Source organism: Hypomesus transpacificus, chromosome 14 (genome assembly GCF_021917145.1).
Source record: "Hypomesus transpacificus isolate Combined female chromosome 14, fHypTra1, whole genome shotgun sequence".
Classification (NCBI taxonomy): Eukaryota; Metazoa; Chordata; class Actinopteri; order Osmeriformes; family Osmeridae; genus Hypomesus; species Hypomesus transpacificus.
The window spans coordinates 7,482,077-7,554,165 of record NC_061073.1 but is presented as its reverse complement, the minus strand read 5'-3'; the positions used below and the strand labels follow the sequence as shown (position 1 = coordinate 7,554,165).

Here is a 72,089-nt window from a genome sequence, read left to right as displayed (position 1 = left end):
TTGGTTCCCAATGGGAGTGATAGCGGCAACCTAGTACGTGTGGGGACTTTGTCTTTGATAGCTGCGACGTAGCGCTGAAGTTAGCTACCTTTGTAAACATTGCTTTAGCTCGTGTGACGTGTAACTCGTCAGCAAACCTAACAATCACTGCCACCACTACGTCTTCCTGGGTGATATGTTGGCTATAACTGGTCTCAAGTCGGCAACTGTAGGCTAAGTGGCTGGCTACCAATCAATGGGAAAAATAATAAAAGGACAACATCAGTGTGGCCATTTCAGCTAGCTAGTGTTGGGCTGTATTGGCACAGACCTGAACAGCTAAACCCGTTTTGTCACTGACTGGTCATTAAAACGAGTCCAGTGGTAGTGGTTTGATTTAATATTGAAGAATTACATAAATTATCATATCGGTCTGGGTTTGGGTATTGTGCACCGTGTTGAATGGGTCTTGGTCTGGACACGTCTTGGTTGCAACTTTTCATTGCCAATATTGACAACGCGTTAACAACGCGTTCCAAATGCATGGGTAATGTCTTGAATGACCTGGCTTCACTTCAGGTCTCGTTTCACTAAATGGTAATAGTGGCATGTAATGGTGAGGCTAGATAGTTATAGCTAATTGCCCGCTTATCGACCTAGCTATCCACATAATGGCAGAGCGACGTAGCGTTGGCAGTGATTGTCTTCTTTGTTAGGCGTAGCGACGGTTGCTAGCTTTTTTAGCTAACATTACCTGGCACTAATCCTAATCACCCCCCCATACTACCTGTACATCTTGCACATGAACACAGTGCTCGAAAAGTCTCAAACCTTTTACGACTTCAATGTCTATGTTCTGTAGAGCACTTATCCAAGTCCCTCTACAAAATCCACAATGTGTGCCAAAATGACATCCTGACTAAGGCCAGCATGCGATCTCTGGCACGAATAATGTCTTCCATCATCTTTTGAATCTAGGTAGGGTTTGTCTTTGGTATGGGACGGGGTTTGTCTTCAATGCAGCTATGATGTGTCGTTTGTGAACGATTTGTTCATTTTGAACGAATCCTTACAAGGACTCAGTAGTAGCGAGTCCTCTCAAAGAGAGATTTGGGCCGAATCCCAATTGGCCTTATTTAATCAGTGTCACAATAGCCTGCCGCGGCCATTTTGTTGTCATAGAAAGCAACAGCAGAGGGTGCTGGCTCTAACTGACAGACCGAGGCTGACGGCAAAAAAAAAAAAGGATATTTAGCTAACGTTAGCTAAAAATGATCGAGACGCTCAAATGGTGAACTGTGTCATACACGGCTGCACCAACAACAGCAGCAAAAGTAAAGGAGTTCACTATTTTGCTATCCCTACTGTCAGAAAAAACGAAGGGAAAGCTACCGAGGAGTTGAGTCACCGTAGGAGAGAACTATGGTTGCTCAGAATTAACAGACTGAACTTCCAGCCTACTCCTCACAGCAAAGTCTGTTCTGACCATTTCGCAACAGGTAAACAGGAATATAAATGACCGTATGGTTTCAAATGTTTGTAAGGTTGTTTGATTGGTCATGTTTTATATCTACAGCCAATATGATTTGATCTATTAAATTGACCGTAAACTGTGCATATATATATGAATTAGCATTACATGTCTGACCAGCTGATTTTGTTAGCTTGCCAACGTTAGCTGGCTCTTTCCGGTTCGACGGATTTCAAAATAAACGTCTGCGGTTTGCACTACATATCAACTGCTGTAGTTTGTTATAGTATGTTTGGAGTTTGTTTTTACTCACAATTAGTTGGTTGAATTGACTATTTGCTCACAATTAGTTGGTTGAATTTACATATAGAGATTTAAAGACTAAAGACTCCCTGGCACTTTCTCTAAGGCAAGCCATCATACCGACACCACAGCACACATCCTGACTGGGCCCCCTCATTGAAGTTGTCAGGAAAGAATGAAAGAGGAACACATGACAAGTCAGGGAAGGCAAGCGGAATTGACAGGTATAACAGAGTACAGCAGCGTAGACAACAGATAGCTTCCACAAGCACAGACAATGTGGAACAGGAGCAAGACATGCAAGGGATGGATACTGCTGAAGCTGTTGCAGATCCTACACTGGACATACCAACACCATGGACATCTGAGCTGAACTCTAAATCAAAAGCCGATTATGAGAGACTTATTGCTGAGAACATTGCACTTAAACATCAGATTGCCAGTGAAAAGATGACAATGGACACACTCAGAGATGATGAGAAGAAAGTGAGATATTACACTGGTTTACCCAGTTTTACCACTTTACTGGTGGTCTTTAGTTACATTGAAGGCTCCCTCACTGACAACATTAAGGTTCCACTGGACAAGTTTCAGAAACTTATGTTGGTATTGATAAAACTGCGTCACAACTTTACAGAACAGGATCTTGCATACAGATTTGGAATTTCTCAGCCGACAGTTTCCAAAGTCTTTTTTAGTGTATTACATGTTTTGTACATGAAGCTTAAGAAATGTTTTGGCCAAGGAGAGAGGAACTTTGGAAGTCTATGCCACGGACCTTCCGAGAACACTTTGGGTCCAAGGTTACAGTTATAATTGATTGTTTTGAGATTTTTATTGAGAAGCCTTCACATCAGACATCTAGAAGTCACACTTGGTCATCATACAAACACCACAACACTATCAAGTACCTTATAGGTATCGCACCACAGGGGTCACATTTCTTTCCTTTCGAAGGTATGGGGAGGGCGCACTACTGATAATCACATCACAGAAAACTCCACACGCAAAATTGCACATGTACGCATACACGTAGAAAGAGTGATAGGCCAGTTGCGCAATAAATATGTCATACTGTCAGAGAAGATATCGATCTCCTACTTGGTGAGTTCTGGATCTGAGACAACAACAATAGATAAAATAACTAGAGTGTGTTGCGGTCTAACCAACATGTGTACCTCTGTTGTACCTTTTGAGTAAATGTAGGGTTGTACAACAGGTTGATATTGTGTAGACACAGTGACCTTAACATTGACAGCCTTAAACAGAAGCCACACACGAGAAAATAAACCATATCAGTGTGAGGAGAGTAACTGAGTGTTTAGTGAAAAGGGTAGTTTACATAAACAGAGATGCTAGAGAAGAAACCTTTAGTTATAAGAACATGACAAAGCCTTCAGTAAATAGTGTAGTTTAGCCAATGACAATAGACACCAGTGTAGAATTAGATTACAAAAATGATTTTTTTATTGTATTTTGGAAGTCGCTTTGGATAAAAGTGTCTGCTAAGCGTCTGGTAAGCGTCTGCTGAATGCATAAATGTAAATGTGAATTTTCAACATGCAAGGCAGTTTTCAAATATTTCTGGAACAGTTTATTTCATTACAATTTGTTTAAAGTTCACAACAATAGCTGAATCACAACAATGTAAAGAGAAAATTGATTGTTTTCAATGTGCTCTACACAAAGGGACAGAAAAATATTTCTTATTTTATAACCACAAATAATTAAACCATGTTACTTTAAAATCATCTTTCATGTGTCATACTTGTATTTGGTTAGGTTCACATTAATACCATTTCTTCAAACTGAAACATTTCACTGAGTCATCATCAGTATTTTTTTGCACACTTAAAATCCATTAAAAACAAAGTGTTGAGTTTGAACATCATGACAGTGTTCGGTCAAAGGGTAGTTTAGTTAATGTCTAGAACAGTTTCTATTTTTCACAGCTTTGCTGAGTTTTTACAGGAGTGAGCTGGTTAGGGGTCCTGAGGCATCAACTAGATCCCGAGGCCAGGCTATGGGGTCCTGAGCCTCCACTGGATCCTGGAGGGATTTGCCTGGCTGTGCCCTGGGATGACAGCCGACCACGGGCTGCTCGGCTGGGGGCCGTCAGCACGGCCCCACCAGTGGTCGGGGTCCTCCAGTCACTGGTTCCAGGAGTGGTAGCCTTTTGCCTGGCTGTGCCCAGGGATGACAGCCGACCACGGGCTGCTCGGCTGGGTTTTCCCACAAGTTCTGGGAGGATGGCTCTGTAAAAGAAGGCTCTGGATTTGGACTTCAGTAGCTCCCACAGTTCCACATCTGGTTCTATCCGCTCTATGTGTACATCATGTTCTGACCATACGACAAAATCTGCAAACTCCCTGTTGCTTACTAGGAGCTGTGTCTGGACTTGATAATAGTAGGCATGTGAATGTTTGAGCTGTAATTTGCCATTTGAGTCCTCCAAACAGAATCTGCTGTCACACATTCCTTCAGGCTGGCACATTCTTGTGCACAAAATGGGCATTTCACCTACACCATCACCACAGCAATCACAATGAATCATCCCATCAGGTGTAGCCCCCATGTGAGGCAGCTCTGGATTGATTACCAAACCACTTATTTGACACAAAGTTAATGTGTGAAATCATCTGCTGACAATAGTAACTTAGTGCCAGCTGTTCAAGCGGTAGCTTTGGTTGTAAACCCAGTGCTCAGAGGGTAACAGATGCTTTTGATGAGACTTGGTGATGGACTCTCCAGAGGTGTGCAACAAACAGCTTTCATGCGTGAGGCTGTAACTCTGCCAGCCCTATATCTGTGCCAGACTTTGCTCTTAGACTGTCCTCTTGTCTGCTGTTCAATCGCATCAGCTTGCCTTTGAGTAATGTCAACTTCTATAGCACTGCAATGTAGAAGTAACTCATCACTTGCCATGGATACACACTGTTCGTCAAATAGCTCACTCAGGGGCTGGGATGTACTGGTATTTGTAACTGGAGCATAGAGCTTAGCATTGTCTAGCAAGACAGAGTGTAAGACTGCTTTGTCACCAGTGGCATTTAACTGACTAAAAAAGGAAGCCATCTCCTCATCGGTTGGCTCAGACACGTCAGGTAGCTTTTTTCCTTTATATTCTGTTGACGTTCCTTCTAACAATGCTTTGTCCAGCTTGCGGTTGACTGTGACTTTGGAGTGAAAATCTATTTTTTCTACCTCAAGGTACTTTGGTTCGGTTAGCTTTGGGGAGTGAGAACCTACCTTCTATTGCTCGTCTAGTGGCATAGCTATGTGAGGCTACATTTTTATTTAGTTGCCTATACTGATCAGCTGGTGTTTTAGACTGCGTGAGGCGCCATGTTGACAAAAGAAGTGCAGATATCATCCTGTCTTCAACTTTTAGCCAGTGGAGACTGGCATGCATACTTTGTATGCTGGTTCTGTAAGGACACTGTAGAGCAAAGCGTGCAGCCCTGTTTTGTAAAAGCTGTAGTCTATTCAGGTCTTTCTTGGTGGCATTTGCCCATACTATCTGGCAATAATCCAGCTGTGACAGAACAAGCAAGCTAACTACCAGTATTCTGAGATCAGGCGTAAAATGAGTTCTGCATCGTCTGTAGCTAGTGCTTTGCCCATTTTATTGACAATAGTGTCAATATGTTTTGACCAGGACAGTTTATCATCCAGGGTGACTCCCAATAGCTTAGTTACCTTTACTTGTTTGATGGAAGTTCCATCTATGCACAGTCTAAGCTCTGGCTCTGCTCTAAGAGAATGATTAGACCCAAAGATTATGCTTTTTGTTTTAGCTAAGTTGAGAACCATCTTGTTATCAAGGACCCACTTTCCAATGGAACTTAGCTCCCTATTTAGGACAACTGTCAGTTCTTCTACTGTTTTTGCTGATGCATACACAGTAGTGTCATCTGTGTACATACTTAGATGTGCACTCCTTAATACTTGAGGTAGATCATTAGTGAAGATCAAGTACATTAGTGGGCCTAGACAGCTTCCCTGTGGAATTCCACTATCCACCAGCACACTGTCCGAGTGACTTCCATTAAAGAAGACTCTTTGTGATCTATTTAATAGGTAACTTCCCATCCAGGTAGCTGCAGATGGTTTAAAGCCATAGCACACCAGTTTTTCCAGAAGAAGCTTATGTTCAAGGATATCAAATGCTGCTGTAAAGTCCAAGAGGACTGCTCCACATAACATATTGTTGTCTAGTTCTCTGTACCAGTCATCTACCATTTGCGTCAGTGCTGTGCATGTGGAATGTCCCTTTCTGTAAGCATGTTGGTACTTTGTTAACAGATTATTTACTGAGAAGTATTCCTGTATTTGCTCAAATACAGCCTTCTCAAGAATCTTACTCAGTGCTGGTAACAGGCTTATTAGATGACAATTCGGGCCACTAAATGATGATTTCTTATCTTTAGGCAGTGGAATAATTTTAGCTTCTTTCCAGGCTTGAGGGAAGATTGACAGTATCAGACTGGTGTTTAATATATGACAGATTGGCTGTGCAACATAATCTACAGCCATTCCAATCAGTTTACCATCTATCCCATCCATCCCTGGTTGTTTGTCACCACATGCCACTTTCACCAGCCGAGCCACTGTTTCCACTGTTAATTCACTAAACTCAAACTGGCAAAGTTTGTCCTTCATATAGTCTTGGATGTTGACAATGGATGAACTGTTGTCTGCCCTCTGTGATGATTCTTTCCTAAATGTATTTACCTTGTTTCTGAAAAAAATATTCAAGTGATCTGCAATTTCTTTGGGTTTTGTGATAAATGTACCCCCACTTTCAATGAAAGTTGGTTGTGGAGAGGTGTTTCTTCCCATTATAGCATTAAGCATACTCCAAAGCCTTTTGGGGTCATTCTTTGTCCTGATTAATTGCAAAGCATAATATTGTTTCTTTTTCCTTTGATTGAGTTTTGTAACTTGATTTCTCAGTTTACAGTAGTTTTCTCTGTCCTCAGTACAACCACTGTTCTGTGCCTTTTCCTTGACCTGATTCCGCTGTAGCCCTTTAGTTCCACATCAACCCATGGCGCCCTACAAATCCTCACTGTCACTTTTCTAACAGGTGCATGTTTGTCAATGACTGGTACAAACTTTGCAATAAAAAGATCCAGTGCTTCCTCTGGTTCTTTTGCATTGTAGACCTTAGACCAACATATATTATTGACGAAGCCATAGCACCTCAATTTCATCATACATAATATCCTCCCTAACTTTCTAACAGTAACTGTCTTCCTTGTGTGTGCAACGGATCAAGTCCCCAGGTCAGTTATGTTACTGTTGATCATCTGTCCATCATCGTATGAGGCCCGCCCTGACAATTTGATTGGTACAAACAACTCTGGTGCGGGCATAGTTCCGCCCCAAAAGAGAAATGCCAGACCGAACTTCCCAACCTCAAATGTTGTGGGCGGGGCTAAGTTTGGCTGGCACCCAGGCTAGATGCAAATGGCATCACTTTGAAAATGGTCAAATTGGGGTGTGGCCTGTGGCACCACCTTCTGTCTAAAGTGGCCCATGTTTGGTATGGTAGTTACTAATGCTGTGCAGTTTCAACATGCCAAATTTCTCAACTTTTTAAACTACTGGTCTAGGGGCTATGACTCCCATGGGATAGTAAAAATACTAACAATAACAATAGGTTTCCTCCTGAATCCTAAATATAGCTGCAGGAAGCTATGGCGGGTTCCTCCTCAACATTGCAAACCATTTAAAAATTGACTTGACACAGACATGCATTTCCATAGCTATTGTGGTCTCAAACTAGCATAACTACATATGTGGCCTACACATACCGAATTTTAATATTTCCGACGCTTCCACCAGAGTGAGTTATTTTTCCAAAACGGACGCAATATGGTTTTTGTCTATCGGAAAATAGTCGGTTGGAATGGCGCCAGCTATGGGCAATGATGGGCCATAAGGGGTATGGTAGTAGCCTGACGTTGTCATACTCATAATTCTAGTCAGAATATGAGTCTGAGAACTCTCCGTTGGGCTTTCACTACAGGGCGTGTTTCAAACGAGCCTGGAAAACAAATGCCTCTTCGCTCAATTGGATAGATCTACAACCAATCAGAGCAACAGAGTATGTGACGTATGTTAAGCACCGCATCGTTGTTGTCAACAGAACTACAGACTTGAAGTATGCTTGAAGAATGAATACAAACGATTTTTGCCGGTGTTGTAAAATTAATTTAAGGGTAGGGAGAGTACTTGTTCACACGGTCAACCTTTTTGAGCGAAACAATAAAGGGCAATGCATATACGAAGTTCTCCGTTTAGGATTACAACTCCATCGGGGCCAGCTGATAAATTAAACTTTTACCGAATCCCGTAGGAAGGACGGCAAAAACATATTTTCCATCGACAAATGCCTTGATTGCGTCTCTCTGTTCCTCTTTCAAAATTAATGCGCTGTCGATGTCTTCTAAAACAGACTCGATGGCAGAATCACAACATCCCAGATCTCCAGAGGTAGCCATGTTTGTTCTAAACGAATTCAATGTAAGCGCTCTTTTGTGACGTGGGTGATTACGTTACTGTTGATCATCTGTCCATCATCGTATAAAGCCCGCCCTGGCAATTTCATTGGTTCGCCCAGATTCTGGTTTTCTGTAGTTGGTCCCCAATACGAGACCCTCCAGACCCAATTTCCCGAACAAATTTCTTTTGGGCGGGGAGAAGTTGGGCTGGCAGCCAGGCTAGTATGGTAGTTCCTCATGGCCCAATACTTTCAATGTTTTAGAATTTTAAAAACGTTGTACTAATGTATACAAAATTAAAAATGCAATACCACCAATATCCACCAGGGCTTTTGCTTCAAGCCAAAGAGTGAAGGGTGGGGGCTAGGTCAGCCCACCCTTTTACAAAAACCTTGGCGGTGTGTGCGTTTCGCCAAGCTCGCGTGTGAGTCAAGGGGCAGGATGAATCTGTGAGAATTTAGAGCACGCACTGGGGAGCAGAAGGAGACAGCTCATTTGGAAGAAGCCCTAGCAATTAGCCAAGCATGCATCCACAACATGTATCCTACCCACGTAGGGCTCAGAATCGAGTTGATCGGACCTACGGTTCATGAAAAGAATACATTTGTTTTGGACAAATCTTTATTGTACAGAAAAATCCAATATAGCGTCCGTTTATAGGTTCTTAAGGCTTTTTTGTTGCTCATGGGAAATAAGGTATAAGTAATGAATTTCACAATTTTGGGACAAATGGGATGCAAATAAGCCTGATGTTGTCATACTCATAACTCATAACTGCAGAATATGAGTCTGATACTGCTCCATTGGGCTGTGATTATGGGGCGTTTCAACCAAACCCGGAAAAAAGGCCTCTGCACAATTGGATAGACCTATAACCAATCAGAGCAATGTAGTTACCAAATCCCGTAGGAAAGACGGATATATTTTTTTTGAACGACAAATGCCTTGATCGCGTTTCTCTGTTCCTCTTTCAAAATTGATGCCCTGTCAATGTCTTCTGAAACAGACTTGATGGCAGAATCTACACATCTCAGCTCTTCAGCGGCAGCCATGTTTATTGAAAACTAAGTCAACCCAAGCGCTCTTTGGTGACATGGTTGATTATGTTACTGTTGATCATCTGTCCATCATCGTATTAAGCCTGCCCTGACAATTTGATTGGCACGAACAGCTCTAGTGCGGGCATAGTTCCGAACCAGAGTGAAACGGTTCTGTGTAAATCAATATTGAATTAAAATGTAAATGTATCATTTTAGGGTAAAAGTGAACGCTGCCTCTTTAAAATCATTAGCTGTAGTGCAGTTACACGGGAGACGCAAGTTTTTGCGGTTTGACGTGGAAGATTTTGGACTCGGCTGAAGCAAGTAGATCAAGCTGTTTTACCAAATGGAAATATTCCAAGTACTTTATCTTTTTGTCACAGGTTGACAAGAACATTAATGTAAAGTGCAAGCTATGTCCTGGGGAAAAGATGCTACCGCTGCGTACTGTAGAATCCTGTGATGTCATGTTTAACTTAAAGGTCACATGATATGCTGTTTTTGGATGCTTTTATATAGGCCTTAGTGGTTCCCTATTACTGTATATGAAGTATCTTTCCCGAAAATTCAGCCTTGGTGCATAATTACAGCCACTACAAGCAGTCCCACAATGAGCTTTCCTCAAAACGCGCTGTTTCTGTGTCTGTAGCTTTAAATGCTAATGAGGAGGAGAGGGGCGGCAACATGCGCTAATGTTTACAAGGGATGTATCGCAATGGCTCGTAGCCCCCGTTGCTGTAAGATGCATCGAATTTAGCCATTCTCATCTGATCACTCTGGTTTGCAGAGGTGCACACTCAGTCATTTCATGTATCGCAATGGCTCGTAGCCCCCGTTGCTGTAAGATGCATCGAATTTAGCCATTCTCATCTGATCACTCTGGTTTGCAGAGGTGCACACTCATAGTCATTTCAATGAGGAGAAAGGCGGATATCGCGCGCCATAACACCAACAGCAGAACGGTTATCCAAATAACAAAGAAGTGTACAACACTCGCGTTACAGCGTTTGTATTCACACACACACTTGATGCCATCTACCTTTACATTAGCGACAGTAACTCAGCTGGCTCGTAGCCCCCGTTGCTGTAAGATGCCTCGAATTCGCCCATTCTCATCTGATCACCCTGGTTTGCAGAGGTGCACACAATCATTTTAATGAGGGGAAAGGCGGATATCGCGCGCGCCATAACACCAACAGCATAACGGTTATCCAAATAACAAAGAAGTGTACAACACTGGCGTTACAGCATTTGTATTCACACATACACTTGATGCCATCTACCTTTACATTAGCAACAGTAACTCAGCTGTTAGCTGCAGAGCTAATGTTACAGCCACATTCTAAGGGTAGCAAGCTAGGTAACCATATACAGTAAAGCAACAAAATGATATAGCGTTAGTTAACTTACTTGTCCAAGGTTTGTAGCTTGACCAAGGAGAGTTAGTAATGATCCTGAATTTAATTTCAACAAGGCCAGCTTTGTATTGGCTCAAGTTGAGGAAACAGTATTGGCTGAAATGTTTTGGCGCAGACATACAAAACTTTGGGAAGTTGTGTCGGCGCATTTCCAGCAAAAATACAATTGTAAGATACTGGTTGTGCAGAGGCTTGGATGAAGGAACTAAAAAAATACTTTTGTTTTGATTTGTACATCCAAACACTGAGCAACTGTTATGTTTGTTCGTTTGCTAGCCATGATGTCTCTCCAGGAAAAGACGATATCGCACTTGCCTTTGCATGATCGTAGCTCAGTTTTTCATGGGCGGGCCAGATTATCTGGGCGGTCAAAGCAGAGAGAAGGGCGGTACCCTGCCTCCTTGCGACGTCACAAGGAGGAGATTGTCAAACCGAGCGTTTGAGCCTTCATTTTCTCAAAGAAGGATAAGAACACCCAGGGCTTGGTTTACACCTATCGAAAATTCTAGCCACTGGGGGACCAAAGGCAGGCTAGGGGAACTCATATTAATGTTAAATAACCTCCAAAAGTGAAGTTTTCATGTCATATGACCTTCAAAGTTAAGCTTTTGTGTTATGCACATATTGTTTGCTAACTAAAGATGAAAGAAAGTTACATGTGTTACTAAAATGTTAAGTATTAGTAGGCTATGTTTTAAAAAGCTAAAAGGCTAAACTATTCCAAGTTTGACTGGGTTTGAATTCTTGAAAGACTTTCCATTCTGTTGTCTATCCAGACAAGGTTTATAGGGATTGTAAGAAGTAATACATTACATTACTTATTGAGTAATTAAATTACTTTTCAGACAGAATAATAACAAAAGTAGCTTTTAATTCCATATTGATGAAGTAATTGGTACTTAATTACTTTTTTTGAAGTAACTTACCTAACACTGCTTTGAGTGGTTGTGTCTTGTCCATATATTAAAGCAATAAATGTAACAAATAATACATTATTTATATGGCTACATTTAAATAAGAAAATAAAGACACATTTATGTTTCGGCATGGCTGCAGATGTTATGTGCTGTTGTAAACAATGCAACTAGTGGAGGCGGCAAGGTGCTCAGTGCTGCCAGATTGGAAATGCCGAAGTATCGTACCAAAGGCTCAAAATTATCGTATTTGGAGGATAATGATCGTCCATCTGGCAACACCGACAAGGCGGTCGCCAATGACAGTTTTCTTTACAGTCAAGAGCTCGCGCAACAAGGTGGATCGTAAGGGAGATACACTTTCCAAAACGTGTAAGGCGTAATAATTGGGGTGTGCTTGCCTTCGGCGGGCACAAACCATTGTTCTCTCTCATATATATATTTATTTATTATTATTTATTTTTGCCCCCCTAAGGTCAGTCAATATTTGGACTACATACACAATGTCAGAGTCAAAATTTTCGTCTTGGTAGCGATTGAGTTGCTTGTATTGGGATTTATGTTCCGTTGCACAGTTTAGGACAGGGGTGTCCAATCCTGGTCCTCGAGGGCCACTGTCCTGTTTTAGATGTGTCCCTGCTCCAGCACACCTGTTTCAAATGAATGGGTCGTTATCAAGTTCTGTGGAAGCCGAGAGATTTAGTCTTGTTAGTTTGTATAAGAGAAACACAAACATCCGACAAGACAAATCCCGGACGTTTTTGTAATCCCTGGACGCATTTTTTAGGTCTCGAAAAGAGGACATGTCGGGGTAAAAGAGGACGTCTGGTCACCCTACCTCATCGGGCTTAAAGTCAAATATCATTTCCACTATATGTTAATGTGTTATGAGGCCGATCCAATTAAATGAGCGAAAACAAGACACATTTGCCCATATGTTGTTTGTGAAGCCGGGAGAGGAATGCTTGCTTGGCAAGCTAACTATAGCTAGATACAGCGACGGGGAGTGTGTCAGCACTCTTATCTACCGGCCAACAGCATTTGTAGCAGTCTTTTGAGAAAGATAAAGCAAAGACATGATGTGCGAGTATGATACAGCAAGGGAGGAGGTTGATTGAGGTTTGGGCATTTTAGCTGTTAGACTGGAAACCACTAAATGAAAGAACAGCTTGGCTAGCAAGCCAGATAGCTTACAGCAGTACTACGATAGCTGTCAGAGTCGGAGTTCCATGAAGCATAGTTGCAGTTATAGAATTATAAGTTTGAGTTTGTAACTGCAGTGATGGTAGCTACAGTAAACATTTCTATGGTGCTAGTTGTCCATGGATATCTTCCTAAACAACTATGGAATTATACATTTGAGTTTGTAACTGCAACCTCTCCCTCAGCCTGTCTGTACTCCCCACCTGCTTCAAGAGGCCCACCATCATCCCTGTGCCCAAGAACAATAAGGTCACCTGCATGAACGACTATTGCCCGATAGCACTTCGGTTGCCACCCGTCCCTTAAAATACAGAATCGTCCCGTATTTGAGAATAAAATTGCGCGTCCCGTTTTGAATCAATACGGGACGGGGTTTGTCCCGTATTTTCTGAGTTGTCTTCAATGCAGCATCCCATGCAAATCATCCCACCCGCATTCTGTGAAGACTCGTCCTATTCTGCCCCTGATTGGGTAATACTTGCTGCCATTGTTGGTTTGATCAGGTTCACGGCCAATCAGAGGCAGAGGCAGGCGGGTCTCTGGGCTTAGAAATAATGGCAGGTCCAGATACACTATGCCAGGGGTCGGCAACAGGCGGCCCGCGGGCCAATTGTTGCCCGCCAGCGATTTTATATGGCCCGCCAAAATATTTCCGCTAATATTTTTTTTTGTATCGTTTTTTTCCCCCTGTCGACTTTAATTTTGAAACCGGAAACTGGGTAAGGTGTCATTAGATGTTGTCAACTTCATGCAGCGCCGGCGTCGCCTGCAGCCGCCTGCAGCCCGGCTGACTTGAAGTAACCAATGGCATTCTCAGCTTCAAGGCAGCCGGCTGTCGGCGCCGCCGTCGCTTCATGAAGTCGAATACACTTATTGACTTTTCTGAAGTATTTTTTCGCTATGTCATCGCTACCATATGATCGGCTGACAGATCGCCTGAGGAGAAAGCACAGTTATGGCTAGTAATCATGGGCAGCGCTCTCTATGGCGGCGCTAGGCAGGGGCTAGCAGGTGCTTCAGCACCCCCAAGAAAGACCTGATAGCACCCTGATAGCACCCCCCATGACATTGCTTATTAATTAATAGTTTTCATCGGGAGAATAGGGAGAATTCACGGTGGGCCGCTTTGCCCGCTTATAAATTGGGCCAGAAGATCGCCTGCTTTCTCTTTGTTTTTTTCACACACCGAATAAAAGGATATACCTTAAGTTTGTTAAGTTACTGTGTGACTGATAAGTAAGCTAATAGGCTACATTATGTTTTAATCTAATTAAGCGCATGATCAGACCGTGCATTGAAAAGTGCAGTTTTCAGTTGTCGCACATGTTCTCTTTCTCAAACACAAACCATCATTTATTGTTGTGGAGGGAGTTAGCTAGATTAAGCTGAAGCGAAAAAAATAAAATGGAAGGGCAAAAGATCCCATGAGGAACTAAAAAAAACAGGTAAAAAAAGAAATTAATGCCAAAATGTTTGCATTTTCTGCGCGCGCTCGCATTAATGTGAAGTTCCGATTTCACCTCACATCAAAACCTTGACTAGGTCCTAGTAATCCTATTCTCACTTGATGAGACAGTATTTATGTGCACCAACGATGACGACCCACCACGTTGGGATAACAGTGACGACTATGTTGATACAGTTCGTTAAAATAATGAAATTATTCAAACAGACCACCAATGGGCTCATTTACATGGTTTATTATCATTAGCTATTTGTAGTAGACCTACCCATTCTCCATGTAGGCCTAGTTGTTGCGAGTGCACATATCGCAAGGGCACCTATCGCAGCGTCTAAATAGGCAGTAACCCAGACTCTGGCCCGCCGTCTAGTGGCGAGGAAAAATACTGGCCCGCAGCCCAAGTTACTTGCCGACCCCTGCCCTATGCCAAGCTGTTTTAACATTTATTTCTATATACATACTAATCACTATTTTGAAGTTACTAGTACTTATTCTTTAGTTACTAGTAACTATTCCAACCGTTACTAGTAGTTATTCCAGTTTTACTAGTAACTTTTCATTAGATACTAGTACCTATTCTTTAGTTACTAGTAACTATTCCGACAAGAGATATCCCGAAACAAGGGCTGTCAAGTGTTTAAAATATTTCATCGCAATTAATCAAATTTTTCACATGATTAATCGCAAACAATTTATTCAGATACAATTTTACCTCAATAAATGAAAAAAACTAAACATTAAAAGGGTGTACTTAAAAACTTAAAATAGGCCGAACTGGATGATCATGTCCATATAGGAAGTTCAGATGGAACACAACTTAAATTGTGAGGGAGTTTTATTCACTCACAAACTATACTGCTGTAGCTATAATAAACATCTACAAAATTTTACTTCTGGAAAATAAAATACATTTAAGACATGTTGTCTCATAGCCTACTACGATATCCTGCTCCATAATATTCCAATCTCACTCAAACATACTTCAGATACTTAAGCAACCACAGATTGACCTTAATATTGAACAAGACAGTTTCTATTTTGTTGAACTCAGTCAGCTGCTCGCTTCTTTTGCGAGTGTTGTCTGCCATTTGTTACAGGTGTAAACGCTGCTGCTACTACTGCTACATTGCTAACGCTGCTGCTTCTAGCTGTGTGCTTTGCCTGAATGTGATAGTTTAGGCTGGAAGTGCTCCGGTAATAACTAAACTCAGCCTGACAATCAGTACACACAGACTTAGTTTTGTCAACCGAGGCGTCTCGCAACTTCTTGAAAGGGAACTTCCCATCTAAAAGCCCTCTCTCCATCATTCAGCTATTGTCGGCAGTCGAAGTCATGTGAAGACAGGCGATTTCCAGGGTCGAAAAGAATCCTGCGTTAACGGCACAATTTTTTTTTGTCGCGTTAAAGTGAGATTGCATTAATTTTGACAGCCCTAATATTATTGTATATTAGGAGATTTACTATATTTTTGCTTATCATAGATGTAATCTATGTTCTGTGTACATGTTATGCCAGGTTACTTTGCGTTGTCTTGTCCTTTTCAGTGCCAAGGAATTTCAGTGCCCAGTCTGACCGTGTTGTTCTGTGCATCTGACAATAAAAGACTTGAACTTGCAGTGATACATAGCTACACATTTCTAAGGTGCTAGTTGTCCGTGGGTAGCTTCCTAAACAACTATGGAATTAACGTTTGAGTTTGTAACTGCAGTGATGGTAGCTACAGTACACATTTTTAAGGTGTTAGTTGTCCGTGGGTAGCTTCTTAGACAACGATGGAATTATACGTTTGAGTTTGTAACTGCAGTGATGGTAGCTACAGTACACATTTCTAAGGTGTAAGGTATCACTTGTAAGACACAAGTCAGGGGTTGTCAACATCTTCAACATAGGCTTAACAGCGTTGGTAGCAATCTTTTGAGAAAGATGTAATGAAGCAAAGACTAGAGCTGTGAAAAATAACGGCTTAACATGTTATAATTAATTTACAGGATTAATTTGTTTTTCATAAACCTTTATTCCAGTCAGGCATGTAGCATGTGCCGCCTTCACCATGCTTTCTTCTGACAGCTGCTTCCTGGTTCGACGTCACATGACATCGAACCCAGTATACCAAGTAAGTTTTATCGTTTTTTATGTAAATATGTATACAGATATTTAATTAGACAACCAGTCATTAAACCTAGCATTAGCTGGACAAGGTGAGTGTTGTCAAATCGTGTAAATGAGTTGATTCTCATGGATATAGGAATCATGTGCTGTTCATGTAGTGCATTGTACTACGATCCTTATCCATTAACGTATACTATTAAAGGTCCCATGATATGAAATGTTCACTTTAGGAGGTTATTTATCATTAATATGAGTTCCCCTAGCCTGCCTTTGGTCTAGCCTGGCTCTGCCCTCCTACGTACTTCCGCTCAATTTGGATTTTGCTTCTGTACTAGGTCTGGGAGCTCGGCTCTGAAGTCAGTTTCCAGAAACACATTTTTTGTAGGTCCAATCGGCGAACAGAGTAAGTGGCTGAGAACGATGACGTTAATGTCGTGCACTAGTTTGAGTAGTTCAGTAATGGCGGCGGAGAAAGATGCGAGCGAAACTATTCTGCGGTTGTGGCAACGCTGCCGAAAATCCATAGGTTAAAGCCGGAGCAAGAACATTCCTTGCTGAGTTTTGTTGGTGGCCATGATGTTGTGGCCCTCTTCCCCACGGGGTTCGGGAAAAGTTAGATTTTCCAGCTACGGCAGCTAGCTCCGTTACAGTAGTGTGCGATTGGTTATGGCAAATCAGAGTGGCTCTGGGCGGATCCAATAGTGTCAAACTTCAACAGAGGACCCGCCTTCAAGGAAGTTAACGTTTGTCAATGGAGAGATCCCAGACCCTCTGTACAAATGAAATGTACGAGGGTCTGGTTAGTACCAGGCTACCTTTGGTCCCCCAGTGGCTAGAAATGTTGATAGGTGTAAACCAAGCCCTGGGTGTTCTTCTCCGCAGTATTGAGACACCAGATACACTCCGCGTGCATCGTTGATGTGCCACCCATAGCCACCCTGATGTCGGTAGACGATGGGGCAGAGGTCGCTGTCGTAGCCGTTTTGACAAGTTCAGCTGTCATGTTGGGTAGTGGTGTCGCTGGTGGAGCACAGAAACTGGCAATGGACAGCTGCGGCTGCTCTCTGTGGCCAACAGCGGCCTTGAAAGCGTTGATGCCCATCGAAGCTACTACGCTAATCTTTTTACAATATGTACAGTAAGCCTGTTTTCAGGGACAGTTGTATAACTCATCCTTCTCCAACCAGGAGTCCGCAAATTTACATTTCCCCATTTCGGAGTGTGTTTCGCGACACATCACCTAGCCGTGCATTTTGCTAAATACGTGACTCGCTGACCGTGCACGTCGTTGTTTATAATAATCATGGGAGGAAAATAAATATATTCATGCATACTTTTTGAAGTCAAACTCTTTGGACAAAGTGTGAACAAAATGTAATACCTCATAAAATTGGGGTTAATACTTTTTAATACCTTTTAAGGGCCTTAAATTTTCCCTAAATGGATTGATCAACTTTTAATACTTTTTAAGACCCCGCGGATACCCCAGTGTTTCCCACACAGACTAATTTGTGGCGGTGCGCCACAGAATCAACACCGGCCGCCACACATTGCGTTTCGTAAAACTTTTTTTTTTTTATCGCTATTTAGGTTAAAACACGCAGAGTATTCGTTCAGCTGCATTTCTTTTCCCCTGCTCTCCCTCCGTCTCTCTGTTACTGATGCGTCTTTCCCACATATGCACACAGTCACAACATCAGCACACACTAGCAACAATGCATACAGTACATATGCCGTTCTAGTAAGACCGACAGCTATATCAGCGAGCCTTCAGCATTAGTGCCGTAGCTAAAAGTCGAGGAAAGTTGAGGCTACTTTTCGCTTGGTACCTTACTCACATTTACATTTAGTCATTTAGCAGACACTCTTATCCAGAGCGACTTACAGTACTCGAAGTTTCCCCTTCGTTCTTTTGGTGAGAAGTCTCAAGAGCTAGCTACTTACTCGGCGTCATGGAGCCGACCAGTTAAATAGTTGTTTAGCACTAGCGTTGCTACATGCATAATGCAGAAATGATATGTTAGTTGTTGTTAATTTGTGAAGGTGTGAATCATTTTGGATTAATATTTAATGTAACAAATTATTAACAAATTAACTGTGTAACGAATTATTAACGAAGGAAATATTACGACCCCCCCCCCCCCCCCCCCGTCTGACAACCCCCACCCCTCCCCGCCACAATTAGATTTCTAATCTGTGGGAAACACTGTACCCTGTGAGCTACGACCGTGCGAGCACATTATTGGTTTTCCTCAAGACATCATGGCTTTTAAACGACCGAAGCATGGCAGTTAGCCCCGCCTTTTCTTCCTCATAGCATTTAAAGCTACAGAAACAGCACGTCCTGAGGAAAGCTCATAGTAGGACTGCTCGTAGTGGCTGTAATTCTGCACCAAGGCTGAATTTCGGGAAAGATACTTCAGATACAGTATTAGGGGACCACTAAGGCCTATATAAAAGCATCCAAAAACAGCATGTCATGGGATCTTTAAGAGTATTAACTGAATAATGTTTAAATGTTGCATAAAATATCAAATAACTACTTACCAAATGACTTGCAATTGAAATCATCAGCATTGTAGTTTTCTTCTTATTTGCTGACGTTCTTTGTGTGATAGACGAAAATGTCCAATGATACTGGACACAGAAATTGCTGTATTTGATTGGCTTAGATCAGTGGTTCTCAACCCTGGTCCTGAAGTACCCCTGTCCTGCACGTTTTAGATGTTTCCCTGCTCCAACACACAAGCATAACTAGATAACGACCCATTCATTTGAATCCCATGTGTTGAGCAGGGAAACATCTAAAACGTGTCTCACTGTGTTGTGCTTGGAAAACTGCCACATCACCCCCCCCCCCCCTCAAAATAAAATTTGGTACTCGGTATCGGGGCATCCCTAATAGAAAAAGAAAAGGAGGCCCATTCAAGTGCGCTTTTAAATGCTCACAATTTACGGTATAGTGGGCGGAGAAAGGCGCTGATTACCCGACGAACTGCAGGTTTGGTAAGTGTAACGCCCATTGATTACACGAGACTCCGGATCCTTTTACTGATGCTTTAAAGGGGCAATTGACTGCAAAACCGATTTTACCTTGTCATAGTTGAATAACAACAGTTCGGTGGGTAAACTGAACATACCGTGAATATCAAAGTCCATTGACACCTCTTTCCTATTCAAATCTCAAAAAGAAAAAATGTGGCTGTAAAACGCTAGCTTTTCAACAAAGCTACCGGTCCTACGTAGGACCGGCGATCGCCCTCTTATTGGCTCTGGTCTGTATCTTTGTCACGCCCCAGAATTTACATCCAGACCAGCCCGAGGTAGCGTCTATCTCCGATAGTAGTTTAGCTGCGCGCTGCTCTGTGTAGGCTACTTATAAGGAATTGCAAAGAAGGACGTTTTGAATTATAACAAGGATATTGAAAATGGACCACGGTCGTTAATGCAGTGTTCCAGGCTGTACAGGGAAGGCTAACACTCTTGTTCTTCCCAAGGAGCCAAACATTCGACAGGCATGGCTGCTGTTGTCTATGAGAAGATTCCGGCGAAGTTCGACACTCAATCATTCATTTGCTCTGAACATTTCACCCAAGACAGTTTTGACAACCTTGGACAATTTCAAGCAGGATTTGCTAGGAAGCTGAACCTGGAAAGAGGTGCTGTTCCGACCGTATGCTCATTGCAACCGCAAGCTATAAGGACAGTATGATGTTGTGCTAACAGTCATTAGCAATGCTAACGTTTCCTGTATATAGCATACCAGGTAGAATGCTAAATACGTTTCTACACGCATCAAATGACTCTAGCTAGACTAGCTGTAGTCGGCATTAGAAGGGAAGCTTCCGAAAAATAGCCAGAAAACAAACAGCAGTCGGGCTTATTGCTAACGCCTGTCTAGATAATCTATTTGAAAGAACTGGAGAAAGGCAGGTTCTAGATACAGGATACGTTAGCATTGCTAGTAACTGTTACTAGTAACACCTAGACTGTAAGCATGTAAACAAGTTTAGCTTGCTAGTTAACGCAAGAGCATAGGTAGAATGTGTGATAATTTAGCCTAGTTTATTGGCAATGGGGCTAACGTTGATTCATGTTCCTGACTGTGTTTCATTTAAATAAATAACCTGTGTAATGAAAATCTTCAATTCACGATGCATGTTTGTCCAGATCTTTGTCATGTTATTTTACAGCAAGATATCTAGAGCTAGCCTAGCTAGCTAACTGAAGCCGAGTAGAATCACGATATGGTTTGGTTGCTAAGCTGTAGCCTAACATTCTACCCACCTAAGTCAATCCAGTTTGCTTCAACAACAGAATTGGAAACAAGTAATGTTATCATTTCAAATGATATATAGTCAATCTGTTGAAAACAGTGTTGTGTAGACACAATAGATTTATTTGCGCGTTTTTATTTCAAGTCTCCAACTTTGGTGTTTCAGCGAGTGCTGCTGTTGGCCATGTTGCGTTTTTGCTCCCAGCTTCACTCTTGATAACCAACCAATCAGCGCGCAGCTTATCTAAATATTAATGAGCATACAATAAAAAGAGAAAAGCTGGTGTTTTTTCACGGGAACATTTCAGCGGATCTGTCAGAGGGCATGGAACAGCACCCGGCCATTTTCAACCCAACCAATGTTACATACCATATTCGGAGACCTTAAGGAACAGTGTGAAATACCCCCAAAAAACAGTCAATTGCCCCTTTAATGTCGCAGTCTTGTAGACATCATCACACCGTATAACTGGTGGTAGACATGAAATTAGCTTAATACTAATACAATTATCTAAGAGCACATAAGTTCTTCACAGCAAATTAAAATGAAACAAATACACAATACTGACCACTTTGCCTGCTTGTACCAATGGGGTTAAACGAAAATCTTGCTTGGAGGAAATCTTGGCAATAAACCTTAACAAATAACAACGTGGCTTGTCTGCCGCTGCTTTGCTAGCTTCGGAACAACTTCCGGATAAAACAACGAATAAGACAAAGAAATAAAGCAACAGGTAATTTACAAAAAATAGTACGAGATTCCACCTTGAGGTAAAAGACTGAATTACACATAAAACTTGACAGAGCAGGAAAACACTCCCTGCAGTTACAGTAAGTTCGACGTAAACTGAAGTATCACAGTGTGCACTTTTTGGGCCATGGCGCTGATAACACTACGTTTGCAAATGTACATACATGAGGGCCTCAATCAGTTAACTCGTTGGTTCATGTCAGTCAGTATGAATTAACATTTAAAAACATGTTAAATTATATATATTTTGATATATAAGTCGCACCTGACACGCAGCTATAGTGCACATGTGCATTCATAGAAATAACAATCATTGAAATGCTTTCCCCAATAATGGGAGATGGAAATCCAGCAAAAGATTTATCAGCAATGGACACATTTACTGCATCCACTCTCATTCAAGACAGGCAACAGTTTATGATTTGCATTCTTACGCAACTGAACAGACCAAGTGATGTCAAATCACATTATCATGTAAAGAGCAACCATAAACATGTCACAGCTGACTAGTCTTGTGTTTGTGGGATGTTGCACACGTAAATAAGACCTATATCAAGCCAGCATGGCATGAAGCTGTGGCAGACCTAATCAAATAACGTCACTTGTCCTCCTCATTCCACAATAACATACACATCCTATCAATAGCTGTCAAATAGAATACCCAGGCAATTAGAATACCTAACGCCAACCTTAACCCATCACAGACTATCCTCATACTTAACCACAGACATTAAACAGACCATGGCTTTGCTAATACTGTGTTGAAAAGAGATCAGTTTGAAGACCATCTCTCTTTGGACCATGGATCCGAGCAGGTAGAAGCAAATTGGATTCAGAAATCAATACCATTGCTCATCCTTGTCATCTAAGGTCAATTAAAGAAGGGTAAAAATAAATTATTGTTTTAAACAGTTTTCTGTGTCAGTGGCAGGAAGAGCTGCCACTCCTGATAATCCAGTCAAACTGTTAGAGTCAGGCTAAAGGCTACAGTCTTCACATACTAATAAATACATACTGTATTAAGTACACTTTTTGGAGACGCCATCGCTAACTGAGGGAAAGGACTGATGTCAGTAGTGGATTGCCCATGTCCCAGAGCTAGGTGTGCCGTAGTGAGCGACCAATCGGCCTCCATGCCACGCCACGCCTCCATGCTAAGACAGGGATCAATGCTGTAATGGCTTCTTTACAACCACAGTTGACATCAGTATCACACTCCACCAGAAGCTGTCCTACTGGAATCTAAACCAACAGATGCTCTCTGTGAGGCCAGTAATTAATGAAGCCACACTTTCAGCACTATATTGCCCTCAATACTGCTCTCATAAAGGGGCCTGGAAGTAACAGGATGAGGAATTAACTGCATATTAGCATGGGCTGCCTGGCCTAATGACTTCATAGTGAACACCATTTCTTCAATATTCACAATTCTTCAACCTCCTCTTAAATGTTATGCCTGATCACCATCTCACCGGTTATGTAAAACTGGAATTGAAACATTCATTATAAGTTTTATCAGGTAACAGTTTCAATTTGGAATGCATGTTGTTCACTATAAAACAGTTCCTCTCCCCACCCATCAGGTGCTTCTCCCATGCATTATTTTGTATAATCACTTGAACATACTGTATGCCATATCCAATTGAAGCAAACTTCCTTCCTGGAAATAGAAATTAGTTTCCACACATTCACGTTGGCTTCACTAATGTAAAGGAACCCTGTCATGCAAAGAAAACAATGACATACTTTCAAGTTATTGGGTTTTTATCTCTTGCAACTCAGCCTAATTAAGGCCAGAGGAGGGCAACCAGTAAATCATAACCCATCTAATGTGAATGAAGACAGTTCCCTCAGCATCTCCCATGTGAGATTTACAGGGGTCTGTGTGTGCTGAGTGTAATTATGCCTGTGAATGCTGAGGCAGCTCGCTCCTAACGATCTCTTTCTACTTAAAAAGTAATTACAGGTTATACGACAAGATGTGCGCAGACAATCACTTTTTGATCTTTATTGTGAAGACTGCTGTTTCCACTGTGGGGGATGTTGGGAAATAGGCTAGATGCACGGGGTGAATATCATGCAAATGTAACACCCCACTGACCTAACAACACAGACTTCCGCTCTGTTTCTCCAGTTTGACTTTGCTTACAGTACTTCTATGACTCCTGTCCTATATCTAGATAAGATACCCCTTGCAATGTCAATTTAAAAGCTGTATATTTTTTTTCGCTGCTTTGCTAGCAGGTGTCAAGACAAACTAATGCTTTCAAAGAAAAGTTATTTCACACAACACAGAGAAAATGTTTTTATTCAAAGTTAAGCCAAATGCCCTAATTCACATCAAATACTGAAAATGTTTAGTCAATAGATAATAAACGCTCACACCTCAAGATAAGACAGGAAAGATCTATTTGAACACAGTATAAATATATGAGGTGACTGGTAGAGGCTAACCAGATGCAGTCGAGATGACAGAGCCCTTTATTCAACTGGAGAACAGTAAGATATGATTGTCATCATGCTCCAGTTCCTAAAGCAATAACAAAACCTGAAATATCTAAAGCAACCTATCGCAGGAAAAACACAATCAAGTTCATGCGTCTAAAGAACAAATATTGCATAGCTAGTATAAAACACTGTCTATGTGTTCTATGGGTGAAGATGGTGCCAGTGCTGCGCTTTCAATTGTCTCTGTTTCCTCTAGCTTTGCCTTAATGCACAGTAGGTATGTTTTTCAGTCTGTCTCTAGAAGGCTGCGAAGGGAAGTCATCATAAGGGTGTCTAATGTGCAACACAATATAGAACAGAATGCACAGGTCCTTCTTGTGCAGTCTCAGATCTGCAGATAAGTCCTCAGAGAGGTGGGTGAGGGAGGCTACAGTATCCAAAACCCCTTATGTTGATGTCCTGTTCCTCTCTTAAAAAAAAAAAAAAACCTGCTCCCCATCAGTTTAAGATTTTTCATCCAAATGAGGTTTACTGGATTAAAACACGAAGCAAATTGTGCTCCATAATATAGGAACAAAAGTGTCAGCAGAAAGAGGTCCAGGATCCTGAGAACCCAGCCTGATCTTCCCAAATTCAGCAGACATCACTGCAGACAGAGCGAGAAATCTTCTGACATGTTAGAGACAGGCACTGTGCTGTGGTTAGGATGCGGTCTAGGTGTGGTTAAGATCCTGCTACTCAGCTTTAAGGGTCTTCACCATGATACCGACCTCTGAACCTTTCCATTTAGTCCTCTCAGATTCGAATGTGGAAGGTGCTGCAATCAGAAGAAAGTGACACATTGATAACCATGATTCCTGTAACATGGAGATTGCAAACTGTAAAGTAATTTATTGAGGGCATACATCAGTTGATCTAACTACAACTAGGGATAGAAGCACAGTGGCCAGAAACACTTTGCATATTACTGCGGGTCAATGGAGGTGGCTCAGGAGGACAATGATGAGGGCAGAGCCCCACTAAAAAGGTAAAGAGTTTGGACAAATCAACTGAATAAGTAAACAGGGAAACACAGATATGAAGGCAAAGCTCCAAATATAACTGTTACATACAGTAGTACACTTTTTTCCCATAAATGACAATCCTACTCTTCCTATGTATGACTGACCTCTGTCATACCTGGTGAGGTCATTAGGAAGCATTAGACATATCACCTATATTACATTGTGTGAATACCTTAAAAAGTCAGGAGCCCTAGTAATCATGTTCTCAAAGTCTGCGAAGGAGAGCTTGCTGTCCCCGTCCAGATCAGCCTCTTCGATGGCCTTCTCACACACCAGGTTGACCTCTTCAGGGGTCAACTCCTCCCGTGTCAGCTTGTTTAGAGTCTTCTCAAGGTCCTCTTTGCACAGAAAATTGTCCACATTGAAATCTGCAAAGTATGATTATCCAAGTTAGCTACATTTCATTTCCCCCCAACAGCCATATTGGGTAAACTTGTGTATTAATTTAAATACATATTTTATTATCTCAAGATGGATGGGTATTCTCAAATAGAGCTCCTTTCCTCTGGAACAGACTTCCTGTTTCAGTAAGGGAGGGTGACACTATTTTGATCTTTAAGGCTTCATTTTAAACTTTTCACTGCTGTGGAAGTATGTGTGTTTGTGTAGGATGATTGCGTAGCACTGAGTCCCTGAGTGGGACAACATTTTATGTGGTGCTTATGGTACTTATGGTAATTGTTCCTCTACATTCTCTGATCCTTCTTCCTTCTCTGTCTTCAAAATAGGATCAGAGAATTCAGTCTATGGTCTGCACCTCTCTGCATCAAAAACCATCTATGGAGAAGGGGATTCCACACTGAATGGTTTTCCTTGGAATTTTTCATTGTCTTCTGTGAGTGTTTTAGGATAGTTTAGATGCAGTTAGATGGGCATACTGTATGACAACCTCTGTGACATTGCTTGTGTATACAAATACAAATATACAATATAATCTCATTCAATCATTACCATATATTTTGAAGGCATATATGGCCTTCAGCTCTCTAGGAGCCATTTCACTAAGGACAGAAAACATGTCAACAAAATCATTAAAGCTGAGGTTCCCCAGGCCATCCTCTGAGAAAGACTCCACAATCCTGTTCCGGAAAGGGTTCTCCTGAGGACAGAGAGAGGGGACAAGGATGTTATAATCTGTCAACATCACAGATGGACAGAGGACCATGTTGTAGTACATAATGTACAAAATGTGCAAATTATATTTCTTTAGAAAGGAAGTCTTTGCTATTTCCAGTAAAGTTGCTGCATGTTCAAGGAGGAACTACTATACTTTTGGTAGGTGTAGTCTGGATTTGTAGAGAAAGCATGTGTACAATGTGTGTCTGTGTGCATGTGTTTGAACACAAGTGTTTTATGCTGAGTGCAGTTTTTAACATAGAAAGAATTAGTACATGATCTCTAGGCTGGTTTGCAGGTGTCTGTCACATCCCGCCCCACTCCCTAGGTCCTGTCTGTGTCAATTCTGTTGTGTTGTGTGTGTGTACTCATCTATCCTCTCGTTTCAGTATCCTTTACCCTACCTGAGGGATTGTCCTCCCCGGCTCTGATCAACATCACCTGTTGCCAATCATGCCCCTGTGTACATAGCCCTTGAGTTTATGTCTCTTGTTGCTAGTTCATCTTTATACTTTAGAGGCAAACGTCCCAGCCTCATTGGTGGCCAAGCCACGAAGTGGCGAAGCCACCTTAAGGGTTTCTACGTATTCTTATTAGGGTTCCTCCAGTAGGAGGAAACCTATTGTTTTTGTTTGTATTCTTATTCTTATTATTATATTTCTCCGCTAAATGGCCCAATAGCTCAAAAAATCCTGGGCCCGATTTTTTTCAATTTGGCCCAATGATACAACAGGTCCCTCATTACTCCCAGACGGCTAGTGGCCCATGTGCGCCCATAGGTGGCGCTATAAAACACGACCAAAGTCTACGTGATTTCCCCAGCGCCCCATTACTCCAAAATGACTGAAAGTTGGTATAGATGTCTTATTTCTCATGGGGAACAAAAAAGCCTCAGGGACCCATATTGTCAGACTTATGAATTGTCTTGTATTGTCCAAATTTGGTACAACCCTTAAAACCCGTCTACTAATAAACCATAGACCCAATCGACTTGAAATGAGTTACAGATGTGTAGAATACATGTCTTTACATAGGGTGACATGGAATAAGAAATGCAATACAAAATGGCTGAAAGAAGTGTATTTATGTAAATGTCCAAATTGCCTCAATACTTTTTTTGTTAATAAATCAATTATAATTTTGACTGATTGTTTTTCAAACCTAATAGGGTTCAAGACGACATCAATTTGTAGTACCATAAACAATTTCACCTTGGTATGTCAATATATGATTGAATTCAATTGAATTGCTCCACAGTGCGCGCGCGCTCCAAATTCTCACAGACTCATACTGCCCCTTGACACTAGGGCAGGGGTGTCGAGCTCCGGTCCTCGAGGGCCGCTGTCCTGCATGTTTTAGATGTTTCCCTGATCCAGCTCACCTGATTCGAATGAATGGTCGTTATAACAACCCTTTTAATTGAATCAGGTGTGTTGGAGCATGGAAACATCTAAAACATGCAGGACAGCGGCCCTCGAGGACCGGAGTTCGACACCCCTGCACTAGGGTGACCACCTGTCCCGTTTTGCGTTGTGTCGCACAGCATTTTCACCCCTTGTTCCGCAGGTCGCATATTGAAAATGCTGTGCTATACAGCGCAAAGAGGAACAGGTGGTCAACCTACTGACACACGCATGAGCTTGGCGAGACGCACACACATCCTTTCTGGAAATGGTGTGCTGACCAAGCCTCACCGTCACCCTCCTTTCGCTTCCAATCACAGCTCACGGATATAAATTATTTTTTGGCGGCCATTGTTGTTTTCAACTGGAATCCCCAGAAAGCCGTGTTGGAGGCAGCCACGTTCGGTAAGTCCTATTTTTACACATTTTAAGATAGAATCAATGATTGGGTTCGTGAAAGTACACTACTCTTGAATTATGGTGAAGGTTTGAGCACTTTGAGACCTTTAGATTGTGAGTTTGAAGTGACGGAAAACCGCATCTCGGCGAATTCATCAAAAAGGTAGAGGAGGGCAGCTTTTAGGAGAACAAGCAATTCCCCACAGACCTGTCGGCTCAGAATTTTGATTTGGGTCTAGAAAGTCTTTGTAATAAGCCTATGCGCCAGGGAGACTGCATAGGCTTAGGCGGCAGCCATGTTTTGGTCGCGTCATGTTCATAAGTTCACCATTTCACAGTTCGGTCGACACCAAAAATGTGTTTGTTACCTAACCTCGAGGAGGGAAGCCTTTAGGAGATTTAGGAATTGTGCTTCTAGCCAGATAATAGACCGTCTGTCTCTGGAGGCCCCTGCCTGCAGGCCCCTGCCTGCTTGCCCCTCCAGAGACAGACGGTCACCCCACAGACACAGTAGCTCTGCAGACTGCTTTTTCGAGGATATTTATGAAAAAGGACAAACCCGCATTTTTTACTTTGATGAAAGTCTAAATTTGTAATCCTTTCCATGTCCCAGCATGCCAAGCTGCTGACTTTTAGTGTCTTAAGTAATGAAACCAGTTCAAGTTATAGACTTTTGACCTGAATCCAATGATTAGTCATCTGACTAAAAAACACTCAAGAGAAGTACTGCTTCTTGGATAATTTGTGCTCCACATCAGTACATCTCACACATTTGCCTTTGTTCCCATGGGATTCATGGAATTGCTAGTTTCTGCTCCACCATTGTTTAATAAAAATATATTATTTAGGACAGCAATTCCATTTTTGTGTTATCCTTTCGCATTACACACATGTACTTAAACTCAACCCATTGTTGTCATTTTACCATACTGTTCATATTGACCAGACATCAGTGTTTGGGAAGATTACTGTATATTTCCAAATTAAATTTGGTCTTTAATGTCAATTGGAAGGGGTCTTAAAAAGTCTTAAATGTAAGTTGTTTACAGCTGTAGATACCCTGTGAAGCCCCCACCCCCCACTCCAGAGACAGTTGGTGACAGAGAGGCGCAGACATTAAGTTAAACATAGTTATGCCTTAAGAGTAGAGTAAAAAATAGAGACTAAATGTGTAAATGGATGTTGAAACTCAGTTCTCTGAGTTGGTGCATGTCAGTTTAGGCAAAGGTTGTCTTTTAAACCTCTAGGTTTAAAAATAATTCAGATTTCAAGTCTTTTATTTGTCAGGTACACAGAACAACACAAGGTTAGACTGGGCACTGAAATTCTTAAGACAAGACAACGCAAGCACCTGGCATAACATAACATAAGTACACGGAACATAATTTACATCTATGCTGAGCTTAAATAGTGAAACTTCCTAAATATACATATAGCAATAAATAATCGACTATACTAACCCTAATACAAAAACTTCCTAAATTACAGATAACAATAAATAGTACACTATACTAACCCTAAATGCACATAAGTCCTGTTCCAACCCTATAACCTATTCTAACCTAAGTGGAGTACAGTACAATAGTGCAAATTTGCAGATATGTGACTAAGTCAATGACCATACAGGAGCCTGGTGGCGAGGCACAGTGAGGTACAGTAGTGCAATGTTACTGATAGTACAACCAGTAGCTGAAGTGACAGAGTATAAGTGACTAGTGTGCAGTAAATCAATGTCCATATCAGTGTCCATTCAGAAACCTGATGGCCCTTGGGTAGAAACTGTTGTCCAGTCTGCGTGTGCGCGACCGGATGCTGGGGTAACGCCTGCCAGAAGGCAACGGGGTAAAGAGACTGAAGGATGGGTGGGAACAGTCTCTTAGAATCCTGCCGGCTTGCCTTAGGCAACGTGTGTGGTAGGTGTCCTGTAGGGCTGGGAGCTTCCTGCCGATGATGAACTCAGCAGAACGGACCACACTTCGTAGGGCCTTGCGGTCCCTGTCTGTGCAGCTCCCATACCACACTGTAATACAACCAGTCAGAATGCTCTCTATAGTGCATCTGTAAAAGTTAGTGAGGATGACTGAGTCCATGCCAAACTTCTTCAGTCTCCTCAGGAAGAAGAGGCGCTTACGGGCCGCTTTGACCACCTTGTCCGTGTGAACAGACCAGGTGAGGTCGTTGCTGATGTTCACTCCGAGGAACTGGAAGCAGCTGACCTTCTCGACTTCAGATCCATTGATGAGTAGGGGTGCATGCTCCTCCTCCTGCCGCCTCCTATAGTCCACAATCATCTCCTTGGTCTTGCTGATGTTATTGTCCTGACACCATTATGTCAGGGTGTCAACCTCCTCTCTGTAGGCTGACTCGTCACTGTCAGAGATGAGGCCCACGATGGTTGTGTCGTTAGCAAACTTAACAAGGAGGTTGGAGCTGTGCGTTGCCGCACAGTCATGAGTGAACAAGGAGAACAGAAGAGGGCTGAGCACACAGCCCTGGGGGGTGCCTGTGTTGGTGATCAGTAGGGATGAGGTGCGGTCACCGATTCTCACCACCTGTGGCCTCCGCGTCAGGAAGTGGAAGATCCACTTGCAGAGGGAGGTGCTTAGTCCCAGGTCCACAAGCTTGGAGACCAGTCTGGAGGGGATGATGGTGCTGAATGCTGAGCTGTAGTCAATGAACAGCATCCTCAAATGAAGTTACAATGAGTACTGTTGCAGCATATTGAAGGGGTTTAACCACTGACAAACACACACAAAAATGTGTAAAATAATGCTTTGTTAGAAGAAAATAAAACATTTTATGTGACTGTCCCACCTTTCCTGATCATGTCAGGTAAGGTGGGGCAGCATTTTTCAGGTAAAGTGGGACATCTAGTAATGCTGTGTTTATGCTTTAAAAATAATTTAATTCAATAGTTCTCAAATGTTTAAAGATCACATGACATGAAAACTTCACTTTAGGAGGTTATTTAACATTAATATGAGTTCCCCTACCCTGCCTTTGGTCCCCCAGTGGCTAGAATCTTCGATAGGTGTAAACCAAGCCCTGGGTGTTCTTCTCCGCCTTTGAGAAAATGAAGGCTCAGGCGCTCGGTTTGACAATCTCCTCCTTGTGACGTCGCAAGGACCCAAGCTACTGCCCTTCTCTCTGCTTTGCCCGCCCAGATAATCTGGCCCGCCCATGAAAAACTGAGCTACGATCATGCAAAGGCAAGTGCGATATCGTCTTTTCCTGGAGAGACATCATGGCTAGCAAACGAACAAACATAACAGTTGCTCAGTGTTTGGATGTACAAATCAAAACAAAAGTATTTTTTAGTTCCTTCATCCAAGCCTCTGCACCACCAGTATCTTACAATTGTATTTTTGCTGGAAATGCGCCAACACAACTTCCCAAAGTTTTGTATGTCTGCGCCAAACATTTCAGCCACTACTGTTTCCTCAACATTAGCCAATACAAAGCTGGCCTTGCTGAAATTAAATTCTGGATCATTACTAACTCTCCTTGGTCAAGCTACAAACATGGACAAGTTAGTTAACTAACGCTATATCATTTTGTTGCTTTACTGGATATGGTTACCTAGCTTGCTACGCTTAGAATGTGGCTGTAACATTAGCTCTGCAGCTAACAGCTGAGTTACTGTTGCTAATGTAAAGGTAGATGGCATCAAGTGTGTGTGTGAATACAAATGCTGTAACGCCAGTGTTGTACACTTCTTTGTTATTTGGATAACCGTTATGCTGTTGGTGTTATGGCGCTCGCGATATCCGCCTTTCCCATCATTGAAATTATTATGTGTGCACCTCTGCAAACCAGGGTGATCAGATGAGAATGGCTAAATTCGAGGCATCTTACAGCAAAGGGGGCTACGAGCCATTGCGATACATCCGTTGTAAACATTAGCGCATGTTGCCGCCCCTCTCCTCCTCATTAGCATTAAAAGCTACAGACACAGAAACAGCGCGTTTTGAGGAAAGCTCATTGAGGGACTGCTCGTAGTGGCTGTAACTATGCACCAAGGCTGAATTTCTGGAAAGATACTTCAGATACAGTAATAGGGAACCAGTAAAGCCTATATAAAAGCATCCAAAAACAGCATATCGTGTGACCTTTAATGACCAATGCATCATACTGCACTTAAGTTCCCAACTAAATAACAACTTGCACTGTCATCAAACCAGCCTTTCAGACTTGTAAGCATGATCGCTAACGCTAGTCCAACAAAATGCTAACGCAGTGGGACTAGCTAGCTTGCACATAGGCTGCAGATCACTAAGGTTTGCATCAGTCACACTTTATGCCCATTGTATAACTCAACCCCCACAACTAAATGTATCTTGCACACCCACGTACCTAGCAATGTTGTATATAAACTAATTATTATTATATTAGCAGACTAGGCTGACAGACAATGACTGCCCCACGTTACCAGAGAAGCTGTCCCACACTACCTGAAAATGCTAACTGAGTGAGAGAGGGGGTCATGTTATGTTTGAAAGTGTGTAGCTTCTAAAATATTGTGTATTCCCATTTCATTCCAACATGAAAATGTTCCTAAGCCCTAAAACGATTTACAGAAACACCACTGGGGCAAGTTAACAGTTATTTTGTAAGTCTACTGGAGCCTCTACCAAAAAGTGTCCCACATTACCTGAAATAACCCTACTAGTAGTACTGTAGTATTGTACATGCAGGGCCTATACGTTGTTCTTTTTGCTTCATGTTTTTAGTTTGACTGCTTAAGTATTGTGTTGGATTAAAGAAACTGTCAACTTTATTCTGGCTCCGTCGTTGTTCTATCGGCAAAGCAAGCTAAATTAAGCCTGTACCTATGTTACTATTATAATGATGATAAGTGTTGCTTACTATTACTAGCTTATTGTTAATTACATTTACATTTCATTTACATTTAGTAGATGCTCTTATCCAGAGCGACTTACAGTAAGTACAGGGACATTCCCCCCAAAGCAAGTAGGGTGAAGTGCCTTGCCCAAGGACACAACGTCATTTTTGGCATGGCGGGGAATCGGTCCAGCAACCTTCTGATTACTAGCCCGACTCCCTCACCACTCAGCCATCTGACTCCCATTAATGCCATCGTCGGTGTTAACTGACATAACGTTCTAACAATATAACGACCATAACAATATTGTGGTTATCAGACATTATTTATTTATCTTCGTCTTTGCTCCAGAACATGTCAACAATCTATAATGACGCCGTAATGCCACGATATTATAACTATTTATATTATGCTATAATTACCTTTGTCATGACATGAGCATAATAGCATTCATTACTAAATGGTTAAATCTGCTTTAAAATAACGGAAATAAACTCTACAAACAACCGTCATGTATATGTGCAACCATTTGTAAAACGTGCTACAATAAAGGCAGGCAACTGTAGATTATCAAGTCCTTTCTCCTTGTCCTCATTCAGCTCAGGTAAATCAGTGATTTGCTGATGTTCCCTTTTGTGCTCGTCCCCTTTTCGTATCTGCGAACATATTTCCAGGCAACTTTTCATGACTTAAGCAAAGAAATGGGGTGCTAGTTTACCCATTTTGGATTGATTTCAAACTTAGCAAAAATCTGGAAAAAAAAATCTATGAAAAAGATAGCAGTATGAGCCAGGTTTGAGAATCGAACAAAAATGGGGGAGATAGTTTTAGAAATGTTGACTGGAGTTAAGTCGGGTAGAAAAATGGAAATGCAATACCACCTACATCCACCGGGTCCGTTACCTCAGGCCGAGGGGTGGGGGTCTGGGTGTTCTTAATGAATTATGCAATATGAGTAGGCTAAATGCTTGAAAATATCACTAGAAGGGAAAACGGACTCACCTGCAACCGACGCAAGCAAGCACACCCTAGAATTTCCAGAGAAATTGTATCCTCTCTAGTTATTGGGTGTGTTTTGCCTTCGGCAAGGGCACAACCATTGTTATCTCACATATATATTTGTGAGAATGCTAAGCATGTAGCATGATCTTGTTAGTTACTATAAAAAACTCACCAGGGACAACGACAACACCCTGCACTATGAATTATTATTTTGATGTCATCTTAAATTAAGTGTCTGAACAGGAGTGGGTGTGCAGGCACGCATGATTATTTTCTCCTCTGTCTTGAACCTGATACCTAGATTCTTGGTTAGAAATGTTGCCAGTCTGATGCCAATGACCAACGTTTGCTAAGTTTTTCCAGCAAGTTCAAGTCATTCCATTGTTGTACTTTTACCTTCAAATTCGTTCAACACAGACTTCAGCAACTGGTTTTCTGCTACATTTTCACATTTTCCTTCCTGAAATTTTCCCCTTTTTGTTTTGCATTTTTATTCTTCTTTTCTTCTGTTTTCTGCCTTCATCTTGCTCCAGGTCCTTGAAAAAAAAAACTTTCACAGCAGTATCTTCCAACTGCCAGTACTTTTGAATTTTTTTCTGCCTTCATCTTGCTGCAGGTCCTTTTTAACATACATTTCAGGTCTTTTAAAACTCCAGCAAATAATTTTCTGCTAAATGTTCACATTTGTATGCATTGTTTCTCTTCTTTCTGATTTTTTTCACTTTTTGTTTTGCATTTTTCTTCTCTTTTCTGTAGTTTTATGCCCTCGTCCAGCTCCAGCCCCTATTAAAAATACATTTCGGGCACTTTGAAGCTTCAGCTTATAACTTTCAAAATGTTTTCACAATTTTCAGCTTTTTTTTTGCATGGTCAGCTATCCCCATTCAGGTTTTCAGCATTGTCACTGCTGTTTCGCAGGAACAGCCTTTTCTAGTTGTTGGAATGCTGCTTCAGCATTCCAAGTATTGTTCTTTAAATCTTTATTCAACTTATTGTGAGAATGCTGTTCAGCATTCTCACTATTGTTGTCCTGTTTCTCTGTTTTGTTATCTCACATATACAGTATATTTATTATTATTTCAGAAAATTAGTTTAGCAACTCGTTAACTTCTGGGAGATGGCTAAGCTAACTTCTTTATTGCAACCCAGCTAACACATGACGTTGCGGCAACGTTGCCAGTAAGTGCTCAGTTGGTAACCCGCGACGTTACCTTCTGGCAACGTCGTGGCAACGTCGTAGCAACGTTATAAAGGGAATGTTGCCAGTTGGTCCCATGGGCAACGTTGCCGCAACGTCGTACCTTGGTCGGCTGGTAACGTTATTTTTTGGTCCCATGGACAACGTTGCCGCGACGTCGTACCTTGGTCGGCTGGTAACGTTATTTTTTAAGTCCCATGGACAACGTTGCCGCGACGTCGTACCTTGGTCGGCTGGTAACGTCATTTTTAGGTCCGTGGGCAACGTTGCCGCAACGTTGTACCTTGGTCAGCTGGTTACGTTATTTTTTGGTCCCATGGACAACGTTGCCGCGACGTTGTACCTTGGTCGGCTAGTTACGTTAATTTTGGTCCCGTGGACAACGTTGCCGCGACGTTGTACCTTGGTTGGCTGGTTACCTTATTTTTAGACCCGTGGACAACGTTGCCGCGACGTCGTCCCTTGGTCGGCTGGTTACCTTCTTTTTGTCGCAGGACAACGGATCTTGAGTGCAATATAGTGGTTTATATATATAAATGTAGACACTGCATGTAATTCATGTGCTGCTCAGCCCCAGCAGGTCATTGGTCATCAATGTTCTCATATGCAGACACATATCGTAAATTAAAAAAGACAGAATGTGGAATATAATTTAGTCTTTCATTCTTTACTATAAACATGTACAAAAGCAATCAATGTGTGATGAGTAACATGATTAAGCAAACATTATTTGTAGGCTATAGCACACCAAAGCTGTATGACACACAATGCAAATTTGTGCTCCAATAGTTTTGTAATAGGCCTACAAAATTGTTAAATGTTACCAAAAGGTAAGCGACTCTTAAGAGTTTCATCTTCAAAGACAAGTCATCACAGAATATTACAATTCTTCCTTAGCAAACCTGCCCCTCAGTCTGCCCCTGAGCAACAACTTTGCGCATGCCCATTTCAACGCATAGCTGAAACTGGACTTCCTAAACAGTTTTTGCCGGGGTCCTACCGTCTTTCACACAATGGATTTTACCTGGAAATAAGTTACTTCAAAGGTGAGTTTCTTTACAGACATAGTTTTAAATATATAAACATATTTTCAGAAATTGGATGGGGCATATAGGTTTGAAATTGAGTTGTTTATAGCGTTATATCAGATTCACATTGTTTACGTTAGGATTTCGCTAGCTAGGTTAAACCCTCCAGAAAGTTATTTTGAAATACTGAAAATGCATACATGTTATCAAAGTTTAGCGTCTCAAAAATCACCCTCAAAAGAATCAGTAAAAATAAACGTTCAGAACTGTTAGAAAACCTTGTCCCAAAATAGTTTATTTAGCTAGCTAGCCCTAAATTTTCAAAGACGCTAGCGCGTGGCTGATCACGTTCACAGTCGGTCATGGCATGCACAGCAATGGCGTCTGTAAAAGTATCATGTCACTAATTCTTCCAATTTGTACATGACATTTGTTTTTGGATAAGTTTATTCGTTTTAACCTTTAGATGCGTGAGTTCTAAATATTTCAGACACTTTCACCAGAGTACGTGAGTTATTTTTCCAAAACGGAAGCTATGTAGCTTTAATTAGCTTCCGTTACCTAGCAACCTAAGATAATACTCGTACCAATGCTACTACTTGCTAGTGTTACTTGTTAGCCTACTAATTGTACATTTTGAAGCCATACTGTAGTGTTTATCATATAGTTTCTGCCCATCGGAAAATATTTGGTTGGAATGTTCAGAATCACACATGTGCGACGCTACGCTGTGGGGCCCTGCTTTCGAACGATCACACATGTGCGATGCTTCTTCAATATCAATATACTAATAGGCTACTATGTACGTAAACTACATTCCACTTTCATTTCTGTACAGGTGATCCGACCACCATCACAAGTACTGTGTCCCTTGGAAATTATGGTAAAGTAATGAATGACCGTTTATAACAGTGACAATAATTGTATGAGCCATGGCAACCCTAAAGGCTATGCTTTGAAGCAAAAGTATGACTTAAAACGTTTGCATCTACAGATGCCATACCTCTAGGTGTCAACTCTGGTCTGGTGAAGGAGAACCCATAGGGCGCCCCGGAAAACAGCTGGCAGCCAGGCAAGTGCAAATATAAGACACTCAAAAAAATACTCATACCATTGCCATTGTAAGGCATACCTAATTGTAAGGCATACTTAAGTTGTTCTGATCGTGGGGGGAAACATATTTGTCAAAACAACAAATGTTGTCTTACTAATACTTTGTATACCCCATTCAGCTGTACCATCTTGGGCAAAGACCAATCAAGGTAACATTTGTTATGTACATCAATGTTACAGCTAATCTAGAAGAACCACAGTGTATGCCAATCATGCAAACTCTTGTAAACTTGTTTTACTTGTCTTTAATTACAGACACATTACAGGTTATGCTCCGGAAGATGGAGACATTGGAAGAGAACCAGCGAGAGGCTCTCCTGTTCAGGCGACCACAGGGCAGACACACTGAAGAGGTGCCAGTGATGGACCTACAGGTGGCCCAAACACAGGCTGAACTTCAAGACCTTGAGGAGCGCCTTAAGGTGCTGGAGTTGCGAAAGAGAGCGGTAAGTGTTTGGAGATCCCACAAACTATGGCTTACATGCATTCAACGTTCACATTGGTACTGACAATAAGTTCATGACTTCTAATTCCAGACGCTGTGATGAAGTAGAAGACGGGACTGGGAGAGAAAGCTGTGGAGCTCCGCATAGAGGAAACACTCAAACACACCCCGGCAGCCCATTCAAAACCAGCCAGGTGAATGAATCATGTTTGCAACTTCCATATCCAATCTTTCACATGGCTATGACACAAATCTAGAATTACATAATATTTTAATTGATGACGTATATTATTTTAGATGTGATTTTTTTAATGACTTGTATAGCCCCTTTTCACACGTGCGATTATGTTAATCGAACACTAACTTATTTTGTGCTTCCTTGTCAGGGCCAACAGACAGAACTCATAGCGGGGACTGGAAGAAGATTTTAATTCATTTTTTGCACTTTGTTTGTTTGGCACTTTTGTTTTGCAGTGTTTGTTTTGCAGTGTTTTTTTCTTTGCAGTGTTTGTTTTGCAGTGGCACTTTTTATCACGTATGTATTTTGGCCATTTTAGTTTTTATTGTAAATGTTACATGCATACTTTGTGCATTGTCATTTTAGCAGACGCTCTTATTTACAGGATATTCCCTGGAGGAAAGTAAGGTGAAGTGCCTTGCCCAAGGACACATCATTTGGCAACCTTCTGATTTAATAGCCTGATTCCCCAACCGATCAGCCATCTGACTCCCCTTTAGTATAGGTAGACCACATATTTAGGATTCCTATATGGTGAATGTATATACCTTCCTGCCAAAGTAAATTCCTTGTCTGTGCAAACTTTCATGGCGATTAAAACACTTTCTGATTCTGAAATGCTGCCTTGTTTATGATTTAGCTTGAGTCAGGCTACACATCACACAAACATATTCCTCCTAACATTGGCTATCTATTATACCAAAACAAGTAGCCTTCTGGGCAAATGAGGTCTGCATATGAAATATAGGTTACTTCATAATTAAGTAAATTGTTGACGTTGCAGTTACGGACCAGCAACGTCACAAAATTACGTTGCTAGGAGGTCGCCGTTACCGACTGGCAACGTCGGAAAATAACGTTGCCACGACGTCGCGGTTACGGATTGGCAACGTCCCAAAACAACGTTGCTAGGATGTTGCGGTTACCGACTGGCAACGTCGGAAAATAACGTTGCGACGACGTCGCGGTTACGGACTGGCAACGTCAGAAAATTACGTTGCTAGGAGGTTTCGGTTACGGACTGGCAACGTCGGAAAATAACGTTGCCACGACGTTGCGGTTACGGACTGGCAACGTCGGAAAATTAACGTTGCCACGATGTCGCGGTTACGGACTGGCAACGTCACAAGATGACGTTGCGGCAACCTACTGGCGCCCCACAGATGCACGGTCCTGCAACGTCGCCAAAGACGTTGCGGCAACGTATGTTTGGTCATCGCGTGACGTTGCGACAACGTCAGGGCAACGTAAATGTGGCAGCTGCAGAAACGCCACAAGCAAAGAGGCCTGGGTGATAACTATTTGCTCATTTTACTTCGTGATATGACACACAATTGTGATGTGTAATGTCCAATATAAGGTAATATTATTAAGGAAGTACATCTACTTTCGGAAGCAGTAGTCTCCTATTTCACTGAAGCATTAGCATCATGACATTAGCCTCTGTTGCCCGGTCAACACATACTACAGTGATGCACCTGTTTTCAATCGTTAAAATAAACATTCCTCACAAATACATTTTCGTTGTAGGATTTATTATAACATTAGATTACAAGTAAACGATTTTTGGGTGAAATTATCATTACCTTTGGTTTCAAACCAGTGTAGGACGCTGCAACGCTGTAGCCTAGTCTAGTAGCTAACTAAAACATCTCCACAGCTGTTTACAGTACTGTATGAAGTCAAACGGCGGCACATGTTTGGCACTACCCTTACTTAAATCAAAAGTCTTTCAATGGGTGAAACTATTTGACTAGTGACTACTAACCTGAAGTCCATTGCCACAGCCTAAACTTTGTCAATCTGTTCATGGAAATAATTCCTTTCAGCCTAGACCGTACAAGGAAAGTAACGTTAAATCGAATTCAACCAACGCAATCGCTACCATGACAGTCTAGTAGTAGTAGAAGCCTACAATTTACCGGGGCAGCTTCTCTACACAGCAGGGCTATATCGCATTTTGCCTTGTTAATGACATGATCGCAACCACTGAAATGATTATGAATGAGTGATCTCCCCCTTAATACATGTCAAACGTATTTACGTTTTTGGGGGCATATTTTCAGTTAGCAGATGGTACTATTTGAATCGCGATTTCATCTGAGATAGCTACTCCTGGTAACTTTCTTGTTAAAATAAGTTTCAAAGGGAGTTCTTTATTAATGAATGAATGCAATATGAGTAGGCTAAATGCCTGAAAATATCATGAGAAGGGAAAAACTTACAATGACGTTTAAGCCATAGAGATTAGGTAAATGTTTACACCGGTCTGCCAAGTGTATTCATTTTGATTCAACTATGAGGTTGCTGATCACCATTCCCTCTTGCAGGGGAAGTAACAACTTTGTTGCACGAGCATTCTTTGTACATTGCGAGCTAACAGTGTCCGGTAGGCTTCTTCGCTATAAATAATGATGTCGCTATAAATAATGATGTTAAACCGAGACCACTAAGCCCTCAAAGACAAATTATGGTCAAAGAAACAGAAGAAAGGTTTGAGGTTTGAGGCGCTTGCCCTAATTTCTCAAATGATGCCGATCAGGGCGGTAAAATTACAAAATAAAACGCGAGTGTCTCAGAAATAATATAGAGCTATTTGTCTTCAAGGCCAACCAATGAGAATATTGTGAATAAAAACAACACAGGCGGCCAATAAACAGGCAGATGTTAGCCTTGCATTGTTTTAAAAAGAAGAAGCGGGAAGCCATTTAGTATATAACAGGCAGATGTTGGATCATATCACATCATGGAAAACCAAAGTTGTCCCCACGTCTGGATCGTTTGCAGATCGTTGGTCTACTGGCTTGCGCGGCATGCGGAGGAGGTCGGATTGTACCCCGACCTTGCACTGGAGTGCCATATTGAATGGATAGGGGTGAGGGGCATGAGGTGGGCAGACCTTGTGCCTAAGCTCTGTGAGAAGCGTGGCATGCTTCCCAGCCCGGACATAATGGCGGGGAAAGACCTCAACCAAGTGACCGGGCTAGACCTGATGAGACGGATGAAGCGAGACCTGAGCGTCTGGAGGTATCAAAGGAGCGCCAGGGCTTCTGGTATCGACAGGGCAAGACATCGAGTGAACGCAGCGGTGTCTAGCTTATGGCCGACCGTGGGATGGGGAGCATTCAACACCCCCAAATTCAACACGGTTTCGTGTGGATGTACCGACCCAACGGTGTCCACCTCGACAACAATGTGTTCTTGGGCACAACACCGGCCCTGCCGGTAGGCTACTCTATATAGCGAGCAACTCTACATTCATACTTCTCTGAGCTTGCTTTAAAATAACAGAAAACAACAATATATTGACGTTGATACATTTAGATGCTTTTATGAATCAATATGTCCTACCACTTCAGAAACACGGTCCTACACATAATTACACAAATGCAATATTAGACGCCCCATAGCCTACAACCTCATAACCAGGTGCAACAGGTGCCTTGAGAGGATTAAGGAGTTGAAGAAGCAGATGCTGTGTCATCCTCTTGTTGGGCAACCAACAAGTTGTTTATATCTCATTACATTTTACTTTCTAAGTTTCCTATGGCGCTGCATCTTCATGAGCTACATTTGGCCTCCTTCTCTTCCACCACTCCTTCATCTGAGTGATACATTTACATTTAGTCATTTAGCAGACGCCCTTATCCAGAGCGACTTTCAGTAAGTACAGGGACATTCCCCCCGTGGCAAGTAGGGTGAAGTGCCTTGCCCAAGGACACAATGTCATTTGGCACGGCGGGGAATTGATCCAGCAACTTTCTGATTACTAGCCCAACTCCCTCACCGCTCAGCCATCTGACTCCCTACATGTATGACACATGTAATTAAAAAATATATATTATCAAGGGAACATAATGGTCAGAACTGCAGTCATACACTTCAATGCTTTTTGAAATATGTAAACACCAGGAGACTATGGGCAGCAGGGGCAACCGCAAGCACACCCTCACAATTTCCCCAGAAATTGTATTCTCTCTAGTCTTAGTTCTTCCGACGTTTTTTGGCCTTTAACTAGTCCTGCATACTTTCATCGGTTCCTACAATTTTTTAATCAAAACGTTCAGCTCCTTCAGGAGATGTTGGCTATGACCTTTGGTATTTCTCACTTTTATACTTTTTAAAGAATTATGGTTTTTGTGCAAATTATTCTCCCATTAAAAGTAAATCCTTTCAAATCATTAAAAAGTTTCCTCCTCTTTCAAACTTAACTACTTCAGCATACTTTCAGCTAGAGACACCATTCAACCTTTAAAATGTTTACAAGACAGCCAGCTGCTGGCTGCTCCTTTTCTGATATTCAACTAAATTGTCAAACAAATTCCTCTGACGTTCATATAGTTTAACTAACAGAAACAATTTTTACCTTAAAATGTAGGAAGACTTGTCCTCTTTCAGCCAATGTAACTACTAAAGACCTCACATTTATAGACTTTCAGCTTTGAGCCTTGAAGCGAGAGCAGCCTTTCAAATTCTCTCACTAACTTCAATGGAGAGGTGGGTAAAATTCGTCAGAGAAGGCCGAAAGGAAGACAATTTTAAAACTGCCGGTAGAGTCGTATTTCTGACCGCACAGACATATAAAGGACATGCCTGGTCTTGGGTCTCGAAAAATATTCTAATTTTTTGGATTGGACGTATAGTTTTGCGTCTAGGTTAACTTGTTTGAGGTGTGGATTCCAGCTAAATTTGTTATTCTCTCTGGCCAGCTCGTTAGCGATCACAGCGTTGTATTTCTGACCACACAGACACATAAAGGATATCAATGGTTTCGGCACAGTCTTGGGTCTCGGAAAATATCCTTATTCTTTGGATTGGACTTACAGTTTTGCGTCTAGGTTAACGTTAGGTTGATGTTAGGTAAATATTTGTTATTCTCTTATAATCGAGCTTGCGCGATGGCTCTCCATAACTAAAAACGGTTTGACTTTGTCTTCCACTACCGACCAAATTGCCCAAACAAGGTATGTACATTGAGCTTAACGTGTACATAATCTAGCTAGATCGTTTTTACTATAGCAACTTTCACAGAAATCTGCAAAAATCGAGGCTCAAGACAGTAGCTGACCGTCACGAACAGCCAAACCGGGGCTGGGGATTGTGTTTGCTGCAGCTGGCGCTATTCCTACCAACAAATGCTTCGTAACTGAAGAGTTTTTACTTTTTATTGGCGATATTGACAACAGAGGTTAAGAAACTTGTCCTTAATCAAAAGATGGTTTCCGTTTTTAATTTGAAGCTGTAGATGTAGCTTATGTAGGATATCTTCCATTGCATTCTCTCTCTAGCTTCATGCCTTTGGTTATTATTCAAGCCTACGGTGTTAATACATACCACTTTGACACACTTGCAAGAAATGATCCGCTGGTTAGATGTAGCATGATCTTATGATTTACGTATAAAAACTCACCAGGGACAACGACAACATCAGCAACCCTGCACTATTTATTATTATGATGTCATCTTAAATTAAGTGTCTGAATAGGACTGGGTGTGCAGGCACACATGATTAGTTTCTCCTCCGTCTTGAACCTGAAACCTAGATTCTGGGTTAGAAATGTTGCCAATGACAAACGGTTGCTATGTTTTAAGAAATTAGGAACCAATCCGCTCTTCACTGTTCCACTGTCCTTCCACAAGTACTTTCCAGCTCTGAAAAGAGTTCCAGCAACTACATTTCTGCAAAATGTTCCCTTTTCTCAACTTATTTAGCGTCTTTAGGTGACTTCATTTTATAAGGATTGAAAAATTATTCAAAATATGAACATAATTCATCTCCCATCTCTTTCTTTAAACCTTCAACTTTTTTTGCTAGGACTTGTTGTGTTTCTTGATCAGGAAACTCACGATGACAAAGATTTATATGTAAACTTATGATTTATTCATTAAAGTTTATTTCAGTAACGCATGTTACATGTGCCGCCTTCACCATGCTTTCTTCTGTCTGGTGCTTCCTTGTTCGACGTCATGTGACGTCGAGCCCAGTATACCACATCTCCCTTATCTAGACATATGTGCACATGTAATACACCCAATCACATGTGCAGTAACTTAAACATAATCAAACTTAAAAACAAACTTAAATACATGTATTAATCAAATTCACCAATGTGATAACCTTATTTACATGTAATAACCAAAGTCATCAATGTGCCAACTTACACATCTAACTATCAACATTCTCAGAACACTGAATTTCAACTACTTCCATAGTCATCCTCTACTCCCTATAGATCCTAAGACCTTACATTTCTTCAATAAGCCTTTGCATTGCTTTTACTTCTCTACCTGACCTTTTCATTTCAGCAGGCGGTGTTAAAGTGTTGTCTGACCCAGAAGTGTTTGAGCAAGACTCTGTCTGATTTTGTCTGAGGCCCTCCTCTTGACTGCCTGCCTGTTCTTGTTCCGGAACAAGTAACAGGTGTTTTCTATTTCTCCTGCATGTTACTCCCTCCGGTGTCACTACATTGTATGAACTGGGTGCTACTGATTTTACCACATCGGCCTCTTCACTCCAAGTTTTTCCATTGTGCATTTTCACCCTAGCATTAGGTCTAAGTGCACTGAGTACCCTGGAACCTTTGTCATAGTACTTCTTTTGTTGCCGTCTGTTCGTAAGCCTGCTAGGAATGACTATATCCATTTTTCTGGTTCTAGAAGTGCTGGTAACCTTGTCCCAATTTTCCTGTTGAACAACAGCTCTGCAGGAGACAATCCATGCTTTGGAGGTGTAGCCCTATAGTTAAGCAATGCTAGGTAGGGATCTGTTTTTGAGTCAAAAGCTTTACTGAGTAATCGTGTCACTATCTTTACACCATTCTCCACCAGCCCGTTAGACTGCGGGTACTGTGGACTGGATGTGACATGCTTGAATCCGAAAAGTTCTGCGAAATCACTAAAAGCTGTACAGCTGAATTGTGGGCCATTATCCGTACGGACTACATCTGGGACTCCATGACGAGCAAAGACTGACTTTGTGAGTTATCACCTGACTAGCAGTAGTATCCTTCGGTAACGCCATCTCCGGGTAACGAGAGTAATAATCCATCAGTAGTACATAGTTCCTTCCCTCAAGAGCAAATAGGTCTATTCCTACTGTACCCCACGGCCTCAACACCTCATTTTCTTCAACCCACACTCTTTGCTCTGTTTTGATCTGTATTTCTGGCATGTTTCACAGGCTATATTTGCAGGTAATATTTGTATTTTATATTGTAAATTGGCAACTTATATTTTATTTTATTGTACATTTTATTTTAATTGTATTGCACTTAGTATTGCTAGTTTATGTATCCTTAGTATAGTTAGACCATATATCTAAATTTAAGATTCCTATATGTTTATTCGTATGCACCTTCCTGCCAAAGCAAATTCCTTGTCTGTGCAAACTTTCATGGCAAATAAATCCCTTTCTGAGGCTCTGAGTGTTTGCTCTATATCTGCGTTCATCTTTGGCCAGAACAACACAGTTTTTGCCCGCCGTTTACATTTTTCTATCCCTAGATGACCCTCATGTATTTTGATCAGCATATAACCATTCTTGAACCCTTAAATAGGATTCCATCCAGTTCAGATAATTCATCCCTGTATTGGCCATATGGATTTGGTTTATCTTGTACTGACCACCCACATTTTATGGCCTGAATGACCTTTTTTCAACACACATCTTCAGCAGTAGCATGTGAAATCACAGTCCACATTTCATCTGATACAGGGCAACTCTTTCTGATAAGATTTATATGTATGGTCTCTTGTTGCTCATACGTGGTTTGGTTCAGAACTATCAATAGCTCTAGACAATGTATCTGCTACGAGCAATTCTTTTCCCGGTCGGTATTCAAGCTGCAAGTCATATTTCTGAAGTTTCAGGAATTCATTTCAGTGGTGTGAATGCTAGACCTTTCTTGGCTATAGTTACCAATGGTTTATGATCTGTTTCTGCCCACACTGTTTTACCGTAGATGAATACATGACATTTCTCACATGCGTATGACGGCGCTAATGCTTCTTTTTCGATCTGCGCATAGTTACATTCAGATGGTTCCTGCCTTGGACGCATATGCAACTGGGCGCCATCTGGTTCCATACTGTTGTAAAAGGACCGCACCCACACCTGCCTTAGAGGCATCTGCTAAGATTTTGGTCACGCGTTTCTCATCATTAAACCTTAGTACTGGAGCATGCATGATTAATGCCTTGAGCTCCTCAAACTCTTTCTGGTGATTGCCGTCCCATTGCCACTCGGAAGTTTGGCACAGCAGCTGTCTTATCTGAGTGGTATGCATAATTTAAACTTTATTATGTCAAAAGAAATGTTCTCATTTCCGGCGTTTTCAAACAATCAGTGAAGTGTGGCTAGCAACAGCAGCTAGCTTGCCTCTAGCAAACTTCTTTTGAATTAGCCATGTCCCCCTAAATTAATGTCAAACGCATGGGCGTCAGCAGCATTTTGAGAGTTTGGGGGACACATTTTGCCGGTGGGTCTGTACTTTTTTTAAGATGTAGATGCAATTTTCCGCATTCTGGTGTATTTACCATAGTTGTTATCTATATACTGAGGGGCTGGACATAAAAATATTTTGAAAACGAAACTTCCCAATAAGCAATGGGACATCTTCAACTACCTGTCACCTTTCAGTACTCACCTCAGCAACAGAGCTGTCTCCACTGCCCCTGCATGCTGCCCCTGCCTCTGACTCAATTAGGGCTGCCACTAACGACTATTTTTCTATCGATTAATCTGTAGACAAATTTTTCGATTAGTTTTTTGTTGTTGACCATTTCAGTTCATTTTATTTTGAAAACAACAAACTATATTTCAATGACAAACAAACAAAGGCTTACAAATTAAAGTGCAAAACTGTAGGTTTAAACTATCGACTCGAACGTTAATTAAAATATTTCGATAAGGTACATAGCATATCCCAACATACACGAACACACACCCCTTTAAACCAAAAATTCCAAGGTGCTGGTTCTGGGCTGGTGCTTATACCAGTTCGGTAATGATTCGATAGCGATACTCGCTAATTATCTAAGAACTCGCCGGTCTCCCATCATGCGCAACCCGCCCTCTTCAGAGAATTCAGAACGCAGCGGCCCGTCTGGTCTACAATCTACCCAGACGCTCCCACGTTACCCCGCTCCTCATCTCCCTCCACTGGCTACCCATAACGGCCCGCATCAGATTCAAGACCCTGGTACTGACCTTCCGAGCAGTGAATGGAACTGCGCCCGACTACATCAAGTCTCTCCTGCAGCCTTACACCCCCACCCGCCACCTACGGTCTTCTTCAGACAACCGCCTGGTGGTCCCACCTCTCAAGACCGCCCGGTCCCAGCACAAGCTCTTCTCCTGCCTGGCACCCCAGTGGTGGAATCAACTCCCCACCTCCATCAGAGACACGGACTGTCTCTCCACCTTCAAAAGAAGGCTCAAGACGCACTTGTTCCGGGAGTACAATGGTACTTAGGAATGGTTTGCTGAATCCAACGCTAGTTTCCTCAAGGTTCACAATGACTCTTGCTTAGACTGTTGCTCTTGTTGGTTAGTGGTAGCTGATTTAAACTGTTGTATTCTTCTTTTTTTAGTTAATCCTATTTTTATTGCTTTCCTACAGGTACACCTGCACTTAGAGATCAATGTTGTGTAATTTTTAACTTGTTTAACTACATGCTCTTATGGTTTCTTCCCTTTAGCACTATTTTTTGGTTGTTCACAATATGTACTTCTTGTTTTTGACTACCCGCAATGCTGTGGGGCTATCTTGTTGTTATTATCAGTGACCTATGCACTTTGTGAAGCTCTCTCTTGGAAGTCGCTTTGGACAAAAGCGTCTGCTAAATGAATAAATGTAAATGTAAATGTAAGAACCATGTAGTGTACATTTACCACACACTAGAGCCGGAGTAGGGCTAACGTCTTTAAATCACTTCATACGCCTCCATTGTCCTAGCAACGCGTCATGGTTACGGTTAACAAGTTAGCTAAATAGCAAGAGAAAGAAAACTTCCGGAGCCGGCGATTGTCATGGTAATGCTCATAAACAGTCATTGCGGTAAGCTAATTCTGATGCAAAATAAAACATGTGGGAACACAGCCTGTTACACCTGAATCTGGACAATTTGATCATACCTCTGCCTTCTACTATCGAGGGATGGGAGGCCGACCTGAAATAAACGCCTCAAATAACGTAAACTAGCTAATTTAGCTACTTTATTAACTCTGTTGCTACGGACGGCGGGTGAAGCGATGAATAACCTGAAAAGCTCAGAGTCTAATCAGTAGCTAGCTACCTCGACAACAATAAAGTTGGTCGCATTTTAATAAAGGAGGTGGGACAAAACCTTGTCTACCTTAAAGCAGACATAGAGCCTAGTCAGAGCCTCAAAGTCGCACATCACCGGTCCTGGGTTTTAGTTTCATCGTCAGGTGAAATAGAAACGACTGGGTGCTCATGTGTTGCTGGACCAGGACACTACTAACCCACAAACAATCCTATATGAACACTTACATCCCACCTTTACTGGCAGTACTGCAACTAAATCTGTGGAGGTCTTTCGTAGCCCAAACACAAAGTAGGATTCGGATTTCCTTCGTCAGCTTTTTGTCCACAAAATGAAATTATTACACATACGATAGTGTTTTGGGTGGTCTCTTCAAGGCTAGGTTATTCAGCTACATTCTTTTGTAGTACTCATCTGTTGGCAGGCGATGGAAACTGTACCGTTTGTCACAAGAACAATCCCTTTTTGTTGTGGGTGTGTGTTCAACACACTGTCGTTGAAGCCACAGATTTAGCTAAATCTGGTTGTTAGCTGTAGTAAAGCCGCGAACAGCGCAACAGGTAGCCTACCAGAGCTACGCAATGACATTTTATAACAATAATAATAACAATCAAATGACAACATATGTTTAAAAATTATAGATGAAATTACTTTAGAAAGAATCACTGTTGACGGCAGGCTAGGACTAACGTATAGCAAACCGCAACTTCCGCTACTCACCGGAAGTTGCACCCATAATCATTTCTACAGTAGACCCCTGAGAATAAGGTGGATAATGAATTGAAGCGTTTCTTGTATTTTTTTATAATAATTTTTAAAAAAAGATGCGTCGATTTCAAATATTGATGTCGACGCATTTTCAGCCATTTTCAGTCGACCTAGACTAAATCTCAACCACCTAGGCTATATCAGGGGCCCTTTTGTAGTAAGGGTTGAAGCTAAGTTAATCAATTGTCCCTTTAGCCCGTTAACATTAGCGAGCTAACTGAGAACCGCAAATATCGGTTCGTCGACGGCTGATCCGCGTCCAAATCATGTGGTTAATTTCAATCAGGCTAAACTTATCAGGGCAAGTGCACGAGCACGTCCTACTTCAAAAGGCAGGAAAGGTCGATCACCAAAACCATGATTTTCTAACGGTATGATTGCGGAAAAGACGAAAGAGAAAGCGGTGATATTCTCGCCATCTGAGCAAACTATTATAATGAGTCTTTACGAAGACAATAAGCATATTATTATGGATAAGTCAAACACCGCCACCGCTGCCAGAGCAAGACAGGCAGCTTGGCAAATAAATTGCCGATAAACGAAATGCGTATTTTGGTAAAATGTATAGGCTCATCTTTAGTGCCTTACCCCGATCAATCAGATCACATTTCTTTAAATGTGCCTGCTGGCAGTAGGCTTAATGGAAATTAATCATCGAATGAGATCTTGCTAGCAAATCAGAATAAGTATAAAAACAAGGCCAAAGAGTATCTAATTGATACAAATTCATAAACACTTATGAGGATAGATGTAGGCCTACTGAAAGCCATGTATAGGGTGATATCAGGTAAAATGGGCCACTTTTTGGTAAATCGTTTGGGACAATAATACAATAGCCTACCATATATGCCTTTTCCATGTGTTTTCATGATAACAAATGACTGTTTTTGATCTTTTTTTTTTAAATGATGTAATAAAATATAATTTTTTAGGCCCTACAGTTCTTGAAACATCAGCTGTGCCAACTTTTTTCGCACAAGCAGTTTCAGGTCAAATGGACCAGCTGTTCAGGTAAAATGGGCCAGTGAAATTGCAAAGGGAAATAGCAATTTATCATCAATTTTAATTTTAAAACACAGCTGCTTATACAGCCACATAACATTTAAACTGCATTAAACCAAATTATTCATATGTGCCATAATAAAAAAAATTGTCCTGAAGCCCAGACTCGTCACAGTTCCATATATATGTGACGGTGTGCCCTCAATACCCAGCTCGACCAAAAGGCTCTCATACTGGTTAAACCACTGGCTAACCACCTCTTTGTTGAGTCCAGCAGCCCGTGCTGCAGACAGGACCTCTGGCTTGCGCATCCCAAGCTCTGGGCTGCGCTTTAGAAAGATCTTAAACCAGTAATATCCAGCCCTCCCTGCTGTCTTGGAGAAACCAGATATGTTGTTCTTGGCTGCAAAATCAAAGGCCACTTGCTGGACATCATGTTTTGTGAAGGAAAACCCCCTCTGCGCCAATGTCTTGAGGGTGGCAGCAAGCTCCCTTTCTACCTCCTGTGGAAGGTAGGGCTTCCGCCCTGACACATGTTCACTTCCAGTCACCTTTCCACTGATGCGTCTTTGCAGTGGGGATCGCGGCACCCCCCCCATGCTCTTGATAAGAGGTGCACACTCACTGTAATTCCTTTTTTCTCTCCCTCCATGTATTCATCCAAGGCCCCCTTCATCCTCTCCTCTTTCCACAGATTGTAATTGTTTGGCCTTCCTTTCCATCCCTGTTTTATCTTTGTATCCTTTCCTCGCTGGTCCTTGCTCCTCCTCTCTTTTCTCTCTCTTCCTTCTCCCTCTCTCCTCTCCTCTCGCTTCCATCTCGTTCGCCATACTCACTGTACATAAAATATCTACTACCATTATTACTGTTGGGGGGGTCATGACACAGATGATGGCCCATTTTATCTGAAACCATGTTACCCATTTTACCTCAGTGGGTTAAGGTAAATTGGACCACCAAGAAAAAAAAAACTTTTTCAAAGAATATGTTCATATACCAAACTAACAACATTATTTGTGATTGATGCCATCAAGACAGATATTATGCATAGTTTTTTTATGCGCATGCTTTTTAAAAATAGTTTTATCATCCTTATAATAGTTTATTTAGATTTGGTATGCCAGGCTACTTACCATGCAGCTTTCTGGTGCAGGCTTGTTTGAATTATTGGCCCGCCCACCATAGCAACCATAAAGCAATCAAATCCCTTGTTACTTGTCAGGGCTGGGACCCCCAAACCTTAAATGGCCCATTTTACCTGATATCACCCTATATATGTGTATATGCATGTAGGCCTATGTGTAAATCCCTCTTTGATTTCATTGACTGGGACATGGCCAGGGAATATGATGAATTGATTCATCAGCTGGTTAAGCGCCAAGTACACTTTTCTTACAGCAACGCATGATGTGGCTTTGCCAATGTTTTCTGCATCGCTTATAGCCGACTGTATAAAAATGTAGCCTACCTGACGCGAAAAACCTCAAGGCTATGCAGAGTCTGAAGCACAGTAAAAGTTTCAACTAGCTTTATTGTCCATTTCTTCATGTCAAGACATATAAAGAAATCGATATGACGTTTCCCACTCTCCCACAGTGAAACATAAAAAGCACAGGCACAACAGATAAGACATTTCTTAAAACATAGCGTTACATGTTCACATACAGCAGCATAACCTTAAAACTTGCTGCGGCGTGTGATATTTGCAATGTAGGCTAGGGCCCGAAAAGGTCTTGCAAATAAATGAGTCCTTGTCGGCTGAATCGATATCGCTCAAACAAGAACTCATCCGTGTGAAATAAAGGATCTTGGCGATAGCAAAGAACTCTATTGGTATGGAAAGCTAATCGAACTAGAATACATCTCCTTGGTCAGCTGGGTCTCTCAAAAAGGGAGCTGCCAATTATGTTCCGGGGGTGTGGCAAGCTTATCCAGATACACTTACGTTAGCCTGCTCTCGAGCAGGTTAGTGCTAATTGATATGTTACTATGTTGAACGAAATGCGAAAAGAGGGGCGCGTTTTATCTTAGCCTGAAAATTAGCTCGCTAAACTGCTTAGCGAGCTACGACGAATAGCCCCCAGGAGACATGGAGATGCATTGAGCATCTGAGCATTATTCATATTAATAATTGAAATAAGCTTAGGCCGAATCCCAATACTCCCCCTTACCCCTTCACCTTACCCCTTCCCCTTAATTTACCCATAGCCCTCGAAAGTAAGGGGTAAGGGCTACATAGCCCTAGGAAATGGGACGCCACTTAGTTACAGGTACGTCATCTAGCACGTATCGATATCTCCAAAGCAAGTAGTGTTATGCACTGATATTAAACGAAAATTGCTGCTAATGGAGTTTACTTAGAACTGTAGACATGCTAGTCAAAGAAATGTGCAAGGGGTAAATAAAGTATGGTATTGCCTAGTGCTAGATGTAGGTAAAAAGCATCTTTATCTAGCTAGCTATAATCATAATGTTTGCAGAAGGATCTTTGTGACTTAACTAATGCTATTATAGTCAGAGAATGTCTCATAAGGGTGCTTTGGCCACTGAAGGGAAAACTTGGGCAACTCCAGGGGTGAAAGTAAGCTGGTACTGGCCGGTACGCTGTACCGGTAAGAAATGTCTTCCCGGTACGCCGGGACACACGCATAGGCCCGTCGCGACAAGGCAAGCAAAACAAGCAATTGCTTGCGGCGCCGAGCTGGCTTGGGGCCCCAAGACAACGACTGGTTAAGAATAACGACAAACTGTGTCAGAGCCCCTTTGAAAGTCAATGCAGTAAAGTGCAATGACACTGTTATCGGGATCCCCCTCAAGGGGCCCCTCTCATGATCTGTGCTGCTGGCAAAATACAAAACCTCGTCGGTCGGCAGTCATCATGAAGCGGAATTATGCTTCAGGAAGCCAGAAAAATTTGTATATTTATTTTTTAGCTGAATAGTTAGAACTTAACTATTCAGCTAAAAAATAAATACATTTTGAAATTAAGTGTTTGCAATTTATTCATAATCAAAAATGATACAGGTGGGGTAAAGAGTGATACTAGAGTGATAAGAAGTCCTAGTGAATGCTTGATAAGTAGACTATAAAACAGTAAATAAATAAATAATAAATAATTAGGCTAAGTGAAATTTTCGGCCTGTATCATAGTACCACCAAGAAATAAAAACTACTTTCGCCCCTGGGCAACTCTGACTTACTTTCCTCTTCCTCGAAAAAAACCTCCTTATGTCCATCCCGTCTGTGGAACAGTCATGTCTGAAGTGCTTGCTGCAAGCGCGATGCGTCGATCTAAGAGTATGGGAGTTGAATCTGCGTGCGTGATACTGTTAGTCTAGAGAACGCGGAGTGGAATTCTATTGCTATGGGTATTCTCCCTACTGATAAAGTGGAACGGATTTGATTGTGAAGCAATGGAAAGATCGCTGGACTAGTAGACCAGTCATGCACTAATATTTTGATCGCAAATGTGGGGGGGTCCAAAGTACTTTTTTTTTTAAGTGAGGGGGAATGACCCCCCCCAAGTTACATTGCGGCGACGCCCATCGTGACACGTATTTACGTTTTGGGGGGCATATTTTCGGTTAACAGACGGTACGGTTTGAATCGCAATTCCATCTGAAATACTGCCAGTGACAACGTTGTTACAGTAGCTTGTTCCAAAGCCTTGGGGGTTCGCTTGTTGCAAAGGCGGTGCGCTTTTTTTAAAGGGTGTTCTTAATGAATTATGCAATATGAGTAGGCCAAATGCTTGAAAATATCACTAGAAGGGAAAACGGACCCACCTGCAACCGACGCAAGCAAGCACACCTACAATTTCCCCAGAAATTGTACCCTCTCTTATTGTTCACATCTGTCATGGGAGTCTATGGGAGCCCCAACCACATAGTCAAAAGTTGGTGAAATTTGACACACTCTTTGGGACCAGTCCCCTCATCAATTTCACCAAGTTTCATGTCTCCCATTCCAACCATCTAGCGCCACCAATGGGTCAAAGTTGAAGGAGTGTTTACACAGGTTACCTTTGAACCTTATAACGCATTTTCCAAAATGAGGTATCATTGGATCAAGAAAAGTTCAACGCACTCTATGACGTCATACCCAGTCATATAGATCCAGTCATACAAAACAGCAGTCATTTTAAATGTTAAGGAGAAATGTTTTTTTGCTACTCCTCTTACAATTCTTTTCGAATCTTCTTCATTGCCACAGATGGTCTTCAGACCAAGCCTCACAAGAGTTATCCCCTGGAGCTTTGATTTTCACAATCGGTTGTTAGTTACGGCCAATCTGACGCATGTTAACTCGTGATACCAGATGAATTGATGAGGCTGCCATTTTAAATGAATGAATAAAACTTTTTCCCCTACTCCTACACATTGGATGGATCAAGCATGTCATGATACTGGTTTATCTGTTTAGTGAAGCCACGTATGCCACAGTAGCTGTCAAGCAGTATAATCATAATGGTCACGATAATGTTTCATTGTCTGGGATTTATACTCAAGAAGAGTCAGATTTATTATCAAATATAATGATGGAGTGGACATGTAATCAAATAATTTTCAGACCACAATCACCTTGATATGTCAAAATATGACTGAATTACAGCTTTTATACTTGGGTCAAATTTGACAACCCTTCCCACAGGAGAAATGGCTTAATTCCCAGCACTGAGAATAGCTCACTGGGATAAGATGGGTTCCTCTGAAGTTTAAGGTCATAGGTTCGAATCCAGCCACAGTCTCAAACATGTCATCATACTTGTTTATCTGTTTAGTGAAGCCAGGTATGCCACAGTAGCTGTCTCAACAGTATAATCATAATGGTAATAATAGTGTTTCAATCTTAGGGGATCTTTACTCAAGAAGAGTCAGATTTATTGTGCTTTGTAGATATGTGTCCTCTAACCTCTAGGGGGGCGATCCCGTGTGTGACACGTTAACTTGTGATACCAGACGAATTGTTGCCGCCATTTGAATGAATTAATAAAACGTTATTTTTTCTTCACAAAATGTATCAAATATTCACCAAATTTGACACAGATTATCTTCAGACCACAATCACATTGACATATCAAAATAGGACTGAATTACAGCAGTTTAAACTTGGGACAAATCTGACAACCGCTTGCCACAGGAAAAATTCCTTATATTTTTACACAGTCACTGAAATCTGATTTCTAGCACTAAGAATAGCTCACTAGGATAAATTGGTGTCCTGGCAACGTCAACGTCAGAGGTTCAAATCCAGCCAAAGCTGACAAGCTTGTCCTGTCTCTGATTCCCTGTTTAGCGAGACTATAAGCCACTGCAAAGGAAGCCAGGTACACCGCAGTCACTAGATGTCGAAGGTTTCTTTTGGGTCATCTGACCTGCTTGGCCACCACATCGCTGCTTGCAGCTATATTCTTTGTATCTTTTTGTGAACCACAGTAAATACTTTTTTCTATATTTGAACACTAAGTCAAATAACCTTGTTGGTTAGTGGTGAATGATTTAAACTGTTGTATTCGCTGCAAAATATTATATTTAGTTCATCTTATTTTTACTGTTGTTTGCTTTTTCTACAGGTACACTTGCACTTAGAGATTCATGTTGTAACTTGCTTAACTACATGCTCTTATGGTTCTTCCCTTTGGCACTTATTTTTTGGTTGTTCACAATGTGTGCTTCTTGTTTTGGCTACCCGCAATGCTTTGGGGCTATCTTGTTGTTATTATCAGTGACCTATGCACTTTGTAAGCTCTCTCTTGGAAGTCGCTTTGGATAAAAGCGTCTGTTAAATGTATAAATGTAATGTAAATGTAAGTCGTGCAGCACCCATCGTCGTTACAGTGTCTATATTTCTCTCTCTGGAAAACTCACAGTAAGCTGATGGAGATTTTATATCCACATTTTATAATCAGCGGTCTCATCACATCCTATAAAAACAAAGCTCAGAGAGTTGGTCAACTCTAGGAGTCTGGCTGCATGATGCACCTGGGGGAGAGTGGGCAGAACAGCTTATTGCTGCAGAAACTGCAGGATTCAGACCAGTGGATGACAAAGAGGAGTCTTCCTCTATGGCAGTAAAGCGGCATGCTTTCGAAGTCAAGTCACTCATGTCATCTAAATAACCAGGACCTACAACCTAGTATGTTGGACAGACCCTGGCACAAAAAAGGGTGGGAATGTGCAGTGAATCACTCCAGCCTTCTCAAGGAAGCTCATTAAGATGCTGGGCCGGAAGGGGGGAGGATTAATGGTTATGAAGCCTGTGAGGACTTCTGTGTCCTTCTGTGGAATGTGCTGTCAGGACTTCATCAATCCTGGCTTGAATGGTCTCCATCTTCCTACACCTTAAACAGCCTCCCTTTATAGTCCCTGTAACCAGTGGACAGCTTCACAGGCTGGGCCAATTATGTCCCCCACTAAGACACATTAGGAGACCTTGCAGAATCTAGAACCTGTGTGCGTGGGTGGGGGGGTGGGGGGAGTATACAGTATAGGCGGCAAACCTTTTTTTTTACAAAACCGTATTCCAATGAAGTGGTTGTCTCCACATTTTAATGTAACAAGAGGGTTTAGGTTGCAAAGCTGTATGTCATGGTACATTCACTTTTACAGGATTAGAGTGTTATATTCTAACCCCACTGAACTTGCTGCGTTGAATAAACTGTACTCGCGGTCATTAATATAAAACAAATTCTAACCAAAATAATAAAAATGCTCATTTGATTAAACATCGCAGGTAAACTGGAGGCCAGAGTTTAATTGTTCCATTGATATTCTAAAAATGGATTTATCTGACTCCAGAATTATTGAGCGTCAACTGACTGTATTGCAGGAGACCCCCAACAACAATACAATTGATAAAGATAACACAAAGATCATCCACAATGAGGTCACTCAGCCTAACCACAGAGCACTTTGTCTTGACAATAGTATAATACATTATTGATAAAACTACAGTTTATAAAAATATCCATACATTTAACTCTGGCATTGCTACTATCAGCGCTAACGGTACTTTGACATCAGGGTCATTGGTGTAGTCCATTGGTACTAGATGTGGGGCCAGTTCATGGTATCTGCCATGTAACCTGGAAAAAAACAAGGAAAAAATACAAAAATTACATATTACATACAGTATCTGAACCTAATTTCATTCAAATAGTTTATCGCCTGTCAAAAAAGAAATAATGTGCAAATGAAATAAAACGCAAGTTATCAAGCCTTGATCCCATCTGTTGAGAAAAACCTGAAAACCAGATTGTGACAAACCAGAAGTCTTACTCCTGTATAATATGACCTGCCGACCTCAGTACCCAAGGACAGCTACATTCACTTAGTCCTCCTTATCTCTCCACGCAGGAAGTTGTAATCCCCATACAGGCCAGCAGCTAACATGCATTAAACACGAGGATGTGCAGAGATCCAGCAGCACACAGGCAATAACCAAGTGATTTAAGGGGGATAAACAGACAACATTTATCATGGAACTGAATGTTAGAGAAGACTGAATCGTATTTGTTTAATTTCATGTACGCATCACTCATTGAGATGTCAATACCATTACAAAAAACATAATTTATTTAGCCTTTGGAACCTTTGGAAATTGTAAAAATGTATCGTCAGTGACGAATGGACATTGTCAGTGATATGGCTGATTCAGAGGAACCAAGCCTTTAAAGCCTGTCCATTGTCTCTCACTCCCCACAGAGAGCCCTGGTAGTATGCCAGGAGGAGAGGGATAATGACTCATTCTGAGCAGAGAAATAAAGTACATGGACCTATGTTGCACGGCAGGCCAGTACACAGTCACAATACAACAGATTCAATACTAGAATCAGGACATTTGAACACCCTTCCTCGTGCGCATAAAACATATGCACACTGACACACTCACATACATAACTGCACACAACAAATATACATGTACTGTATGAACACATTACACACAAACCGACACACACGTGTGCACATTATACACACACTTGTGCACATGCACATACTGTGTAAACCAGTAAAAATCAGAAGCAGAAGTCTTAAATCATCTTTCATCACTTTCATCTGTAATTACTTGAATAGGTCTAAAAGCGATGCAAGGATGTCACTTGGGCAGCATTGTTCTCTGGTACATTAGATCAGCCCACTCATCCAGCGACCCTGAGATCCTCTGGCCCGTGGAAAAACCCTTCCCTGTTCCTTTGTACCCATGGTACCGTTATTCACCTTCAAGGACATTGGTCTTTGAGGATGACCCCACTAAGTTAAACTCAAACAAACCTGTCAAGATGGTGGTGCGTCACTGACACTGCATCAAATGATATACCTCCTTATGACCGTATATTTGCTGACTGGCTCTAATATTAATAAACGAGGGGTTTCTTCATTGGAAGATTACTGCTCTTCATTTATTTTAAACTATAGCACTACCATATTTTCTGCTCCGATATCAAAGTAAACATTTGACATAATTCAAAATAAGAGTTTCAAATTTGGAATCTAATAGAAATGTACTGTACAAAAATAAGATTGAATGCGCCAATGTCAAATCACCCCTCTTCTTTAACCTTGCCGGATGGTGTCACAATACTGTATAGTGTAGACTTGTGCAGCTGGGTACAGAATCAGAGTGTTTTATGAAGGTCATAAAGTGCACGACTCCATTAGGGTCTCTGGTAATTGTCCATTTGTTTCCAGTGCACTGCTGGCCTTTTTATCAAAGTCAATCTCAATGTCATTGAAAAGGAACAGTCACTAGCTGTTTGTTACATATAAGCACTAAATTATTGTTAAGCTTCAAAGATGAACTGATGTGATTATTAACATTATTATTATTTGATATGATTAGGCAATAATACACTGTTTGTAGCAATCCAGACTAAAAACACATATTCAGTAGCAGGAATGCAGCATAAAAAAATACATATAAATATCTGTTACCACGTTACAATATCTAGTCCTAGATAAATTGACCAAAAAGATCCTCAAAATAGTTCATGGAGATTCTTGTATCTGATAAGCCATCCAACTTATCCCAGGGCAGACCTGTTTGTTAAACATGTATGTAGAAGTGAAGTTGGGGCTCACCCAGACTGCCCTGTTGTGTACAAGTGCTACTCAGATTGGTCTGTATAACAGATCCTGGAGGCAGTGAGTGACGCAGCGCTCTGAAGACAGGAGATGAAAGCCTGTAATGGCTTACTTCTGAGGAATATGCAGTGGCTTTAGTGGACATAAGAAACAAATACATTAGACATCTCATTAACCCCATCTCTTCCTTTGCTGCAATCACTTTGCTGTGTCTCGCTTAGGGCAGGGGCTGGTGCTTGGAATGTGTCCAAATCTGTTGGTCATAGACTGGCCATTCAGGAATGGTTCTCATCGTATCTGGGAAAGTACTGCAACTGACACTAAATACCTACTAATACTGTTGTAGTGAGGTCAGGCAGACCACACAGAGCCAAAATTTTGCCACACCTGAAGAGTGATTCAATCACATCAGACACACCTAATTAGCCCTTGTAACACCCTCAGTATGCTGATTACCCACCAAACGCTGACGCAAAGGAACCATAGAATTGAGGGGACGGGACCTCCCCAATCTCAGCCCTCCTGCTAGTTTGCAAGCTTCAAAGGGCCTGCTTGAGACAACACGTCTCCAGCAACCATTTGCTGTCCGTTTTGGCGGCAGTTAAACAAAGAACATACCGTAATCAGAACTTTTGAGGAAAGTTCTTCAGACTTCACCTTTACCACAAAAGTACAAAGTGGAGAATGATGAGAAGGATATTTGTGTCATGTTTGTTACTATGTTTTAATGTTGTGTTAATTCTTGGTATCTACACAAAGCTCTCATAATAAAACAATCATTCAACTATATTTTCTAACTGTACCAAGATGTCCAGAACAATATTTGAGCGATCTTTTGACCCAGCCAGAGACCAGATCACACCTTTGGTAGGTGTGAAGGAAGGAGGGGGGAGGTGACAACCCAGCTTCCCCCAATCAACGTCTGACCCGAGACTGTTAAAACTCTAAGATGACCATCAATCTCAGATTCCAGCGAAAGCAACCATGGCATGAACGCCATCGGGATTGGCGTTCCAAAGAACGTCCCCAAGCTTCTCCTGAGATTCAACTTTATAGTGATCGTGACACCATCTGGACGTTTCAACAGAAGAACCAAAAACGCAATTAGCATTGCGACTTGACTGAGATCCCGCAGACTCAGCCACATGACCCGGCAGCGCAGCCGCGCTTTCACTTACATAATGTCCTAAACCAATATTAGGGTGGTGCCCCAAACTTTATGATAAATTAAGTATTTATATTTTAACAGGAGGAAACCACGCTACACTGTACATACCTAGCTACCCACTAATACCTACCTACTGTTACCTACTTACATCGTTGCATACAATATAACTTACAGCCATTGCAACACAAGCAACCTTCACTTAATTTATCCCTTTTAATTAATGTCATACATTTTACAAGAAAATTATATCAAATTAAGCATGAGTCTGAGGCTGATACAATGTGCAAATTCTAAAGTAATCACAACGAAAGATCAACTTTAATTTTATCAGACAGTCCCAACTTAAAACTATGTTCTGAAGGACTGTCATTCTTAGGTTTCAGTTCCGAGAAGTTTCAGCGTTACAGATCTCCAGGAAGGTGGGGAATGTGATCCCACCCCAAATGACACTGAGAGCAACAGTGAGGTCAGAAGGTGACACGATCTGCTCACAGGATTAGGGGAAATATACCCTGCTACACCACAGTAGAACCTTCCAGGTCATTATTTACTTAACACAATTTCACATTGCAAAGCCGTTTTAAGAGCTTTCTCAGCAACAAACAACTCGCAAAAATACAACAATAGGCATGTGTACACTAGTATACCCAAACAGACATATATACGCACACAAACATTACACACACTCAAACACATTGTCCTTTGCCCCTTGCATTTACTGTTGTGCTCGTACAATCCTTGTTTAATTTGTTTTTATCTTGCAGCCCTTTCCCCTCAAGTGACTTTTGCCACTTTCTGCCATTGTAAATAATAATTTGTTCTTAATGACTTGCCTGGTTAAATAATGGTTGATGAAAATAAATAAAACACTCTCTCACACACACACACTCTACAAACAGTATACATTTATTTGTATATTTGTACATTTTATATAAATCTAACATTTAACATTTTTATAAGAATGTTTTGTTCACATAGGTGTGGAATAATTAATTTAAATTTTACAATGAAGACTTTCTTTATAGAAAACTGTCATAGGGAGCAGGACAAATAATTTCAATGTACCTGTGGTTGAACTTGAACACACACAAACACACACACTGTAAACACTAATACATATATTCCATCAGATAAGCAACCTGTCTTTATCATATTCCATAGGTATAAGTAATGGATGCTTGTTTGAGTAAAAACATAAATTATAGTGGAATCAATAACTGTGGCAGAATCTATTTGTATTTACAAGTATGAAAGGGGAGTCCCTCAAGTTCGATAATGTATTGTATAAGAGAACATTGGACAAGATGACAGAAGCTGTTTTATTGCATGACAAAGAATACTACTGCACATGGATGAGGCAAATTATTCTTAAATATTCTTATTGAATGATGTTACTGTATGTCTACTTTGTAAAGTGTCAAAGAAAAGCTCATCTATTTTCATTACTGTACATTTCAATATTTTTGGTTCCAAGAAGTACTTCATTCTAGACAAGCAAGTGTTGTGAGCCTTACCGTTGAACGTTGAACAGTCTAGTACTAAGTTATCCAAAGATATTCAGGTTATTGTTGAAATATTCCTTTGAAAATAAAATGTTCTTTTTATTGAATCAACCTTCTGACTGAGATAGATAGTGTTAAAATGTTGCCACATTTTACATTTATGATACATGATAATTATATTAAAGACAAACAAGCATTCTAGATAAACCTCAAAAAGGTCTGTACTGTATTAGTATTAGGGGTGCACCGATCCGATACTAAGATCGGATATCGGCCCCGATATTGACAAAATAGCTGGATCGGGGATCGGAAAATGTAGCCGATCCACTGGCCGATCCATGCAACCTTTAGATGCTTGAGTTCTTAATATTTCCGACGGTGCCCACAGCAAGCATAATTTTCGAAGCAATGCTACTAGCTAGTGTTACCTGTTAGCCTTCTCATTAGTAGGCTACATATTAAAGCCATACAGCATTTGTCGCATAGTTTTTGTTTATCGGAAAATATTCAGTTGGAATTTTCGAAACCACATATGCAACGTTACGCTGTGAGACCCGCATTCGAACAATCACATGTGCTACACTACTTGTTTTACACTGTAGATTCTACCGTATAGTAGAGTCGTTGAGCTGCAGGAATCGGCGTGCTCCTAGCATTGTGCTTTTGGATGTGCTTGATTAAATTGGTACTATTGTACTTTGCAGTACTACCACCACCCCTCAAAACATTTACTTTGCAAACAGCTGACGAACTAGTTGGCGTTGCAAGCGTGAAATATCTCCACACAGCCAACTCTTTGGCTCGCTCCATGTTGCTTTTAAGTTTCTGTCCACTGGTTGGACACGAGCTGTACACCGCACGGTGCAATGCTTCAAGCTAAAAACGTCCATGGTTTACACACCAGCGACAACAAATAAATAAGAATTCAAATATTTTTTACATGTTTACAATGTTTGGTTGCTGTTTGATTGCTATTGTATGTTTGACCAATACACTATTTTGTTTCTACTGCTACATTGTATTTATTTTAATAGGACCTACGTTTGATTACATTCTATTTTTGCATTTGTTTTTTAAATAACAAATAAATAAGAACGCAGTAGATGACACCTGTTATTTTGTCTTAGTTAGGAAAGTCTGGTGCCTTTAGTCTTTTCCACATGGTGGAAGGAAGGTATAAGGTGGGAAGTATACAGTTTATCATTAATTCAACAACGGGATCGGATCGGTATCGGGTATCGACAGATACACAAAGCCCAGGCATCGGTATTGGTATCGGGACTGAAAAAGTTGGATCGGTGCATCCCTAATTAGTATAGTTACATTTGTATCTAGATTCTCCATCGGCTAAAATAAACATGCCAGAGTTAATCTGATTGTGTGAGTAGATGAATTGTCCTGGTTACAAATGTATTATTTGTGACAGAGTATGTAATTATAACTTCTGCTCTGTCTATTTACAGTACAATCAGAACCGATCCTAAATATTGTCATACTGGAAGTTCTTTTTCCAGCCATGTATGGCGGAGGAAAGAAATCAATTGACTTTCTGATCTTAATCAGAAATCCAAAATGTTTAGTTTTGACAATCATGACGTCATGCAGGAAAGCAATACAAGTAAACTGTTAAAGAAAGGGAGGCTTGTACAAATAGGGTAACTAACTACAGCTACGACTTAAAGGGCTAGTTTTGTTGTTTATACAGGTTGTATAGAATTAGTTTGAGGTGTCCTGAAAGGGACCAGTCAGAGCCACTGTCAGGGAAGCTACGCAGACATTGCTATGATGTTTGTGTTGTAAAAGAAAAATCGGTTGTGGTTGGTTGTTGGTGGTTTAGTCAATTATACGCTTTGCTGCCTGCTGGCAGACTGCTCCAGGGGGAGATTCTGATAGAGCCACATGAAGAAATGAAGCCCTTGCAGAAAGACTAGAGATTTAAATTGCGTCTGCCTAGAATGCAATCTATCTGTTCTCCCAATGTGATATTCTCAGAGACTGTGCTGGAACCTTGGTTTGAACCTTCCTACCTTTGAGGTAACTGGCCATTACAAGGTGATCAATGGAATAGTCTGTGAGCCATGTAGAGAGCATAGCTAAAACACAATTGTCGGCAATTATAATACCCTTGAATCATGTATCTCCAAGGTATTGGCAACAACATCTGCAAACAAGGACAAAAACCAGGCACTTTACAGTTTCTGCCCCTGTTGAGGAAATCAAATGAGTCAAGTGCTACAGTACAAGTTATGCTACAGTTGCAACAGCAAGTGCTACAGTTCTTACCGAAGGATTTCTTTGCGTGTGAAGAAAGTGCAATCCTGCAAGAAAAAGAGAACAAAGGGTCAAAACAGAACAAAATACATCAAGGAATTTACTAGTGATCTATACTTACAGGTTTACTGGTAAACATTGACAACTTAAAATAACATAAATGATCATGTTGCTGTTTTGCTTGCATTGTTTGTCTACAGAAAGGAGCCTAAGTTGCTTTTGAGAAAATCCCATCTATGAAAGAAAGGTCTGAGAAGGTCAGCTGTCGACAACAACCCCTCTCTGGGCTAATGCTTCTATACAGTGATGACGCTGTGTCAGAGTATTGTCACCTGTCTCTCGCCACAGTGACAGGTGATCCAGGGGAATATGATCATGGTGTTGTCTATGGCTATCCATGCCACTGCACAAACAATCCTGCTGTGGGCACCGTCTGCTCTACAACTCCTTATACTTCATGTCAATACATAGCCTTTGCCCTCCCCCCCACTGTGAGCAGACAGCTTCCCCGCCAAGTCAGCCAGCCTCTGGAGACAGCTTTATTAGCCAGAGATTTAGCTTCCCTGTTTACCCTCTTCACTGTTGTTCTGGCATTCCATCTTAGGACCAACATAGGAATATCTACAAGGCCATCCAAGCAGCTTTGGGATTCATGTGCATTAGCATTTGAATATTGTTAATTGCTTATTAGTTTGAAATATAAGGACATCATGATTCTGTTTGACGTGAAGCCAAGCTACAAATTGTTGTTAAATAGAGCACTGAATACATTTTCACCACTCTTACCTCTAGTCCTATTTACTTAGTAATTATTTAGTCTGTGAATCAGTCCATTCAAAGTCTGACACACTGAAATTTCAGTGCTCTGTGTGCCATACAGACCCATCTCTAGTCCAACACAAGTTAGAAACTACAAGTGTCATATACAAGTCATATTGGTCAGGTAAGCATTTTGATCCCAGTGTAATCCCGGTGTAGTGTAATCCCAGGTGTTTTCAATATGCTAGTTTGTCCATTTGCAGTTTGATGTAAACTATGTGTTGTATTGGGAAAGGAAACTCAAATTACACATTGTGTAAATACTTTGTAAACTACGGTAATAATATGTGCAGCATCTAACATTTGAAAGAGCAGGAAAGAAACATATAAGAAAGATACAGGTTAAGACCTGTAGAAGTAACCAGAACCTCTTGGGGTTGAGTTATCTATTGAGGATATAGTTTCAAGGCATGTCATCAGAAGGCTTGACATCAATAATTAACTTGTATCTAATCGCATGACAAACCTGTGCAGAATAAGATGTTGTTTATTCACAGCCCCAGCAAATGCAAGATAATTCCAGACAAACCACAAAATGACAAGATTGTCTAAAATAAATATTGTGTGTGAGAAGAGACAAAGCCATGTCTATTAGACAGTAAACTGAGGGATCTGTATAATTTAGCCATTATGTGGCTGTGAAATGGGAAGTGTGACTGACCACTCTTTATGCAAATTGTAAACCTTTATCTGTAAAACTGCCCATTCAACAACAAACTGCTCAGATTAGCCTTTGCACAAAATAGTCAGGTTATTTGGATTTTGCCAAATGAAGATTTTTGGGAAATCTTTGCCTACTACCATTAAAATAAACTGTGAAATTTTACTGGTCAAATATTCATCTTTATTGAGACAGTTAACCACATTTTAATACGATGAGTGAGAAATCTAAGGGCTGTTGTTTGTCATAATCCTGTCTCGGACAGGTCATCATTGTAAATAAGAATTGGTTTTCAATTGATTTTACCTGGTTAAATAAAGGTCATATATAATACAACAGGAAACAACCGTTTGCCCACAAATGTTATCCTAATAGGTGCCATCAGAAATGCAGTTATAGGGGGAGAGAGCTAATCGTTTTGATGAGGCTTGTTAAATAACCACCCTTGCTAAGTATTGTAAATTGTTTTCCAGAATACTGTGGCTGTTGACAAATTTGACATATTTGAGGGCTTGATTGACACCATTGCAGCAGCCTACATTGAACATTATCTTAATTTTCACTGAAAAAGAAGCATGTTCGGGTTCTTACCTGGTAAGCATCGAGCTGTTCATCAGTAAATATCGTTTGCTTGTTACCCATCTTAGCCGAGTAATTTTCCTCTTAAATAGATTCATTACATCTGAAGTTCGATGCGTTTTCTCAATTCTAGGCATTTAGGGCATTTATACAACGCGTGGTCAGTCAAGAAAAGACTTCGCATACAATTTCTGAGTCGACTGACTTTCAAGTCCTCCAACAGTTGGTGCGTTCACGAAAAATATGCTCCATATAGGCCTACAGCCTATTTAAAAAGTAATAATAGAAAGTGAATATACTGTTGAATAGCTGGAAGTACGAGGTCCATTGCAGTCGAGTCGCTGATGCCTAGGTCTTTTTTTCAGCAACGGCTGCTGTCCACTGCCACGACTGTAAGCTACTTAAGAGTGGTCCACCACCACGAACATGCGCTACTTGTGTCATAGCCTAGGTTACTACCAGAAGGTAGCAACCGTCTTACATAGGCTACCCCAAACGTGCAATAATGTCTCTTCGTGGTTTGAAACCATCTAGCGTTACAGCAGGGGCGGTTTTAGGCACGGGCAGACCGGGTGTTGTATCACACGATGCATGACTCTCTGGATTGGCAACCCCTCGCGGGAGCGCGCGAATCAAAAGAGTGAAGGATTTCGTCTTGATATTGCAATCAAACGAAGGGGAAACAGAAGTCTCACATTATACCTTCTTTGTTATAGAATTCAAGAGAAGAATGTCGGTTATCTGTGTAAATATCAGATGCTATTTTCAACACAAAATCCTTAAAATTCGTCATTCAAACCGTATAGTAACGAACGTAAACCAGCAGTCTTGCTCCACGACATCGCATTCTGAGGAAATATACCCAAGTATGATTACCTAAGGAAATTTATTTTATGTAGCAGGTTCAAAGTATTTCACATGGCTCTTCATACTAATGTATAGGTTGAAAGGCATACGATTTTAATGCAGTTAGCCTGCGCATAGGGTGGGTTACTCAGACAGGTCGAAAAAAACAGCTTTCTGATCCAGAATATCAGCTGTCCTGAGAAGGGACCAAAGGTTCACATAGTGGCGGCTGGTGCATTTATTTCCAGGGGGGGCTACAAGCATATTTAGGCTAGTATCTCGCCTTGCTAGGGGGGTCCGGGGGCATGCCCCCCCGGGGAAAAAAATTATGTCTCAACAGCAGAAAGCAGTATTTTGGTGCATTCCTAAATGTATTTACTAATTTGTCAATTGAAGTGATAACGTGTTTTCCCCTGTCATTCGACTGTTGCTGAATTAATAGACCAATTTTTTGTTTGTAAATATTCGGGATGCGCGCACTATGTGGCTGCAGAAAACTGGGAAAGGATAGCATTTAAATGGCAAAAGGACCACACGGATCATACAAATAGTTTGATTTAAAAAGACCAAAAAATTCGAGGAGGACAGCCTATAAGAGAAAAAGCGATTCCCCATTGATCTGTCGCATTAACATTTTGATTTGGGTCACAAAAGTCTTGAAATTTGAGTGAGAATGTCGCCCGGTACAGTACAGACCGTATAGTCGAACGGCATGTCTTCACGTCATGACTCATGTCACTAAGTTCATAATTTTACAGTTTTACAGTCAATTCTACATCTAAAAAGTTGACCAGGGCAGCTTTCAAGAGAGATTGGAATTCTGCTGTTAGCCAGCTGGTCCGATTATTTTTCTGATTTGTTTAAACTGGCAATCTGAGTGAGACTGTGTCCCGTTACACAGTTTTTGACCATAGCCTCACTCACTGGTAGTGTACACAATGTTGTAGCTTACTTCACTCCATTATACACCAGAAACGTCAGGGCGGACTATCGTAGAAACGAGCCTGCTGAAGATAGCCAGCTTCTCGGATTTCTTTAAACAAGCCTGTTTCATTCATCATTTGCCTGAGGAAGCGACCTCCGTTAGCCAGGCTAGTTTTGCCCGATCACTTGGTCAGGCTATATAAAAGGTATCGAAGTGACTTTAGTGCATTGACAAGTAAAAAGTAAATATACTTGCCTAAATGACAAGTGCCTCAAAAAGTTAATGTCAAGCCCTGTAATCCAGTGAACAGATATATATGATGACCTGATCGACACTCCAAGTGTATTATACTGTACCCGGGAGAAGTTTGTCTTTTGCAACCGACATTCGGAATTGAGCCAGCTTGACAGTCGTGTGACGTAGGGTGAAAATTGGTCACGCCGATCAGGTCCAACATTTATTTTTTAAAGGGCGTATTTTTAAGCGACTTCACTGAATTGCAAGTTTCCATCACGACGTTAGCTAGCTAGCTAGTTGTATAACGCTAGAGCTATGGTAGCTACAAGTTCGGTTCTGAGAGAACACCATGACAACGTAAATAAACAACTTCTTAAATGCGATGAGTGATGTGATTGGATGTGACATACATAAGGGGCCCTATCATAATGTATTTGACAAGCCCTCTGGTAAATCAGCAGTTTGGGGCGCAGGTGTTCTGCGCCCCGGCGAGGTCCTATCTCTTGCATTGAGAGGAGCGAACTACGCATGTACAACTTATAACGACAGTCAATGGGGCTCCTTGGGCGCAAGTTACTTGCGCCCAGCCGGAAATACGTAGCCTATCAGCTAACTTTAGACAACGTATATCTTTTTTTCTTCCACATTTTTTTGCAGATTCAATATTCTATTAGCTATATGATATTGACTTTACTCATTAGATATGTTTTTCTTTCTTTTTAAGTCTTATTAAATTAAGTTTCAGGTCGGAATGTGATGCAGCAGTGGTGGGGCGGCACCCTAGTGCCCTCTATGAGCCGGCCGCTGCTGGGTTCACATGTCTATAGCCTACAAAAGACAAGTACTAAAAACGATATATCAACATCAAAATAAATGTTCTCACGAATGCGATACGATTCACCCCTATTGCGATGCAGTGCAATTCGACACGATGCGATTCAATGAGATACGATGCAAAGGGGAATATTATGCTATTCGATTTAATATGGTACATCATGATTTACATTTATGCTATGATTTATTTCTTTGTCAGACTGCAAATCATCAATTAACTAAAAAAGTGAAAGTTTTATTTCACATATTAAACCAAGTCTCTGACAAAATAAGATAAAATAACATCAGGCCTGGACCTTGCCTTGATCCAGTCCTTCTTTCCTGTTGTATGTGTTCTCTGGATGTGAAAATGGGTAAACTATTACTGGCAGTCACAAGCTGATTTAAACACTGTAATTTAACACCACACACAATTGAACTCGAACGTCCTACTTTTCCTACTCATACGTCCTACTTAAGATTTTTCTCAATGACTCAGCTATCTCTAGTCTTACTTTGTCATACACAACAGGGATTTGTTTTGTTGGAAAATAGCTACCTATTCTTGCTAGGTGTACCGGTGGAGCTAGCCACTGACTGTAGCAACCCAGTTTCATACTTCTGCGTATCTATGATACGGGTTGACGCATCTATTTCGCGTGCCATAGATACGCCAAATCGCTGTTTTGCGTGCAGTTTATACGCAAATTCTTCCCATTCATTTCTATCGGCAGAAAATGCGTCTATATCACACGCAGAACTTCAACAACTCTTTATCCATTTACGTCATCATCCAGACTCGGATTTTACGGAAATTCACAATATCGAAGCTTCCAAATGTATTTTTGAAACGTTTTTGTGGGAGAATTTTCACTTCAAACACCTTAAATAACAAACAGTAATTTTTATTTGCCACCAACGCCAAGCAGCATTCTTGTAAATATAAATAAGAAAAAATAGCCTATGGGCACACACAGGCAGTATAAACTGTAGCCTATACAGGCCAGGTTCTTGCCAGCTATGGAAGAGTGGGCTGTGGAGATTTTTTTTTAATGTCTTCTGATTGATCTCTGTTTAACTCAAGACAACTATCATCTCAATATTCACCACACACGTCAATATTGATTAGTGAACTTAGTCAAATCCGACTCTGGGTGATGACGTAAAATGATAAGACTTCATGAAGTTCTGCGTGTAATATAGACGCATTTTCTGTTGATAGACATGAATGGGAAGATGTGCGTGCAGGTTATACGCGAATTCCTCCCATTTATTTCTATCGGCTGAAAATGCGTAGAATGCGGAAACATTTTCTTATATCCTTGAATATTGTTCAAACCCATTGATTCCTATCATTGATAATTCACCAATAAGATGGGTTAATGTTATGTCCATCCAGTTTAAAAAAATTCTGCATAGATTCTGAAAAAAAAAATATGAAAAAAGTTTCCGAATTTGTAGCGGAAAATCTTCATTCACCGTGGCTAGACAATCATGATTTATCTATTTGTTAAATAGGATTTTCTTGTATTTATTTATACTTGTACACTGTTAATATGAAGAATTTGTATCTCAAAATGAATGTGAACCTGGCCGGAAGGTGAACAAAAATAGACTTACAAGCTGATTATAATAATACAGTTGCCTGTTTTAATTGTGCCTTTATGCATGCTCTGTACAGCACCGGAGAGATTAGTTGTAGTAAGTATATCATTATGGGGAATTATAGTTATGGGGAAATGCACTTAATTAGCGAAGTATTAAAAAAGGTAGGACAAGGACATGAGAAAGGATCAACGCATTCGTATTGGAACAACCCCCAGAGGCTGCCCTGTGAATCTTACCGCGGTATTTCTTTAGTGCGTTTTCATCCCTCTCCCGGTAAATTAACACAAATATCTTGCTCTGATTCTGGCATGCAAAATTGTGTTTTGAGGATCGTGCATGTTTTATCTTTAATATTAAGGCCGAATCCCAATACTCCCCCTTACCCCTTCCCCTTAGTTTTGCGCGTTCCCGTGAGAGCTAGTGGTGTCCCAATACTCTTTTGGAGCTAGGGGAAGGGCTAAGACTAAGGGGTATACACCCCTTAAAACCAAGTAAGATCGGGAGCTTACTTGAAACCTAGGGCTATGTGAAAACTGCGCGACCGGCAACAATGGCGACCAAATCATCCAGAGAGTCCGATAAATGTTATATTATCGGCTTAATTAATTGATTAAAAATTTATGACAGTCTTGTTTTGTGTTATATACAGTCATGAACATATATATTTGCAACCATTTTCCTAATTGAAACGTTTCAAAAAATCGCTAGTTTGGTACGTTAATGTTATAGTTCTGAATTGCACAACAGTCCCGCATTTCTTTGACTAGCATGTCTACAGTTCTAAGTAAACTCCATTAGCAGCGAATTTCGTCTAATATCAGTGCATAACGCTACTTGCTTTGGAGATATTGATACGTGCTAGATGACGTACCTGTAACCAAGTGGCGTCCCATTTCCTAGGGCTATGTAGCCCTTACCCCTTACTTTCGAGGGCCATGGGGAAAGGGTAAATTAAGGGGAAGGGGGAAGGGGTAAGGGGGAGTATTGGGATTTGGCCTAAAAGGGACAGTGAGTGTTTGTCAATGTTAAGATTATTCGCATTTATGTACATTTATTTACAATCAAAATGGGATATTAGCTAGTGCTAGCTAGTCTAGCTAGCTTGCCAGTTTCCCCTTTCTAGTTTATTTGAGTGGACTAATCTCCTTTTGAGCGGGCTGATCTCCTCCTGGAACATACAATAGTAGGCCATCTCGATTGGCAGATCTAGGCTAGGGTTTACCTTCCTTTTCAATAATACCGTATCTTACTCGCAAATCAGTAATGGAACTTGCAAATTTTAAATCAATTTAATCAGTGAAGAACATCTTAAGGTCTGATCTTTAGATCAGTTTGCTATAACCATGCAACACACTTTGTAATCACTTGTTTTTACCTTTCTTTGCAGCTCCAGTACACTTACCTTGTCCCTACACCTTACCTTTGACCTCCCATACATGACCCAACGGCTCTTTTAAGAGCCAAACATCTCCTCATCTTTCTTATTGTTTTGAGTGAGTCTGGGCCAGGTTTTTATTTATTATTGCAGTAGTCTAAACAATTCATTTTCTAAAGTTCCCTTTACCTGATTAAAGGACTAATAATATATATATTTTTAAATGTCTACATGCATGCATGCTGTCCCATTTTACTGTTGCTGTAATATTTCAACCAATTTGACTGTTAGCCTTTTGAGTTATTGACAATAGGCATTTATTATAAGACATATATCCCATGTGTATGGTTTAGTAGAGGCCTACTAAAGCTACCATTAGGTTCGGAGGGCTTTTATCACCCATTTCGGCTAACGA

At 41.2% G+C, this 72,089-nt stretch overlaps 1 protein-coding gene across 1 annotated transcript; it reads right to left on the bottom strand.

Annotated features, from left to right (window-relative positions):
• Nucleotides 1-23,827: 23,827 nt before the first annotated feature.
• Nucleotides 23,828-66,481, bottom strand: cib2 (calcium and integrin binding family member 2). The gene is made up of 6 exons (XM_047033206.1): nt 65,883-66,481; nt 63,824-63,858; nt 56,763-56,874; nt 25,900-26,047; nt 25,121-25,316; nt 23,828-24,701 (listed from the first exon to the last, which is right to left on the bottom strand). The coding sequence occupies exons 1-6, from the start codon at nt 65,931-65,933 to the stop codon at nt 24,680-24,682; spliced, it is 564 nt and encodes a 187-aa protein (XP_046889162.1). The 5' UTR covers nt 65,934-66,481; the 3' UTR covers nt 23,828-24,679.
• Nucleotides 66,482-72,089: the final 5,608 nt, after the last annotated feature.

Bases quoted from the DNA above. Each gene is read 5' to 3' on its own strand.
- cib2 (XM_047033206.1), bottom strand. From the start codon at position 65,933: ATGGGTAACAAGCAAACGATATTTACTGATGAACAGCTCGATGCTTAC. The intron at 63,859-65,882 runs GTAAGAACCCGA...TTTTTCTTGCAG, and splicing joins AACAGCTCGATGCTTACCAG to GATTGCACTTTCTTCACACG. The intron at 25,317-25,899 runs GTAATGATTGAA...CATACTTTGCAG, and splicing joins ATATGCCTTCAAAATATATG to ATTTCAATGTGGACAATTTT.